The sequence below is a fragment of the Euphorbia lathyris genome, chromosome 2, assembly GCF_963576675.1.
Source record: "Euphorbia lathyris chromosome 2, ddEupLath1.1, whole genome shotgun sequence".
In the NCBI taxonomy this organism is placed as follows: Eukaryota; Viridiplantae; Streptophyta; class Magnoliopsida; order Malpighiales; family Euphorbiaceae; genus Euphorbia; species Euphorbia lathyris.
In genome coordinates, this window is record NC_088911.1 from 113,505,967 (window position 1) to 113,578,055 (window position 72,089).

A 72,089-nucleotide genomic window follows, 5' to 3' on the forward strand; every position below is an offset into this window, starting at 1 on the left:
TCCATTCTTGATGCCGCTGACAACAAGCTGATGACAAGAGATCAGCTTAGAAAGTATCTCGGGAATGTTGCATTTGTCTCAGTAAATGAGCCAAAGAACTTCACCGATGCTGAGCACGATGAATATTGGATCAATGCTATGCAAGAAGAGCTTGATCAATTCACAAGAAATGAGGTATGAGATTTAGTACCAAAACCTAGAAATCAAAAGACCATAGGAACTAAATGGGTCTTTAGAAACAAATTAGATGAGCAAGGCAACATAGTCAGAAATAAAGCCCGACTTGTAGCCCAAGGCTATAGTCAGCAAGAGGGCATTGACTACGGTGAAACCTTTGCACCCGTTGCTAGGTTAGAGGCTATACGAATTTTGTGTGCATATGCCAGTTATATGAATTTTAAACTATATCAAATGGATGTTAAAAGTGCTTTTCTTAATGGCTTTATAAATGAAGAGGTATATGTTAGTCAGCCTCCAGGGTTTGAAGATCCAAAATTTCCAAACCATGTTTATAAACTCAAGAAGGCCCTATATGGGCTGAAACAAGCTCCAAGAGCTTGGTATGAGAGGTTGACCAACTTCCTGCTGACCAGAAGTTATGTCAGAGGTAAAGCTGACACAACCTTGTTCATTAAGCAAAAGGGTAAACATATCCTGTTGGCACAAATTTACGTAGACGATATAATCTTTGGTGCTACTGATGAATCCTTGTGCAAAGAGTTTAGTAAACAGATGCAAACTGAGTTCGAAATGTCTATGATGGGCGAACTCAGCTTCTTCCTTGGACTTCAAATCAAGCAAGGTAAGAACGACATCTTCATTAGTCAGTCCAAGTACGCCAAAGAAATGCTAAAGAAATTCGATATGGAAGATTGTAAACCCATATCAACCCCAATGGGTACTGACACTGTCCTATGCAAAGATGAAAAAGGTAAATCTGTAGATAGCAAGCTATATCGAGGTATGATTGACTCTCTACTTTACCTTACCGCTAGTAGACCCGATATTCAGTACTCAGTATGTTATTGTGCAAGATATCAAGTTGACCCTAGAGAATCTCACCTTATAGCTGTAAAAAGAATTTTTAGATATTTGCAGAGCTCAGTCAATGCAGGTTTATGGTATCCAACCTCAAATGACTTCACACTCATTGGATATACTGATTCTGACTATGGACAAGATAAGCTAGAGCGAAAAAGCACTTCGGGAGGATGTCACTTCCTTGGAAGCTGTGTAGTATCTTGGTTCAGCAAGAAGCAGTCATCAGTTACCCTGTCTACAACTGAAGCTGAGTACGTAGCTGCTGGAAGCTGTGTTGCACAAGTCCTATGGATTAAGCAATAGCTCGAGGATTACGGAGTCAAAACAGAAACAATCGAAGTCAAATGCGATAACAAGAGCGCTATTGACCTATCCAAAAATCCAATCCAACACAGCAGAATGAAGCATGTCAGCATAAGGCATCACTTCATTAGGGATCATGTACTCAAGGGTGAGATCAAGCTGACCTACGTTCCAATAGATGAACAGCTTGCGGATATCTTCACCAAGCCCTTGGCTCGTGAACAATTCAACATACTAAGGGAAGCTATCGGTATGTCTAATCCTCTTCAATAATACTATATGCTTAATTGAATGATGAATGATTACCATACTGAGTGACTTGTGCTAAGTTAGTAACTTCTACATGCTGAGCTTAAAATGTGTTATAGAAAATCACCCTATGCTGAGTAAGACATACATGCTGAGTGATTATCTTAGGCTGAGTTACTAAAGCAATATGAAAACCCTCTAAGTAAAACTGTGCACTCAGTATCACAAAACGTCCAGTATTATAACAAACTGAGTAAAATTCACTTGCCCAATTAATGCTTGCACACGTGCCATAAATAGCCACCTAGGGAGACGTAATCGCAATAAAGCAAACGCGCTGAACATGTCATAAATGCCAGAATCCTTGTCGATTGATCATCTCGAGGTAAAACGGCTAGTTCAAACGTTTAGGATCAATTCGAACGTCTATAAATAGTGGAAGCATTCCCACTTATCATTCTTTACACTCGAAATCTTTGGCAAATCGACTCTCATTGCTCTCTCTCTCTCTCTCTCTCTCTCTCTCAATCTCAAAACCTCTAATCATGTCGGATTCCCAAAATCTCTCCGGTGGTGATTATGACAGAAATCACTCCGATGAAAATCCATCGTACCAAACTGAGCAAGAACACGAGGATACTTCAACTGAATCTTAGGAAGAAGGTCAGTATGACCATTCTAAGGTCACAACACCAAACAAGAAACCACACGCTGACCAAGCCACCTCCTCGAAAAGAGAAACAGAAGCAGGATAAGGGAAAGAAACCGATGGAACGTACCTACTCCCTAGTTTACAACAGCGTAAGGGGATATAAGGTTGACCACTGTTATCGTCATAATTTATAGCATTTTTAGTATTTAATTACTAGCTATTTTGTACCATTTTAATAAATTTTAATGATGGTTTTTGTATTTTTCTTCATTTTATGTATCTAAGCCACTTTATGTGTTTTCTAGGCATTTTCGCAAGGTTTTCGGTACAAATAACCAAGTCGGGGCTTAAGGCGGCAGCTCGGGAGTAAAAGAGACAAGAAAAGAGGATCTTTAGTGACACCCAGCGTGCACTTCGTCGCGGATAGGTGCTGCAAGATAAGAGTCTAATTGTTCACACTAGGACAGATTTGACACATTTTCGTATTTTCAACTTTTCTCCCTCATACGGACTCGGATTGAGGCGATTCAAAATGCGTTGGAAAGCTAAGAGAAAGATGAACAAATGTTTAATAATAATCATCTCCAAATTCGAAGTGCATCAGGCCCAGAAAATTATCCAAAGTTGATGAATATGTTGAAGCCTAAGATTCCTTTGACATTTCAACTCCTAAATTATTAAAATCTTCCCCCCATGCTCTCTTAAATGCTAAATTCAGATGATAAGGAGTGGGAGGCCATAAGGATGACTTGGTCTTTGGAATTTTGTGTACCATTTTACTATAAAAGGAGGCCTTGGGTGCCATTTGAAGACACACCAAGCTTAGGCTAAATTTCTCCCTCTATAATGTTATTTTGCTGATTTTTCTCTTCAAAAATCAGTTGTTTATGTTGTTGTAATTGTTGTTATTGTGCTCAAGTTGTGTTTGTGCAAGAGTTCATTCAATAAAAGTAAGTTTTAAGTTAATGAAGAAGTTCATTCGACAATCGTCATTACGGTTTCTTCTAAACTTTAATCTCTTTTATTACTATGAACTCCATTATCTATCTTTTTAAGGTGTGTTTAATCTAACCATGGGCTAAAACATCCTTGACTAAGGCTAAAAGCGGATCTTAACTTTAATTATGTGGTAATTACGTTTAATCTATTTAAGTTGTGTTTATCATTTTTAAGAACTAACTTATGATTCCTAATGCTTGTAGGAGATGGGCCAACTCTCTACTTGAAGATAATTAATCATTTATATTGACCGTGATTAAATTGATTAATCGAAATTCATAAGTTGGACCTAATGATCATTTAGTGTGGCTTATTGGTTTTTCATAAATCTTATTGCAAATCTTAGATTTATTACTTGAGCCGGACCAAGGGAAAGTAATAAATCAAAGGTTTGGAACTAAGAGAACTTAATGCTTCTTTCGATTAATTACTTGAGCCGGACCAAGGGAAAGTAATTAATCGAAAGTTTAGAACTAATTACTCGAGCGGTTTTTCTTGAATCTTAAGTAATCACTTTAGCCGGACCAAGGTAAAGTAGATTAAAAAGGTTTAGATTAATAAAACTTAATGCTTCTCTAGATTAATTACTTGAGCCGGACCAAGGGAAAGTAATTAATCGAGAGTTTAGAGCCAATCTCGAGAATCTATTAGTTAATAAGAAAAATCGCTATCTTAAAAAGGATAAAACATCTAAAAAGGGGTTAAGTGTTATTACCAAGTAAAGAGGTTAAGTGAAGCTAGAAGCCTTAGTTTCTTTCATTATAAGTAATTCCTCACGTAATTTGTGTAATTTTCATTTCATTTCTTGCTTAAAGTCTTAGCTTGGTTGTCCAACAAATTCTACATTTCGGTTGTTTAAATAATAGATAGGGAGCAAAAAGATTAATACTTATAATCACCATCCTCGTGGGAACGATACTCTACTTACACTTTATTACTTGATACACGACTAAGGTACACTTGCCTTCACATGCACGTATACGTAAAACGCGCATCAACCACTCCCGCTGGTTCTCGAAGGGATTTGTGGAAGCTGAGCAACCCTTCTGTGAGTGGATCTCAAAGAACGACTGGACCGAGCTGTTCTTGATTCGAGAAGCCACCTATCCTGAGTTAGTGAAGGAGTTCTACGCTAACCTAAGAGCCGCTGATGATGACCGGTGTAGACACCGAGTCGGAGGACCTGTGATGAAAACCTGAAACAAGACGGTCGAAGCGATTGATTCCGAAAGTTTTGAAAAATATATAAAGAATAATAAGCTGAGGAAAATTAACGGCACGACGCGGGCACACAACGGCATCCCGCACGCGGACGACGATGGTCGAACGCCCGCTTGACGGCTCGAGACGTGCGCGCGGCGTCCGTCGGACGCACCGCGAGTGGCACGCTCTCGACGCCCGAGCAATGCCTGGGACCGCTGGCGGTGCGCGCCCTCATGGGCCGTTGAGCACACGTGCCTGGCAGCGCGAGGCGCGCGTTCGGCGGCCGCGACGTGCGAGCGTCTAGCTGCACGGAACGCGTGCTCGGCGGCCACGGAGTGCACGCATCCGACGGCGCGGGGCACGCCCCGAGGGTCGCCGGGCGGGCACCCAACCACGTCGGGCGGACGCCCGACGAGGGTTGGGCGCGGGCGCCCAACCTCGCGTTGGGCGATCGCCCAACCACAATGGGCGACGCCCAATTTTTTTTAGGCGTCGCCCATTGTTCCGGGATCCGTTTCCCTATATAAGGGCACGGATCCCAAGGTGAAGAGGAGGCCTTTTTTGGGGGGAGGAAAACTTTCTCACTCTAAACATTTTTAGAGAGAGTGTGGATTTTTTTGAGAAAAATATTTTTTTTCTCAAAAATTCCAAATTTCCTAAGTTCAATTTTTACTAAATTTTCATTAAAAAACGGAAGCTCGCGGTTCGTGGAATCAATCGGCTTCGACTGTCAGATACCGAATTAAAGGTATTATCCGAGGACTAGACTCTTTATTTAATTTATTTCTCTCCTTCTATTTTTTTTTATGTTATAGTTTTTTATTCCTTTAGTCATTTATTTATTTTGTCACGTTTTATTTAGTTAGCATATTTATTTAATTTTCGTTTCGTGTTAAATAAAATTCGGTTTTGTTTTAAAATAAAAACCTCGTTTTGACATCCCAATACGAACCGTGATCCGATAAAAAGGTAGTTCGGGTGTCGAAAACGTTGTAATTATAAGTTTTTTAATTTAAAAGAAATTTCCAAATAATGTTTTAAAATAAAAACATCGTTTTAGGAACTTCCGTTTTCGACTATGATCTATTTTCGGTAGTTCGGAAGTCCAAAACGATTGAATTAGATTTAATTTAAGGCTTTTGAACAAATCTGGAAAATATTGGAGTGCTGCTGTAATTTGTCAATTCTGTCACTAAAGGTGTTTACCGACGGATTTTCCGTCGGTAAATCTGCCAAAATGTAAAAAATGCCATTTCAGTCCATTTTTCTTAACTTTTAGACTTTTAATCCTTAGTATATATATATATGATTATGTAATACATGTTTTTCAACTTATTTTAGAACTTTAGTATATATATCTATTTTAGAATATTTGTACATCTCTTTTTATTCTATTTTGTAATATAAGTATAAATATATATATATGTATTTCCCTTTTTTATTAACTTAGGTTATATTTAAATATTAGTTACTTGATATTTTGAGAAATAATGAATAGATATTAGCATATGGTATTTTTGATATTTAAACTATATTAATTATGTATATATATATGTATAGTTTTTTTTAGAATATTTGGGTTATTTTAGTGATTATTGAGTTAAATTATTTTTAGATAAGTATTACTTTCTTAGTTATAGGATTTACTTATTATTTTCACATTTCAAAGTATAAGATATATTGTGTTTATTATCTTCATATACATATAGTGATTTTTGGTTAAATCTTATTTTCTTATCTTCCTTTTTGATTTAAATGTATACATATATATATATGGTCTAAAACCATTTTCTTTATTCTTTTGGCCCATTCATGGGTCCATGTTTCAAAAGGGGTTCATTTGAGTGTAAATGTTAGTTTATTGTAATTATAATAGTTAAAGAGTCCATTAAAGTAAGTGGGGAAAATAAATCACCAAAAAGAGAGTTTTCAATTGAATTATTTAAACTAATGTTTTTTTTAGATTTGTAATGTAAATAAATGGAGTCATTCTTGTTAATATTTCAAATCGTCTTCAAAATACCAAGTTTTAAAACCCTAATCCGTTCCAAAGGCGGATTAAAGGATCATTGTAATTAAAATTGTTTTCTTTGCGAATAATAGAGTTTTGAACCATTTTCTTAAAGAATTTGTACAAAATAAAATTGACTTGTATGTTTAACCATGTTTTCTCATTAAAAGGTTTTTTTTTATCTCAAACGTTTTCAAATACTCGAGTCGTTCCAACGGCGATTTGGGTAAACTTCATCAAACGGGGTTTTAAAACGCACCTGAATCGTTCCAACGGCGATTAAGGTGCGAACCATGTAAATAAATCCGTTTTTGGGAAATAAGTTAGTGTAGAATAAACACACGATATAATATTTAATACGGTTGTAAATAAATCACTTCTTTCTTCCCCCTCTCTGTGTATGTATAAACATAAATGGGTGATTCTTTACTGATGTGGCTTTTCAATATCATATGCTCAAAACGGTTTCTAAAAAGAGAAAGAAAAGGGTTTCAAATGAATTTTAAACTTAAAGAAGTATACGATTAGTCCGTTATCGCCTAACATGCTGAGTAGGAGGCCGGTGGTTCATAACCGGGCGATGTCGGGGTGCCTAGTAGCCTTTCTTCGGAAAGGAGCTAGCCTTCTTGGCTCGTACCTAAGTTTCCCGAACCCACACCGGTCTCCCGCAAGGGATCGGTGTTCATTTTCCCATTCGTGGGTGGCGATTCTTATATATCTCCGAGCTCCGGTCCTGCCGAGCAGCTTGATTCCACGATTGGTTGCTTTCGGCGCCAATCACCGCTTACGTCGCCATGAGGTTGTCCACCCCCCGGTCCGCCCGGGAGATTAGGCCACGACACCTCGTCTAACAAGTGGCGACTCTGCTGGGGAAGCGAGAAATTTGATTCCGGAAGGCATGCACTAAGCCCTTAACGGGGACGGATCGTTTTACTTCTTTTCGTATGCATTCACGAGCATTATTGCCAACCCTTTGGGTAATTTCCGTGAAACCTCTAGCGAGAGTCCATTCGTCGCTCGAAAGAGGCTAGCGTAAGTTCCCCCTTACAGTAAGGCGCCAGAGGGTCCCCATCCATTCGTTAGGGGCGAATCTGTGCGGTCCTGTGAGGTCCCGCGGTCAGCCGTGTCAGCATATAGTAGCCTTAGAAGTTTCCATAGGATTACCCGTTACTATTTTTGATGTGATAAATGAATCAGTTCGTGTTTTCAAACCGCCATGATACGTGTCTAATCCTAAATTATGTAAAGAAAATGAGACGATGCGTTAATATATACTCATGAATCGACATACTAATTACCCTAAAACATCGAAACGATTTGAACTAAAGACGACTTAGTCATCTCATATGAATGAACATGTGCGACCCGCCTTGTCCCTTTCGGTGTCCCGACGAAGGCACGTGTTCAGGAAATACGTTATGACGTAAGCACGTATTAGTATGAATCGGTTCGGTGTTAAGGATAGTTACATTTCGATACAAAAGACTATATTAACGGTAGCCGTTATTCACATTCTTTAAATAAGTTAGGATAAAACGAGATCATGACGAAACGAAAAGGAAGAACATTTCTGTTTCGAACGGCCCTGTCGTAACGTGAAAAGTTTCGCACAAGTAGCCCGTCCCTTCCGAATGAAAGACAAGCTTTTACGATATGCCTCATGTCGTTCTTAAGAGAAATGGATGTGCCCGTACAGATGACTAAGAAAATAAAGAAAAGAAAAATGAACTAATCGACCAAAATCATTCTGAATCTACGATATATGTTAATCCCGCGAGTAGTTAAAGAAAATAAACCAATATCGTTGAATACGTGCCTCGGACGAGAGTATACCCCGTTTAAAATCTCGAAGCCGAATTAAGCCAAACCATATAATTACGCCATATGGACGAGACTGCGGGTTTTGACTAACGACTCGATCATTTCGACCGTCACCAAAACTGCAAGAAATATGGCCCGATATACGTGTTTGCTTAAATTCACGCCTAAAGGAAGGAAAACGGTGATATCCTCGCTTCGAATAAACATGCGATTCAACGAAACGTTGATTTTCTATAACCACACTGAGATGATATATCCCGTGGATTGGGAGGAACAAAGGATTGTTGTTAGCCGAAAGATTACCGTGCGCTCAAATAAGACTCACCGTCTTTTCACATAGCAAAATGAGCAAACGAATCCTCGACGCTAAGAACAAACACGTTACGCAATGAATCCGTTCCCTAAAATAAATCCAAAAGTAATTCCATCACTAAACAAACGCGTGGTTACGTCTCTCGATAGATCCAAAAAGATCCCGTTGTAATCCAAAAATCGAGACACGAATCCAAGTAAATGAAAGGGAACGAATCATAGACGATAATGATGATTGAACCAGAAGAATAACTCGAACCATGTCTAAAAACCGAGATGCACTCAAAGGGAGTCGAAATCCGAATTAATGCGTCTCGCAAAAGGACGAAAGACGAGTTATTCTGAAAGGACAATCCAATTTGGTCGATTTCTTAAGTCACTGAACGTGGATACATCAAAACGAACTGTATTGTCTGATGGATGATTTACTTTTCCGTAATAATCGATGGCATCACGCGTCCTCTGGACCACGGTGTGAGCCCATACCAAAATCCTAGGAAAGAGACTTGGACCAACGAGTGTGTGGAGAAATAAGGATGGAAGAGAGATGATGTGATGATTGTGATTGTTATCTAACGTTTTCTTTCTCTTATTGCGATCTACTTACGCATTATGTACGATCTTCGCTAACTAGTTTGTTTGTATAGATTTATATCTTGTTGTACATCAGTCGAGTCAGATTTAAGTTATAATGTGTTCTATGCTTAACGAATCATTGCAATCATACCATATAGAGCGTTGCATGCTAACCGCATTGCGTGCAGCCATTCTAGGTTTCATATATTTAGGACGTGTTTATTAGGAAAGTGAGAAAGAGTCGACCCCAACGTCGCGTGTCATTCAGGAGGCATACTAGTTATGTCGTGACGTATCCCATACGTCTTTGCCTTGTCATACCTATGTGTTGGGACGCATCCTATGCGACCTTGGCACGTCTCGTGCGTCTTCACCGTGTCGTTTGTATGCTAGCTAGGAGGCATGCCCATTATGTCGTGATGTATCCTATGCGTCTTCGCCTTAGCATACTATGTGTATGGTAGCGTACCTCGTACATTTTTCCAGTATCGTAGGCACCAGTCAGAAGGTACAACCATTATGTCATAGCGTATCCCCTACGCCTTGGTTTTGGCATACCCCGTATGTCACGGCACCTCCAATATGTCCTTACCCTGTCAAGAGGCGTACTATTCTCTCGTGACGTATCCCCTATGTCTTTGTTGTGTCGTGTCATCACGCGTCCACCCGTCAGGAGTCCCACCTGTCATGTGGTGACGTATTCCTTGCATCTTTACTTTGTCGTACCCCTGAGGACGTAACGCACCCCCCATGCACTTTCCAGTAAACATTCAGACACTGATCAAGGGGTGTACCCGTTATGCTATGACGTATACCACATGTCCTTTCCCTGTCGTGCCTCGTATATTATGATCCATCCCTTGTGTCTTTACCACGTCATTACACACCGGCCAGAAGGGGTACCATGTGTGTCATAACGCATCATGTACATCTTCGCCTCATTCCTTGCGCCAAGCAAGGGGCATGAGTTGCATACCCCATATGTCAGGGCATATCCGGTGCTTGTTCACCATGTTATGTATGTTAGACGGAAGGCATACCATTTGAGCTGTGGCGTAGCCCAGACATCCTTACCCCGTCCCATCTTCCATATCGTGGAATGTCCTATGCGTCTCCATCACGTTAGCTATACGCTAGTCAAGACGTGTACTCGATGCGCCACCGTGCACCGCGTACATTCAGGCATTGTCAAGGTCGCACATCGTGATAGGTCACAAATGCGTCGTCCATATCAGATACACTAGTCCAGAGCCATACCCCACATGTCACGACTTGAGTTCTCACCTTGTTAGGTGCCTAATGAAAGACATACCCCGTATGTCATGATGAATCTCGCACGTCTTTACCAGGTCTTGCATACCCGTCAAGTGGTCTACCTCTAGACCCCGAGGTGTTCTCTACGTCTTCGCCAGGTTATACTTTGCGTGGGATGGGTCGGACATATCTTTATCATCGCGTTCATACCATTAGAGGGTATACCGCCTGCATCGTGACCTGCCACACGCACCTTCGCCATCGTGTTTAAGTCATCCGGAGACATATCCCATATGTCATGGCGTACTCCGCCTCCCTCTGTCATGGTTAACAATACCAAACTGCTTGGTGGTCGTACCTTGTTGTCCTAACATTCACATCGTGGGGAAAATTCCGTTCACTTTCCGCATGGTCGACTCGAGACATACTATGTGTGTCGCCACGTCACTTACAACTTATCGATAGTTCAAAAAAAAAAAGAAACATTATCATGGCATCGGTTCCCCCCGAGACTCGAATTAACCATTCGTCACATGTCTCACACACGTCCTACTTACGCCACAAGACATACCATGTATGTCGCTACGCCTTAGCCAACACATATCAAGATTATAACTGGTACCTTGATCTCAAATGGAACCATAATCTCACGGGTCGTCGTCACCTCCCTTTCGTATCTCAAGACATACCCACGGATGTCGCCGCGCTATACATAATGCCCAGGTGATTCCAAATTATGTTGTTGTATTATCCATGCCCCTCACCTCGTAGGTTGCCATCATGACCTTCGTACGCTAAGACATGCCACGTGTGTCGGTGCGCCATGAACCTATACTCCAAAATTACGTGGTTGTAGGATCGAAACCTTAGGGTCGAGTGAAATGTTTCGTATGAATCTCGTTCACCCATCGCCATTCGCATCTAGGGAGGTAACCCATACGTAGCACCTCCGTATTTCAGAACTATGGGCAATACCCTGAACTTCGAAATGAACCCTTGGCTGGTGTGTTGTCCATGCTTCCCATTTGTACCTTTAGGTGCGGCATGTGGGTCGTCATAGCGTCCCCTCGTATTTACGTCATCCCACTGTCCGGACCCCAGGTTCACATTGACCCTCTGATGCACGCTTCACACGAAGTCGCGGCGTCACATTCGCGCTTTAAGTGGCGCCTTATATGTCGCCTCGTCACATCTAATGAATCTGTGCGTTATTGTACTAACCGCTTGGCTAGTAGGTCATCACCACACCCCATTGGTACTCTCAGTCGTACCTTGTATATCAACACGTCATTGTACTAAGGTAACCCACGCATCCTTGGTCTTCTTGAGATGCCCCGTCACATCTTCAAAACAGCCAAATCAATATGAGACGTAACAGGTGTGTCACCATATATCGTAACACGTCAGTATTCCAAAACATGTGACACTAGTGCTTCAAACACATATCGGCTTTCGGTGCATATCCCGTATGTCACCGCTTACGCTTTGGTCGTTGGACGGGCCTTGTCAAAACGCGCCCCACATGTCGCCTTGTCATCAGAAATATTTGCAGTCCACGAATATGTCATTAGGCTATCCAATTTTGGATCCGCCTTTGACACATGTTCCGTATGTCATCCCTCGCACCTTACTCACATGTCGAAGACTGAGTCATTTATACCGTCCAGTCAGGGTTAAGCTTATAGCACACACCCACATACGCGGTTCGGTACGTCTGGTTCGCATGTCAAATGTCGAGTCACCCATGTCATTTAAGTTCAAGTCGAATCTGGGGCAAGTTCATATATGTCATCATGTGCATCTTGCTTACACCTCCAATGTCGAGTCATTTGTATCGACAAGTTCAAGTTGAACTTTTGGCCCGTACCTGTCGTATAGAGTGATTCATGTCATCGAGTCCAAGTCATACTCTTAGGCATGTGCCCTATGGGCTGTATCGAGGATCCCGCTCATCCCTTGACACACTGAGTCATTCATGTCGTGAGGCTCCTATCAAACTCTTGACGTACGCCCTGTAAGTCGTCACTCATGTTTTGAGTGCGCCTCAAACAACGGTTTGTTTATATTGTCAAACCCTCGACACGCTCCCCCTACATCATTGGTACCGTTGTCTATGTGCCCCCAAACTCCACGAGTCGGAGACATATGCCCTATGTGTGTCGCTATTTGGGTCTCACTCGTATCAGTAGTATCGAGTTGTTCATACCGCGGCTAAATCCAACATTTGGCACTTACCTCGAAGGTCTTGGTGTGCGTCCCCGTTGCTCCTCGAGTTGTTCATAGTAATAGGTCCTAGTCATCTCAAATATCGGTGATGAACCCTATACGTCATAAATATCCACATAAGATCTTCAGGGATTCTCATAAAACATGTCATCATCAGGTTTGCGCTATGAAACAAATTGACCTTCGACACGTACCGGGTAAGTCGTCGTTTCCGTCTCGTTGATACCTCGATCGAATTAGGACACTTCTCATTCTACCAGACGCACCGATGTCCACAAATTCATCGAGGTATTTGGGGTCTCTAGCTTAAGTTAATCCTTAGACTGCACCATGCGTGTCGGTATCGTGTGTAGCTGACACTTCCAATGTTGTTAGAAGGTACCTCTCGAGTCATCTCTGTGCTTCATCTATACCCAGAGTTGGTCAGATAATACGTGTGTCGTATGCATACCCTATTCGTGTCTCGTACCTAGCATGTTGGATTTCCCCCACGATGGTTGAAATCCCAAAATCAAGCCATCACATCGTTCGTCAGTTGCGTATAAGTCAATCGTGGGGGCACATTAAGTGGGACTCCCATCCTGCCGTTTGGCTACCTCTAAAAATACAACGTACGTCACCGCATTTCCTAAATGCACCATGTTTCGAACCACTCTGTCCAAGCACTAGTGAGTTGAGTAGGAATTAATAATTGGCACATGCCTCGATGTTGACATATGCATCCTATTCGAACCTCGAGTATCAGGTATTCCGTGTGCATTATCCCGTCAAATAATACCCGTCATTGCAATAGTGGCTTTCCAAGAGAAGCTGACAATTGGCACACATCACGTATGTCACTCGCGTCCTCCTTATGCCTTAACCTGTTTGAGGCACGCCCCGTGTGTTACCACTTTCTGCATAGCCCGCCAAGGTTCCGTTGGTACGTCTACGCATTTGTGTCTTGGGTTTAAACTAACCATCGACCCACACCCCATATGCGGTGGCCTCGTCCCGCTTGCTTCTAGTTTAGGACACACCCTCTATGCCGGCCTGTTTCAGGAAACTTGTGATTCCCAGAAAGACGTTTCCCTGTTATCAGTATCAATACCAAGTAAACTATGGACAAGTGCCCCGCATGTCTCCGTCACGGTCTGTTTGAGTCTCGGACATACCATGAGCGTCACATCAGTCCATGTAACACCGCGTATCTTCGAAGTACGTCATTACTACCAAGGAGGGCAATCCCTCACCTACACCTCATGCATGATCGCTTAGGTTGTTCTTTTTAGATCGTGAGTCGTATCAATGTACCAAGTATGTCATTCCCACCGCTCATGTCGCTACCCCTCCAATGTATCTACACGTCACGGATATCATCGGGGTACACTCTCATTTACCTAGCGCCCTAGGGAATTTTACTTATCATGAGGGTCGTCTCAATCTCACAAGTGTCAGTCATGTCAAGCATCATTCAACATCGTACATCTTGTAAAGCATTGCAAGGTAAACTTGTAGGGTTCGTACTAATGTGTGTATAACAGTTGAAATGGTTTCAAGCATCGGCTCTTCCAAACAGGTAAGTTAGCACAAACGATGGAAGTACTGCCAACGGCTCTAGTAAAAAAAAGAAAAAAGAAAAAAGGGGTTTAGCTCCGGTCAAGTCGTGTTTATGTTGTGAGAAATAAAGCGCAGACCACGAATCATGCATACATCCATCTATAGGAGGCACAAGTAGATAGCTTTAGCATTCGCATCGCACGTGCATTGCATCATCAAAATTCATAATGCCTGAAAAGCTCCACTCATCAATCCTTTCTCTTTCCTTGTTAGAAACCCAACTCATGGCCCAGTCCAACAATTCAAACCATAATCTTGAGAGCCGTGTGCAAGGGGCTCTAGCCAAATACATCTTTTCTGATGAGTTCAAACGTGCTCTTAATGATCAGGAGAATACTAAGCATGAGGGGGTTGAAAATTCCCAAGAGATGATAGGAGATTTCAATCTCAGAGCAGAAATCGAGCGAGTTCTTCCCGATATCCTTGCTTCAGATGAATTCAAGATAGAGCTGAAAAGGTTGGTCAGGGAGGTCCTGAGCGAGTCACTGGTTGCGGAGATCCCGAAAGCTGCTATGGAGAAACCTATGTTCCAGCTGGCGTCACAAGTTAATCCACAAATATTCACTCCACCAAGGGTAGTCTCACACCATATTTCACGAACACAACCAGATCCACGCCATCGGGGACATGAGATTACCAAGGTTGTTCGCCCTCCGTCGCCCACTCAGTATAGAAGGGAGGGAAGGGAATTCTCCACTTTCACTCAACCCTTATTAGAAGTATTGGAGGGCCTACAAATGCATGATATACTTCATCCCCTACCAGCCACGGGAGGTCCAACCACTGAATTAGTCAAACGCAGGGGCTACTGCCACTTCCACCAGAAATATGGTCACGAAACAAGCACTTGCATGAAGTTGAAGCATGAAATCCAAGATCTCATCGAAGCTGGGAAGATAAGTGACCCATATCCTTCTCAGCGGATGAAGCCTTCGACTTGTTCCTTGAATGGCGAAGTCTAGAATATACTTATTGCTCAATACTTAACCGCTGAAGAGAGAAAATTAAGAGGGTAAAAAAAAATAAATAAATAAGTCAGGAGAAGCGATTCCCTGACTCTATGATGATAAGTCGGGCGTAGACCCATCAAACGAAGGGTTCTCACCGGCTTTTGCCAAGAAGAAGATCGAGCGACAATCAACAAAGTCCAAAAGAGAGAAAAAGAAAAGAAAATATGGAGCAAGCGACAAGCCCTCAGAGCCATACTTACACTGAGGCACCGACAAAGATTTCTCCCCCCAAAGGGATACACAAATACAGGAGTGCACCATTCAGAACGAGGCAGGGGCAACTAACCTATCATCGATAAAATATTTCGTTCCAGGATCAACGAAAGGGTTTAGACCTATGATGACTCAAAGTTAAACAAGGAAAGAAAAATGATGCTAAAAAGGCCCAGGGGCAAAGTCCAGTCAATCGGAAGTAAAAGAAAATAAATCAAAAGCTGACGCAATCAGCCAAGAGGCGTCAAGGTGGCAAGAGCGGTTGACATTGCCCAACAAATGTGTAATCAAACAGAAGCTCACTGTAACGAAGGAAGATCAAAGACGGAGTCAAGTGAAGTCGAAGGCGGCGACAAAGTTCAGATCTTTAATCAATCTCAAGGGAACCGAGGAATCCTTCTCATGAAAATTTGAAAAAAAAGAAAGAAAGAAAGAAAATCCCGATAGGTTGAAAATCCGCAAAGGGCGGCCTATGCAACACTAAGGGACACCCCAATAAGTGAAAACCCCACGGGGCGCTTGTTTGAAAATTCCGGGGTAAAAGGAGAGAGTTAAAATAATTGAAGTGGGAAAACCCGAAAGGGCATACTTCGGTGACAGTGGTTAATAAACTGAGCAGTAAACAATTCAATGTATGTTTGCCAAGTGCTTTATTTAAGCTAGACGGTTGCATTTGCAATAAAAACACCCGCATCAATAGACACCCCATCTCAACTAAAGTCGCCTCGACACCCATGAACCGATCCAAAATCTATAAAAAAAAAGACTATTCTTCTCTCTCATGCTCCATGAAGTTTTGTTCCTTTGCTCCTCTGTTGTCCTCTCACGAGTCAAACTTCGACCGAAGCAACTACTCTCGAACGGCAATATCCCTAGCTTGAGCGCACGTGAAATTTCACCTCGAGTTGGCAGGGGCATGCGCTCGCATCAACTTCTAACTCACACCAAGACGGTAACTCCAATCGCGGGCACGACCATACAATCAGATCACCATCCATCTCGCTCCGGAAGCTTCTCCATTAACGAAGGCATCAGGCATGAACTCATCATCAAATGCTCAGCATAGAAGCGGCCCGTGGATATGAATCCCCTGTGCTATCCGGTATCATTCACAATAAAAAAATTGAACAAAAGGGTTGGATTGAAAACCTCAAAAGAGGCGATCCAAGCAAAAGGAGAGATAGAGAAAATCAGTGAGATATAGAAAAGATAAATCGAAAACCCCAAGGGGCGATTCATGCAAAAGGAGAGATAGAGAATATCGGAGAGATCCCGTTGAGTTGAAAACCCGAAAAGGGCGGCTCAAGCAAAAATTAGGGAAAAAATGAATACGTCAATCTCTGGTTAAAGGCGAGAGCCCCTTGATGCAAGCTCATCAAAACCAAATCCCCATCCTTATAACCATTGGCTTCAAACCTGTACTCGCCCTCATCCTCGCCCTGAAACATCATTTCTCGATCTAAAGCTACCGAAATCCTTTAGTCTATGAAAAGGGTATTCGCCCGACCACCTCATCCATACATACGTAGTCTCCACACGCACGTACGCCCACATAAAGCTAACCACATAGGTCACGCTTACGCGCATACATAGTTTGCATACACACATACATCCACGCATCTACATGAAGCAAAACACATAGGTCACGCATACGCACAGTCAGACACACGCACGGTCACCTGCACACACACACATAAGTGTTTACATGCATCCATAGACTAGGCTACATTCACCCATCCATATGCATCACTACACGCCTGCGGTCGATTTAGGGACTAGGGTCGCTAGAAAGAGCTATCTTACCTGCGGTCGATTTAGAGACCAGGGTTGCTTTTGAGCCATTTTACCCGCGGTCGTGGACCAGGGTTGCTTTTGAGCCATCTGACTCACGGTCTCAGACCGGAGTTGCTTTTGAGCCATCGGACTCACGGTCGCAGACCGGAGTTGCTTTTGAGCCATTTGACTCACGGTCGCAGACCGGAGTTGCTTTTGAGCCATCTGACTCACGGTCGCAGACCGGAGTTGCTATTGAGCCATTATGCCTGCGGTCGATTTAGAGACCAGGGTTGCTTTTGAGCCATTTTACCCGCGGTCGTGGACCAGGGTTGCTTTTGAGCCATCTGACTCACGGTCGCAGACCGGAGTTGCTTTCGAGCCATCTGACTCACGGTCGCAGACCGGAGTTGCTTTTGAGCCATTTGACTCACGGTCGTAGATCGGAGTTGCTTTTAAGCCATCTGACTCGCGGTCGTAGACCGGAGTTGCTTTTGAGCCATTTGACTCACGGTCGTAGATCGGAGTTGCTTTTGAGCCATCTGACTCACGGTCGCAGATCGGAGTTGCTTTTGAGTCATCTGACTCATAATCACAAACTAGGGTAGCTATTTAGCCATTATCCCCGCAGTCGTAAAACAGGGTAGCTATTTAGCCATTATCCCCGCAATCGTAAAATCAGGGTAGCTATTTAGCCATTATCCCCGCAATCACAAACTAGGGTAGCTATTTAGCCATTATCCCCGTAATCTTGAAATAGGGTAGCTGTTTAGCCATTATCCCCGCGATCTTGAAATAGGGTAGCTGTTTAGCCATTATCCCCGCAATCTTGAAATAGGGTAACTGTTTAGCCATTATCCCCGCAATCTTGAAATGGGGTAGCTGTTTAGCCATTATCCCCACAGTCGTAAACCAGGGTAGCTGTTTAGCCATCATCCCCGCAGTCGTAAACCATGGTAGCTGTTTAGCCATCATCCCCGCAATCTTAAAATGGGGTAGCTATTTAGCCATTATCCCCGCAGTCGTAAATCAGGGTAGCTATTTAGCCATTATCCCCGCAATCTTGAAATAGGGTAGCTGTTTAGCCATTATCCCCGCGGTCATAAACTAGGGTAGCTATTTAGCCATTATCCCCGCGGTCGTGAACTAGGGTGCAGCCCGAAGCAGAGTCTGATGCAGTCAGAGAGCAACGCCGGAGCGCGCAGCGCAAAGGTCAGGTATGTTTCCTCCTACTCGTTACGTGTCTTTTACTTTTATATGTTTTACATTGCTTGTGTTACGTTAGCAAAAACGTTTTCGAACCACACACATCACTGTCAAAATAGAAAAGTAGGGGCAACTGTAGACACCGAGTCGGAGGACCTGTGACGAAAACCTGAAACAAGACGGTCGAAGCGATTGATTCCGGAAGTTTTGAAAAATATATAAAGAATAATAAGCTGAGGAAAATTAACGGCACGGCGCGGGCACACAACGGCATCCCGCACGCGGACGACGATGGTCGAACGTCCGCTTGACGGCTCGAGACGTGCGCGCGGTGTCCGTCGGACGCACCGCGAGTGGCACGCTCTCGACGCCCGAGCAATGCCTGGGACCGCTGGCGGTGCGCGCCCTCATGGGCCGTTGAGCACACGTGCCTGGCAGCGCGAGGCGCGCGTTCGGCAGCCGCGACGTGCGAGCGTCTAGCTGCGCGGAACGCGCGCTCGGCGGCCACGGAGTGCACGCATCCGACGGCGCGGGGCACGCCCCGAGGGTCACCGGGCGGGCACCCAACCACGTCGGGCGAACGCCCAACGCGTCGGGCGGACGCCCGACGAGGGTTGGGCGCGGGCGCCCAACCTCGCGTTGGGCGCTCGCCCAACGCCGTTGGGCGATCGTCCAACGAAAGTTGGGCGATCGCCCAACACTAGGTTGGGCGGCCGCCCAACCACAATGGGCGACGCCCAATTTTTTTTGGGCGTCGCCCATTGTTCCGGGATCCGTTTCCCTATATAAGGGCACGGATCCCAAGGTGAAGAGGATGCCTTTTCTGGGGGGAGGAAAACTTTCTCACTCTAAACATTTTTAGAGAGAGAGAGTGGATTTTTTTGAGAAAAATATTTTTTTTCTCAAAAATTCCAAATTTCCTAAGTTCAATTTTTACTAAATTTTCATTAAAAAACGGAAGCTCGCGGTTCGTGGAATCAATCGGCTTCGACTGTCAGATACCGAATTAAAGGTATTATCCGAGGACTAGACTCTTTATTTAATTTATTTCTCTCCTTCTATTTTTTTGTTATGTTATAGTTTTTTATTCCTTTAGTCATTTATTTATTTTGTCACGTTTTATTTAGTTAGCATATTTATTTAATTTTCGTTTCGTGTTAAATAAAATTCGATTTTGTTTTAAAATAAAAACCTCGTTTTGACATCCCAATACGAACCGTGATCGGATAAAAAGGTAGTTCGGGTGTCGAAAACGTTGTAATTATAAGTTTTTTAATTTAAAAGAAATTTCCAAATAATGTTTTAAAATAAAAAATCGTTTTAGGAACTTCCGTTTTCGACTATGATCCATTTTCGGTAGTTCGGAAGTCCAAAACGATTGAATTAGATTTAATTTAAGGCTTTTGAACAAATCTGGAAAATATTGGAGTGCTGCTATAATTTGCCAATTCTGTCACTAAAGGCTGTTTACCGACGGATTTTCCGTCGGTAAATCTGCCAAAATGTAAAAAATGCCATTTCAGTCCCTTTTTCTTAACTTTTAAACTTTTAATCCTTAGTATATATATATATGATTATGTAATACATGTTTTTCAACTTATTTTAGAACTTTAGTATATATATCTATTTTAGAATATTTGTACATCTCTTTTTAAACTTCATCAAACGGGGTTTTAAAACGCACCTGAATCGTTCCAACGGCGATTAAGGTGCGAACCATGTAAATAAATCCGTTTTTGGGAAATAAGTTAGTGTAGAATAAACACACGATATAATATTTAATACGGTTGTAAATAAATCACTTCTTTCTTCCCCCTCTCTGTGTATGTATAAACATAAATGGGTGATTCTTTACTGATGTGGCTTTTCAATATCATATGCTCAAAACGGTTTCTAAAAAGAGAAAGAAAAGGGTTTCAAATGAATTTTAAACTTAAAGAAGTATACGATTAGTCCGTTATCGCCTAACATGCTGAGTAGGAGGCCGGTGGTTCATAACCGGGCGATGTCGGGGTGCCTAGTAGCCTTTCTTCGGAAAGGAGCTAGCCTTCTCGGCTCGTACCTAAGTTTCCCGAACCCACACCGGTCTCCCGCAAGGGATCGGTGTTCATTTTCCCATTCGTGGGTGGCGATTCTTATATATCTCCGAGCTCCGGTCCTGCCGAGCAGCTTGATTCCACGATTGGTTGCTTTCGGCGCCAATCACCGCTTACGTCGCCATGAGGTTGTCCACCCCCCGGTCCGCCCGGGAGATTAGGCCACGACACCTCGTCTAACAAGTGGCGACTCTGCTGGGGAAGCGAGAAATTTGATTCCGGAAGGCATGCACTAAGCCCTTAACGGGGACGGATCGTTTTACTTCTTTTCGTATGCATTCACGAGCATTATTGCAAACCCTTTAGGTAATTTCCGTGAAACCTCTAGCGAGAGTCCATTCGTCGCTCGAAAGAGGCTAGCGTAAGTTCCCCCTTACAGTAAGGCGCCAGAGGGTCCCCATCCATTCGTTAGGGGCGAATCTGTGCGGTCCTGTGAGGTCCCGCGGTCAGCCGTGTCAGCATATAGTAGCCTTAGAAGTTTCCATAGGATTACCCGTTACTATTTTTGATGTGATAAATGAATCAGTTCGTGTTTTCAAACCGCCATGATACGTGTCTAATCCTAAATTATGTAAAGAAAATGAGACGATGCGTTAATATATACTCATGAATCGACATACTAATTACCCTAAAACATCGAAACGATTTGAACTAAAGACGACTTAGTCATCTCATATGAATGAACATGTGCGACCCGCCTTGTCCCTTTCGGTGTCCCGACGAAGGCACGTGTTCAGGAAATACGTTATGACGTAAGCACGTATTAGTATGAATCGGTTCGGTGTTAAGGATAGTTACATTTCGATACAAAAGACTATATTAACGGTAGCCGTTATTCACATTCTTTAAATAAGTTAGGATAAAACGAGATCATGACGAAACGAAAAGGAAGAACATTTCTGTTTCGAACGGCCCTGTCGTAACGTGAAAAGTTTCGCACAAGTAGCCCGTCCCTTCCGAATGAAAGACAAGCTTTTACGATATGCCTCGTGTCGTTCTTAAGAGAAATGGATGTGCCCGTACAGATGACTAAGAAAATAAAGAAAAGAAAAATGAACTAATCGACCAAAATCATTCTGAATCTACGATATATGTTAATCCCGCGAGTAGTTAAAGAAAATAAACCAATATCGTTGAATACGTGCCTCGGACGAGAGTATACCCCGTTTAAAATCTCGAAGCCGAATTAAGCCAAACCATATAATTACGCCATATGGACGAGACTGCGGGTTTTGACTAACGACTCGATCATTTCGACCGTCACCAAAACTGTAAGAAATATGGCCCGATATACGTGTTTGCTTAAATTCACGCCTAAAGGAAGGAAAACGGTGATATCCTCGCTTCGAATAAACATGCGATTCAACGAAACGTTGATTTTCTATAACCACACTGAGATGATATATCCCGTGGATTGGGAGGAACAAAGGATTGTTGTTAGCCGAAAGATTACCGTGCGCTCAAATAAGACTCACCGTCTTTTCACATAGCAAAATGAGCAAACGAATCCTCGACGCTAAGAACAAACACGTTACGCAATGAATCCGTTCCCTAAAATAAATCCAAAAGTAATTCCATCACTAAACAAACGCGTGGTTACGTCTCTCGATAGATCCAAAAAGATCCCGTTGTAATCCAAAAATCGAGACACGAATCCAAGTAAATGAAAGGGAACGAATCATAGACGATAATGATGATTGAACCAGAAGAATAACTCGAACCATGTCTAAAAACCGAGATGCGCTCAAAGGGAGTCGAAACCCAAATTAATGCGTCTCGCAAAAGGACGAAAGACGAGTTATTCTGAAAGGACAATCCAATTTGGTCGATTTCTTAAGTCACTGAACGTGGATACGTCAAAACGAACTGTATTGTCTGATGGATGATTTACTTTTCCGTAATAATCGATGGCATCACGCGTCCTCTGGACCACGGTGTGAGCCCATACCAAAATCCTAGGAAAGAGACTTGGACCAACGAGTGTGTGGAGAAATAAGGATGGAAGAGAGATGATGTGATGATTGTGATTGTTATCTAACGTTTTCTTTCTCTTATTGCGATCTACTTACGCATTATGTACGATCTTCGCTAACTAGTTTGTTTGTATAGATTTATATCTTGTTGTACATCAGTCGAGTCAGATTTAAGTTATAATGTGTTCTATGCTTAACGAATCATTGCAATCATACCATATAGAGCGTTGCATGCTAACCGCATTGCGTGCAGCCATTCTAGGTTTCATAGATTTAGGACGTGTTTATTAGGAAAGTGAGAAAGAGTCGACCCCAACGTCGCGTGTCATTCAGGAGGCATACTAGTTATGTCGTGACGTATCCCATACGTCTTTGCCTTGTCATACCTATGTGTTGGGACGCATCCTATGCGACCTTGGCACGTCTCGTGCGTCTTCACCGTGTCGTTTGTATGCTAGCTAGGAGGCATGCCCATTATGTCGTGATGTATCCTATGCGTCTTCGCCTTAGCATACTATGTGTATGGTAGCGTACCTCGTACATTTTTCCAGTATCGTAGGCACCAGTCAGAAGGTACAACCATTATGTCATAGCGTATCCCCTACGCCTTGGTTTTGGCATACCCCGTATGTCACGGCACCTCCAATATGTCCTTACCCTGTCAAGAGGCGTACTATTCTCTCGTGACGTATCCCCTATGTCTTTGTTGTGTCGTGTCATCACGCGTCCACCCGTCAGGAGTCCCACCTGTCATGTGGTGACGTATTCCTTGCATCTTTACTTTGTCGTACCCCTGAGGACGTAACGCACCCCCCATGCACTTTCCAGTAAACATTCAGACACTGATCAAGGGGTGTACCCGTTATGCTATGACGTATACCACATGTCCTTTCCCTGTCGTGCCTCGTATATTATGATCCATCCCTTGTGTCTTTACCACGTCATTACACACCGGCCAGAAGGGGTACCATGTGTGTCATAACGCATCATGTACATCTTCGCCTCATTCCTTGCGCCAAGCAAGGGGCATGAGTTGCATACCCCATATGTCAGGGCATATCCGGTGCTTGTTCACCATGTTATGTATGTTAGACGGAAGGCATACCATTTGAGCTGTGGCGTAGCCCAGACATCCTTACCCCGTCCCATCTTCCATATCGTGGAATGTCCTATGCGTCTCCATCACGTTAGCTATACGCTAGTCAAGACGTGTACTCGATGCGCCACCGTGCACCGCGTACATTCAGGCATTGTCAAGGTCGCACATCGTGATAGGTCACAAATGCGTCGTCCATATCAGATACACTAGTCCAGAGCCATACCCCACATGTCACGACTTGAGTTCTCACCTTGTTAGGTGCCTAATGAAAGACATACCCCGTATGTCATGATGAATCTCGCACGTCTTTACCAGGTCTTGCATACCCGTCAAGTGGTCTACCTCTAGACCCCGAGGTGTTCTCTACGTCTTCGCCAGGTTATACTTTGCGTGGGATGGGTCGGACATATCTTTATCATCGCGTTCATACCATTAGAGGGTATACCGCCTGCATCGTGACCTGCCACACGCACCTTCGCCATCGTGTTTAAGTCATCCGGAGACATATCCCATATGTCATGGCGTACTCCGCCTCCCTCTGTCATGGTTAACAATACTCCGCCTCCCTCTGTCATGGAATCAAGCTGCTTGGTGGACATAACCGGGCGATGTCGGGGTGCCTAGTAGCCTTTCTCCGGAAAGGAGCTAGCCTTCTCGGCTCGTACCTAAGTTTCCCGAACCCACACCGGTCTCCCGCAAGGGATCGGTGTTCATTTTCCCATTCGTGGGTGGCGACTCTTCCATATCTCCGAGCTCCGGTCCTGCCGAGCAGCTTGATTCCACGATTGGTTGCTTTCGGTGCCAATCACCGCTTACGTCGCCATGAGGTTGTCCACCCCCCGGTCCGCCCGGGAGATTAGGCCGCGGCACCTCGTCTAACAACCGGGACTACATGGTCACCAAGGTTCAAGGGAAAGATATCTTCATCAACCCTCCTTACCTTGTCAAACTGCTAAAACTGAAAACTGAAGGAGCTAAACTTCGAAAAACAGGTGACCACGAAAAAATTGACTATCCCACTGAGTTTTGCAAACCTGCCGGTCATGCCGGGGAAATCTCGAGTACCTCCATGGGTCAGAATCAAAAGATGGCCCATTACATACTGACAAACTTCCTCTTTTCAAAGGTCAACTCCACTTCCTCAGCATCGAACTTCGAGCAGTGCTTCATCTGGCACATGCTGACCTACCAACCGATCAACATGCCAGTCTTTCTAATCGGTGGTTTTCAAAGAAGTACTGGAACCCTTAGGTTAGGCTCCCTTATTACCAGAATCCTCAAAGACTATCAAGTGAGTTTGGTTGAAGAAATTAATGTCTAGGGGACTGAAATTACCGCAGCTGCATTATTCGGCTTGGTCTATGACCAACCGATTGTGTCCAAGAAAGGAAAAGGGGCCGTCGTTAAGGAAACTGAGGGGATGTTGACTAGAGAAGGAAAGAAAGTAAGGAAAACTCAAGCTGATAAGCAAGACAGAAAGAGGAAAGCTGTTCACACCTCTTCCAAAGACGCTGACGCTCCACCGAAAAAGATTCGGTTCGTATCCAAAGGAACAAAGCCTCAAGTTCAACAAGGTCAGGTTGGACCCAAGTCAGCAGAAAACCTCAAAAGGCAAGCTGAGCCTGAGGAAGAAGAAATAGAGGACACTCCCCACTGAGAAAGAAGAAGAAGATCTCTTCTGGGTTGAGTCCTATCGATGCACCCCCACTTGACGTTGTTATCTCTGAAGACTCACATTTCATGAGAAGTCAAGGCATTGATCTTGAGAAAACCCCCACTGACCAAGATGAAGAAGAAGTGGGCAATCTTAGAGGTCAGTGTGTGACAACAAATGTTGAGCAACATGAGGCAATCAATACTGAGCTGGTTGAAGAACAAGCTGAGCCTACAGCAACAGAACATGCTGACCTAGGGGTACATTCACTCTCTGACTCTTTTGATTCTATTCAAGCTGACCCCTCTCCTCCAAAGGCTAAGAAATTACGGAGACTCAAGAAAATGGCTCACAAGTCACTAGTTATCGATCTGTTGGGTGATTCTCCTCTGTGGGATCCCATTACTGATCTATCGGATATACAGTTCAAATTCTTCTCAAATCCCACCACGCCTTCTCCAACGGAACTTCAACAAAAACAAGCCTCTGTTACTCATCCTGAGGAACAAGCCAAGTCTCCGAAAAATCCAATCCCTGCCGAGCAAGAGCTCGAAGTCCAAGCTGCTCAAGGTGAAAAGCATGCTAAGGAAAACCCTGCTCAACCTGAGTTAACTCCTCCTGTACTAACTCAAACCAACATTGAGCAGGTCAATATCTCTGCTGATCCACCTTCTCCCACTCCAAAGTCGCAGAATGTTGAGAAGTCAGTTCCTGCAGCTGACCTAAATAAAAGCCCAGCTGTTGATCATGCTGGCCCCTCTGGCTCCACTCGAATTCCGGCAACTGAGAACATTCCTGAGGCAACATATGCGTATCTTCATGCTACTGAGTCCGGACGTCGCATTATTGACTCTGCTCAGACTATTCTCCAGGATTTGAACACTTCTCATGCCGATGCTGCTGGGTATGCAAATACTGAGTCCCCACAAATCTCATCTATCACTCAGCTCCTCAATGAGATCAAGGGTCTCAAGGATTTAGTAAGTGTAATGACAACAATCCAAACACAGCAACCCAAGCAAGAATCCATCGTCAAGCTGGCCGAACTGCAGTTAATGATGGTGAATCACATGGATTCCCTTCAAGGCCAAATTAATGCTCTTTCTGCAGTCAACATGGGCTATGCTACTTCTGCTGAGTTGAATCAACATTTTATCAAGTTGAACTTTGAGCTGACTGGCACTCGCGAGCTAATCTCCTCAACTTCTCAATGTTCGGTCGAACAAATCAGCGAAGCTGTCCGTCTACTCAACTTGAGTAAGGAAGAGATGGACACTGGTCAACTCAAGACGAACGAATTATTGCAATACTCACGAGCCACCTACAAATATGTGCGACACACAAACGCTCAACGTCAGTTTTATGACTCGGCTTTGCTCAAAATGTACCATCAAACTTATGCCCAGCTGACTGACATAATCACATGGATTGGGAAATCTCAGGAATATATATTGAGTGTGCTCAGTGCCTCTATCCGAATTCCACAAGATACCTTGGACAATGGTATTTCCGTCTTTGATGGTCTAAGGGAAAGCACGAAAAGGCTTAAAGCTTATTCTGTGAGGTTAACTCATGCTGCTCTCAATGACTCCTTCGTTCCTCCTCCGCCTGATGGTGGCAAAACGGGGGAGAAAGACCAAGCTGATAGAACTCAGCACGCATGAGAAGCATCTGGTAGTCAACAGCAGCAAAAGGGAAAAGGCAAAGTAAATACTGCCCAAGTCAATAGAAAGAAATAGTTAGGCTAGTTTGCTAGTTTTTATTCCTGACTTGTACTTTTTTGTGTTTCCCTTATCTGGCGTACTGTGTTTTGCTGACTATATAAAATCATGCATCTTTTACTCCAAATTGATTGATCTTATATGATGCTTACTTAAGTATTGTGCTTTATGCTGATCTGTCTTAATTGAACAAACAAATAAAAGAAAAAAGGGAATATACTCAGTATACATTTGCTCTAGGTTTCCCATAACTCTGATATCAAACTAACCATGTATCAAAACTGAGTCAAAACATATCCCACATATTGACCTCTTCTGAAAACTGACCTAGGCTCATCTAAATTAGATCTTAGAAGGTCTAGAACTGAACTAAGTCAGTATAAGCATGTCTTAACTTTGCTCAATTAAATCTTAGAAGGTTTAGAGTTAAGTCAAGTCAATAGATGCAACCCTTACGGGGAGTAATTTCAAAAGCATAAAAGAGAATTTCAATCATGGGGAATCTCAATGCTGAGTTCCATCAATTGAATATTTTGCCAACATTAAAATGGGGGAGTTTGTTGAAACACCTTTCCACATGATTTTGATTTGACAAAATTATTTATGTTAATTCATGATTAAGGACAATTAAATTTAAGTGCTTTGATTTAATTGTACTAATATGTTTGTCCAATGATGAGTATAAATATAAATACAAATAGAAATAAAAAGTAAGACAGGACGAAGTCAGCATAAGATCACAGCACAAGCTGGGTAGAATGGAACTCAACGTGAGAAAAGATAAGTCATCTTCAGAACAGAAGCTTAAAGATCAAGAAACTGAGTGGGACGAAACTCAGTATCAAAAGTAGGAAAGTCTTCCGAGAACTATGTCTTGCAGAACGAAGTTGACCATGGAAGCTGAGTAAAAGAGAACTCAGTATATGCACTAGCAAACAATAACAAACAACGGCTACCAAAGACAAGCTGAGTGATCTTAAGGACATCATGAATGTTCCGGTTGCTAAAAGACAAGCTCCGACAACTGTCTGCACCAATAATAGAAACCTTGGAATTACGCAAAGGCTAATTTCGAGAGGTATGGGTCAAACGTTCGTTAGCTAAAAGACAAACTGGCACAAGAAGACGAAAACCTGCAAGAAGAAGACAAACCTGACGCCTGCGGAATTCAGACGACAGGATTGGCCTGCAAGACTGAAGCTGACCAGAACTTATCTCAAAAAGAAGCCGTTTGAACCAACGGACAAATCCAAAGTTCAAACCATTTCTACTTCAGACATCAACTATATAAAGACATGATCATTCTTGGATCAAAAGCCGATCACAACAAATACAAAAAGCATATACATACAAAAAGCACAAAAGCCAAAAAGAGATCTTACACCAAATTTCTATTCTTGTGTAAAAGCTAGATTGATTTTCTGTAATCATCTAAAGTGTTCTTCGTCTGAAAAGAACAATTTGTATCAATTGTAAAATTGAGAGTGTTGTGCTGAGTACTCGGTGTTGAGTGCTTAGTGGTAGAGAAATCTAAGTGTTTGGTTATAGCACTTAGTAGGAGTTGAGTAGACGAATAGAGGAATGTACTCTTGCATATTCAACTGCCTTGTAAACGGTTTGTGCTCTACCTTTAAAGAGCTCAGTATTGGATTTAAAAAGCCCGGAGGGATTCTGGGGACTGGACGTAGGCGGAGAGGCCGAACCAGGATAAGTCGTACTGAGTAATTTCTAACTCTCTCTCAATATATATATATATATATATATATATATATATATATATATATGTTGCTTGTCATATTTACTCAGCATATAAAATTTCTTAAACTGACACTGAGTAAATAAGAGTGCTGAGTTGGAAGCTGACCACAACAGTGTCAATTCCCAACTCATACGTAAAATAGTTTTAGTCAACATCTGACTAAAGCTGTCTTACACTATAATCGGCCGTGCTGACCAATGCTGAGTTGACTAACTCAAGAAAATATATTAAGTCAGCTTAATTAAAATTTAAAAAGTTATATTAGTTCCTAACCCCCCCTTGGAACTAATCACACGGGACCAACAATCCCTAATGAACCGACCGATCAAGATCAGGTTGCTATCGACTTCCAGTCCTTCCATCGGCGAGATCCCCAACTCCAAACCCTCATTCTCATCCTCGCCGATATTCAAGTTGGCTAAACCCTTTTCCATTGAAAGTAAAATAAAAGCCACGATAAGACGAAATCAGACAAATACACAAAATTAGAAACCTTAGCCATGCGATTTGATCAGAAAAAAGCACACTCTTACGTAAGGGAAAATTAGTAGAAGCATTCAGTTTTCCATGTCAAATGGAGGACGTTCAATACATATTTTGTCATGTATAATATGAAGCCATATATATTATAAAAGGTCCTATTATTTTAACCATTAAGTGAGTTTATTGAGAATCCTTTAAATGATATAAAAGACCAGGGCCAGCCCTGGACCTAGGCCCGGAGTGCGTCGGCCTAGGGCCCATGGTTGGAAGGGGGCCCAAAAAAAATTAGAGTACATTGTTGAGCGATTTCCGCAAGTGCACGGTTTCGCTTGTAGTAATAAAAAGATATCGATCCCACAGGGAACGTTTTTCAACAAAAAATTATTTATGTGTAGATTAAATACGACTTAAGGTTTATATAAATAGATAATCGTTATTTGAAATTGGTTTTGAGATTGATAGAATAAGAATTAGGTTAGAACATGTAGGATGTTAGAAATCAATTCTGTTTTGAATATGAATTACAAAACAGAAACGTTTAGTGTTTAAAATAAGAGAATAATTGTATTCGTTTGCATTAAGCAAAGAAAACAACTTTAAACTTTGTATAAATTATAAAAATGTAATAACGTAAACTCCTTCAATTAAAGGGCTTTGAACCGCAGACAATCCTCCTACGGTCGGGTTAGATTGCTACCTTAACCAAATTAATACTTATTTCCGATAAGCCGACTTAACGATCATATCGTCCTTAAGAATGAATTTGCTTAAGTGTTCAACAAAGTTTCATTGTAAAGATATTGAATTTAACTACGTTTTAATGAAAACACCAGAACTCACTTCGGATCAGTTACAGAAGTGCTACATAAAAATTTATTGAATTGCATGAACTTTATTAGATGAAGTATGAATTTGATACAAGTTTACAGAGAATAAAAAGCATGGAAGCATTCAAACGACATAAAAGTTCCGGGTCGTCAATCCTTTCCTCAAACCTCGTCATAGAGTTTGTCAGGCTCCAGGGTCGAATCCGCTACTTAATCTTCTCGCTGAATCTTCGGAATAGAGATGGTTCGTCAACTACCAGAATGTAAACTAATATAAATAGATCTTAATCTAAATCTAAATGCTATTGTGTATGTAATTATTTGATAAACAATGTGTGTACATCATATTGCTTTTTATAAAATCGAACTTCTAACTCTGAATCGTTTGACTCAGAATTTCTGCATTAATTCTGTACTAAATCTTAACTCTAAAAAATCATATATCAACTCTGAAATCAACTCTCTATTTATAGATGTTGAAGAGTCGAGTTTAAGGAACGTGTCTGCTGCGAAGAGACGTTCTTATCCAATCGAACGGACGCGCTTCTTTGAAAACGAACATGTGTAAGTTGTGCTGCCAGAATTTCTAAACTTACTGAGAATGGAAATTCTCTGCCGAGAATGGGGAAACAGTTTTAAGTGCTCAGAACGCAAAGGAGGAAGGGGTGGCCGATGTGTGTCACGACCGAGAATGGGGAATCTCGGTCGCGACACGGGTAATTTTTTCCCGGATCAGACTTCATTCCTCGTCTTCATTTCGGTGCGTTTGATTTTCGTCGTCTTTGACTCCTTTTGTAGGGTTTTTCTTTCGTTTTTGACCTCTTTTCGTTTCTATTTGGATTTTACCAAATATTGAGGTACCTTGCATGAAAGAAACATATTCGGACGTAAAAGTACGCTAAATACATATAAACAGCACAAATTCGTAGTAAAACTAATGTAAATATTGATGATATTTTAGGTATATTTTGGGCTTAACATAGATAAATTGCTTATATTTTAAGTATAATAAATAAATTCAAAGTAGCAGAATGGTATTATCTTATTCTCCAACTAAAGAGAGCATATGTTCGATTCCGACATCTGTAATCTTTAATATATTTTTAATATATAAATGATATGAGTAGTTAAGGATAAGAATGCAAGTTTCATTTTATTACCTCATTTTAAAAGAAGTTTCGTTTATTACCTTAATTTGATTAAATTTGAAAATTAAAAATTAATTTATGTAATTACATGAATAAAAATCAATTTAAAATAAAGTTTAGTTGTTTCCTATATTTTTCATAGGGACCTTAAATCATAAATTTTATATTATAATGGCGCTTACTGCTTATTTTGCTAGAGCCCCTAAATGATTAGGACCGGCTCTGTAAAAGACTGTGTGTGGAGACTAAGAGTTCACTCCATCACATTAGTTTTCTATTAGTTTTATTAATTGATGAGGTGGAATTAATGAGATTATCAATATAATATTGATAGTATTTAGGGTAAATTTCAAATAAAACCTCTGTGGTTTTACTAATTTTCAGAGAAAGGACTGTGGTTTATTTTTTGTCAAAACAAGGATTGAAGTTTTCAACTTTAGCAAAATAAGGACTTTTTCGATTGATACTATTAAAATCACCATTGACGACTTCAAAAATGATATATTTTAAGAACTACTAATATTTTAAACAACTTTAATTCTTCAACTTTTTATTTTGAGATTATTTAGATGATGTTTGGTAAAGAGAGAAAGTTAATATTTAGAGAAAGAAAGTTCTAAAAAAGATGATTTTCAAAAATCGAAAATGTAGTTCCATAAAAAATATGATATTGAACAACTTTAATTCTTGAAAATTTTCATTTTCAGATGGTTAAAGATGGTTTTAATAGCATTAATCCAAATGCGAAATCTCAATCCTCGTTTTGACAAAAAAAATAAATCATAATTCTTTATTTGAAAATTAGTAAAATCATAAGGGTTTTATTTGAAATTTATACCAGTATTTATTACAAGAAAAATAAAATACTCGCAGTTGCATGAGAAACACGAGAATCCAAGATGAGCCAACAAATAAAAGTAAAACACATCTCCGTTTGATATTTATCCACGTGTGGTGTTATAGAATTGAATACACGTCAGCTTTCTCATTTTCCACAGCCTTGTTCAAAGTCGACCATATGATATTTTCTTAACTGCCCGACTTCAGTCATACACCCCCAACTGTTACTGTTGGATTGTTTGTTTACCTTCGCTTTCCCGCAAAAACCTTTCCAATTTTCCACCATGTCGTTGATAAATCCGTCGGATCATCGGACTAGTTCCAATTTCAAGTCAATCATGGCGACGCTCTTGCGGAAGGTTTGGGAATCGTTATTGAACAAGAAAACTTCGACCTCTCACTCACACAATCGACTCAATTACCTTGAATCATCTTCTCTGGGAGCTTTTGATCAAATTCCAGTCGACGTAGTTATGCAAATTGTTAGGTTGATCGGTCCAAAGGACGCTGCGAGGTTGAGTATGGTTTGCCAGTCATGGAGATCACTTGTATCTGATAATCGTCTGTGGATTTACTTCCTCCAGAACTACCAGGACTCCTGGGACTCTGCTTTTTTCTCTGAGACCAATCTACGATCCGGTTATCCTATCCAGTGAGTTCTCTTCATCCTACTCTCTTACTTTCTTTTTCTATTGCTGATTTTGTGAGCTCTGTAACTCTGTTTGGCTGCTGAGAAATGCACGGAAAGTGAGGAATTGTTCCTGTTTTTGGTATTTTATATACGAAAAAGGGAGACTGGGCAATCGATTATGTGCAATTGTTTTTTCTACTTCATAATTCGTGAATATTAATTTGTGATTTTACTTGCAGGCCTGTCGCTAGTCATATAACGACTGAATTGTCCTTCATGCATATATATAGGGAGCGGGAACGAGTCCCTGGTAGTGTTATTATTGATGGTGAGCATTCTAATTGTGGAAAAAGTAATAACTCACCCTGGTTAAATTTATAATGAGGCCAATTTATGGTTGAGATTCTTCAAATATGAGTCCTTGCATGTCGGCCTGATTTTGTTGTCTCAAATAATCTATGTTTATTAATGTTCTTCATTAGTTATTCAGAAATTGTTAATGCTTGAAATGTGTGTGCATCTTTTTGCTCAACTTATATGGAAAAGGTGGCTCGGGGTATTGCAAATTTGGTTGGAGCAAATATACTTGTCCATCTGGGCGGTCAGCTACATTTTTGGTGAGCTTCTGCTTTTAACTGGCAGGTTAGAGGTTTGTAAAAGTAATTTTCCCAAAGATGAGAAATCTTATTGTGTTTGTATATTTGTTCTTAATCATTTTTATGATTCACCTTAAAATTGCAAAGTTCGATTCTTCTTCTCTGAGCCATGTAAAACTTGTCCTGGAATTATCTGGCATGCAGGAATTTGGTAACATTGAGTCTCCAATGTACTCTAGGCTTCGGAATTTTTATGCTACTATTTATGGCAGGTTTGTGCTTAACCTTTTTCTTAAACCATTACCTTGTTAATCTAATTTAAAATAAATTTATGTGAAACAAATATGTTTTATAATAATTAATCTCTATAAAGTTGTATGTACACATTTATTGAATGCATATAACGATATTATTATGTGCAACTTACTTTTTCAACCGTCAGCCAATATGTGTATGCCAGCCAGTTGGATATTTCATTTGTGTCCTTATATCTTCTAGAAGTTGAAGATGCTAATTGATAATTATCCTTAACAGGATGCAGGTAAGACCACCAGCGCAGCCAATTGTTGTGTCCCTTCCAATTTGCCATTATGATGGTCAGGATCTGCTTCACTAAATTACTTCAGCAGTTCTATATAACACTTCTATTGTATGATATTTGCTTTCTGAAATGCATTCATGGTCGTATCAAAGAAATTTTGACATGCTAAAATATCTGTTTCTTGTGCTATAGTAAGGTTTTTGGCTGTTCAATACTAAACTTTCTCATTGCACACTTATGAGCCTTTTCTTTGTTTAATTGATAAATAAAGAATGATTTATTTTTCTTTTTCCGTTTTTTGCGCAATTTAAGCTGTTCAGTGTGAACTATGGTGCTGTAAACACTCAATTTGGCCTTTTCCTTTTGTATTTAATTAGATTGCTAATGATGTCTCATATTATGTTTAGCTTGGCATAATGCTCAAAACACCTCCCTTCACTACCAGAAAAATAGCTAATGCCCCCTTGACTTCTTAAAATGATCTATTATGCGCAAGTTAGTTGTAAAGTATGACCTATTATACATGCCTTTTTCAATTTTCTAACTTATAGTGCTCCTAACAGTAAGTTAATAGGTTATTTTAAAAGGTTAGATTGGTTAATACAAATTCAAGTTGAAGAGTCTAATTGGTCAATTTTGTAGATGCCTTAATAAGTCATTTAAAAGAACAAGAGGCCATTGGGCGATGGAAGGTGTTTTTATGTATTAAGCATATGTAGCTCATTGGGATTGGATTTAAACCTCACGAAAATTTTCATATAGTTCCATTTACTTGGTTCACCATATCGACCAACCAATTGATAAATATTTTAGAAAATTGCATGTGTTAGTGTGGGGGCAGCCAGAGCGACTAAGAGGATTCCTGATATACTAAAGCTAATAAGTGCTAAACCAATGTTCTTTTTGCTCTGCTCAATGCCATGTCCAATTCTGGTAACTTTGAATACAATATGCTAAACCAATGTTCTTGTTTGGTCTGATTTATCTGTTGATAGAAAATACAATTTATGGTGAGAAATGCAGGATCTTGAATTAAATGGTCGTGATGAACTTTATTGGTAATGGCTTTTGTTCTTTGTATTCTAGATACTGAATCTGCCAAAGCCTCAAGAAGACAGCTAAAAGAAGCAGTTTACACCACTTTGTTTGACATGAATGCTCCAGCTGTTTGTGCTATTAATCAGGTGTGCTGCAGATTTATCAATTTATTTTGCTAGTTTCTTAATGATTGCTTCTTTTTTTCCAAGCATAAATGAGGGAAAAAAGAAATGAAAATAGTGATAAGTTCTTGCTCTTCCTTTTTTTTTCACCTACTTCTCCAATAAAAAGATCCCTTACCTATGCATCCCACCTTCAGTAAAGGGGATTTCAACGGGTAAAACTTGATCTAATTAGTTTGTAGATGTGTAAATTTATAGAACTACAGGACTTCTGAAATTTGTGATCTTTTTCCTGTTTCCTTCTTTTAGTATTGGATTTTGCTTTTGCCGTTGCTTTTTTTGTGTATTAATATGTTCATTGACAATATTGCATAGGCAACTTTAGCACTTTATGCAGCCAGGCGAACTTCGGGAATAGTTGTTAATATTGGTTTCCAAGTTACGTCAGTTGTTCCAAGTAAGTAGTTATCATGCTCTATTCAGTTAGAAAAATCGTGGAAATTTGATTTATGATTGCAGCAAGCTAAATTAAGATTAGCCTCAAGGTGTCCTTATTTCCTCAGTGATTCTTCCTGTCTTCTTTTGTCAGCTAAAACAACCTTTGCACTTTTATATGTTGTAACGATACTTTATCTAAGCTTCCTCACGACTTCTTATTTTCTGTTTTTATCTATCTATCTATCTATCTATCCAAATCTATTTTCCTTGTTTATCATAATTCATATTTACAGTTCTATTATCTTTATCTTTAAGAAGCTTATTATTTGGCTTTAAAATTATTGAGACTTGGTATTTATGAATGGTAAATTCTGTACTCTACAGTTTTGTATGGCAAAGTGATGCGGAAGGTAGGCGTGGAAACTATTGGTGTGGGAGCATTGAAGGTTACAGGATTTCTTAGAGAACAGATGCAACAGAATAATATCAATTTTGAATCACTATACTCTGTTCGCACATTGAAAGAGGTATGCAATTCTACTAGGATCTTCTGCAACTTCTCAATTGCGCCTGATGTTTTATATTTAATTAATTTGTCATAACATTTGTCAGCTACACTTATCCCCAATAGTCAATGAAATGTGCAACACACATGTGGGCCTAAAGTAGCTAGCTCAACTAGCAGAAAAAAAACCCCATGCGGCGCCAACACTTCCCCAAGTCTCGGCCAACCAATTCCTTCCGAAGGGGTCTATCCCCTTTAAGCGTCCCGTCAATGCGTCTTCGGTATTCCGTCCCTGTGGGACTCCCTGTGATTAAACCTCGCTCTAAAAAGGACACGCACTATGGGCTAACTCCGGAGCCCATAGCATCCATAGAGTTCCATCCTATGGAGACATCCGCCTCCTTTCATGAAGGCTGAACTCCCGACTATCCTAGTCTCTAGTGGACTAAGGTGGATCGCTTAATCTAGACCGACTACTGACCTAGAGGTGGCGGAGATCCAACGTCAGAGTAGTCTTTGTTCCCTATAGTATTGCTTATACCAACTCGGCCTCTACCATCAGCGTACGTTGATATGTCCCACTCGCTACTGCATGCCGAAGCCTTCTCGTAGCTTTGCCAATGCTTAGGGTATGAGAGACTTCTTAAATTTTTTTCCTTAATTATAGTAAAACCTACGTAAATTAATACTCAGATAAATTAATAACCTCTTTAAAATAATAATTTTTTTCTGGTCTCGACTTGGGCCAGATCACTAATTTTATACTCGATAAATTAATATCTCTATAAATTAATAATATTTCATGGTCCCAACATTATTAATTTATAGAGGTTTTACTGTAACGTATTATTTCTTTTCTGCGGTTGATTAATAAAAAGTGTCAATTTTTTTAAAATGAAAAGTTTTAAAATTTGTTTGGACATTTCAAAGAGTTCATTCGTTTTTTTTTCTATCTATCTTTCCCGCCAGATGAGCTTTCTGTAGTTGACATATACATCTTTTCACTTCTTAGTTCTTACTAAAGCAGTCATAGTTGTGCAAAATTTCACATGTGACTTGGCCTAAATTTCAATGTTATTTTAAATTCTGAATAAGTCAAGAGCGTGTTCAATGATCATAATCTGTAAGTTTTCCCTCAATTAGATGATTTTTTTTTTCTTTTTTGTGCCAAAGCTCCCAGTGTTGTTGTGGTTTACTCACCCGGTTGAATTTTTTTTTAACAGATTATATATTCACCTTTGACATTTTAGTATTTTACATGACATGCTTGCTTTTCAAGCATGTTTATAATATTAGTGAAGATGTAATTTTTTTGGTTGATTTTTTGACTGAATATAATGAGATAGTGCACCTTAAATGTCATTTTGCTTAGGAAATCTTGAATTATCTTTTCTTCCTTCTTTTTTTCAGTCTCCAATCTTGTGTTGTCATTGACTATCTACTTATCACAAAGCTATCCATGTTTGGGCGACTGCTCTAAATAACGCTCCATGCCAACATCAACTTTATTTTCTTCTCTCCCAATCCATTAGTCAAATTCAAAGAATGAATAGGTTGTACTTCATTGTGAGCAAAACTGAAAATTTGTTTGTTTTATGCTTATTGATAGCTTTGACATCATGAAATACAATGTCGTTCCAATTACCCAGTGTTCTGCTGGCATCTTACTGCAGAACCTTTGCTATGTTGCTGCTGATTACGGAGCTGAACTATCTAAAGACACACAAGCATCATTGGAAGTCCAGGGAGAAGGATTATTTACTCTTTCACACGAACGATTTAAAACGGGAGAGATCTTATTCCAACCACGTATTGCAGGAGTGTAAGTCATATACATCAACAATCTATCATCTTGCTATTTTTTCAAAGCATACTCAAAATGATATTCCTCTTCTGCTAAGTTTCAGGACCACGACATATTCATTCCTACAGCGTATGCTAAATGTTTCTAATTGTCAAACCTAGTATAGAGATAATTGCTATTAATTATCTAATTACATCATGTGTGTGTTGCTTTACTATGTTATTCTCTAAAATTCTAAAGACAGAATTTTCTCAACATATGTTTTGCCATAAAACCAGCACATTTTTTGTTAAAATGTTGAATTTCTCCTTTGTACAGGCGTGCAATGGGTTTGCACCAGGCAGTGGCATTGTGCATGGACCACTGTCATGCAGCAGAGTTGACTGGAGATGATGCTTGGTTTAAGACTGTGGTTTTATCGGGAGGGACTGCATGTCTACCAGGACTAGCAGGTGGATATATTTAAGAAAGAAAAATAAATTCTTATTTCTTTTATGCGAAAAATGCATGATGCGTGGTAGATGCTTGCCACCTGTGGAGAAAAATCAATCTGAAATGCATGAGGATTAAATTAGTGAATAGGATGTATGCATGTCCCAATATTATCAATCTCTGTTTTGATTAGTTTTTCTTCTTCTATTTCTTATCATTTTTATAATTTTGGTTTTAGAGAGGCTGGAAAAGGAATTGCATGAGCTTCTTCCGCAATCCATTAGAAACGGAATAAAGGTTGTACCTCCTCCCTATGGTGCAGACACCGCATGGTTTGGAGCAAAGCTTATTAGCAATGTAAGCTACTTGAGCACCAAACTTTGGATATGAAAAACTTCAAATTTCTAATCTTTAGGTTTGAAATACTACGCAAAGTTTAGATTTTTCTTAATTGAACTTCAATTTAATCTCGTAAGATCTAGTAATCTAGTTTTCTGAAATTCTTAAGTTAATTCATATATAGATCAAATATTGGATTGTGTGAAGACTAGCATGTTAGCTTCTGTTTGCTATAAATGAATCCAGCTGCAAATGACACTTGTGTCTTTCCTGGTCTCAGTTAAGCACCTTCCCTGGACCTTGGTGTGTTACGAAGAAGCAATATAAAGGAAAATCCAGATTCAATCTGAGTTGGTAAACACAAACAGTTTACTAGAAGGAAAACCTCCAGCAGTTCCCTTGTATGATAAAAGCCTGTTATAGCATGGTAAAACTTGTCCAAATATTCTTTGTTATTTATATTAATTTTGAGTTGTTTTTACCCCTTGCTTTGTTGATGTCTGCTACGAATTCTCGAGCTGCCTTGATATGTATTCAAGAACCTCATCTTGTTAATTATTAGATATGAGCAATTCTTGTGCCAAATACATAATTGTATATAAGGATCTATGATAAAAGAAAATAAACTTTATACCATGGCATATTTCTTGCTAGGCAAAGAGTGATTCTATGAACTTCAGTAACCAGGGGGTGAAGTGATGCACCTCGTATTTTTGTTTGTGTTATGTTTTAGGGTAGTTAGTTTTGTAATTACGCAGTTAATGGCGCAAGTTTCATGTATAGGTTAGAAACATGGAACTAGAGTCTGCTCTGTTCATATGTCACATGGTGATTTCTTTCATGCTTCATTTCTGCCTTAAGAAGTTGTAATTGAGTAGAATTTGAACTCATGAAAAGAAGAGAAAATTGCATTTCAAAGAATAGAAGGACGTCTAGAAAACTATAGTGAATGGGGTGAATTACTCCAGTGATTTCGCCAGAATTAGATGGCAAGCAAGGGACTTCAGAATATGTATCAGAGGCGGAGCGTTTATGGCTTTACGGAGAAGAGAGAGCAGGGGATCGAGCAGAGAAGGAAGGGAAACAGATTCAAATGAGACAAAGCAGCAAGGATTCACTGTTTATTTGAAAGAGTTCAGCTCTGTGGCATTGGAGAAATGAGGCAAGGCAGGATTGAGGTTGCAAAGAATGGTGAGCAGGCACAAGATACCTCTTGTTATGGTTAGTTCTACTGATCCCTGGGAATGGTACCTTTCTTTTTGGATAGGTACTAAAATAAGCCTAAGGTTTTTGCGGAGTACCAATTTAGGCTCTACCTACAAAATAACACCAATGTAGGCTTAACGTTTACAAAAGTGTTCCAATTTAGGATTCGATAACGTTAACGAAAACGTGATATATCATTCATATTACTCCGTTAAATTCTGTCAATTGTACGTGGAGAGAGAAATCATAACTTAACGGACTAATATGAATGATGTGTCATGTTCGGTTATCGAAATCTAAACTGGTACTCTTTTGTAAATGTTACATTGGTGCTATTTTATACAATACTTCCTAAAAATCTTAAGCCTATTTTGATACCTTATCTTTTCTTTCTACAAAAAGTAAAAAAATGAAACGATCGGACAGAAGAGAAGTAGTAATTGATATAGTTGCCGATTTGGCATAAGTTGAAATAAAAATGATTTAAGTTTACAGTTGGCTCGAACAGTGTTTGGGTACAAAATAGTTTCGGAAATTTAAATGCATGTTTGCTTCAACTATTGTTGTTAGTTGGTTTTTGTTGTTGTTTGTTATTAGTTGGTTAATAACTAGTGTTTGTTAAATTATGATGAATGTTGTTATTAGGATCTAAAATGTAACATACACCTTTTAAATGAAGGGTAAATGATTTATTAGTCTTTCTCAAAAAAAAAAAAAAAAAAAAAAATTATTAGTCATTGGGTTGGTCATATTACACCTTTACATTAGTTAGATCCCATGTTTTAAAAGGTGCAAAAGCACCAATTTTACTCCCAACGTCTAAAATTGTGTAAGTTTATCCCTAACGTTGGCCGCTAAGAACAAATTTACCCCTAACATTGGTAAATTGGATCAATTTCAGAAATCATTGTAAAAGATAAATATTTTGTTCTTTATTCTGCAATAGTTGCATACCAATTGGTTAAAAAAAACACATGCACGTGTTGATTCAATATCATTTGACGTACGTATGATCATTTGACGTACGTATGACTATGGAAACTACATATGGTCCAAACAAAGTTCCTGGGATAATAGTTCAGATTGTTGATTCAAGTGATATTGAATGATTCATATAGTATTGTCGGATGAATCCAAGCGATGTTGTCCCACTATACATTAATTCTGAATCACAAATAATAGATTCACAACTACCGCGAGCTATAGAGACAGAGAATGTTATTCAATCAAGTTGTGATGTCATCGTTGAAGTGGACACAACCGTTGAAATCGAAACTTATCGGTCAGGCAAACAAAAGATCACTGATTTCAACATTGTATCCAACTCTGGTTTAGATGATAGTAGCTCGAATTCGTTCTATGATCTGGAAGAAACGATATATGAAGAAGATATTTGGTGTCATTTTGATCCCGAAAAAACGTTATATGATGAACAACCTATCCCTCGGAAACAATATCGTCGCAAAGGTGTTTCCGAAAGCAATGCACGAGCTGACCATGTATCAGTAAGTATCTATAAGGAAAATGATGAAGAAAGAGGACTGGTCCATTCCGATGGCTGTCAGAGGTCGATGTACATGTGCTTCCTACTGAATCTAGTGCATCAAAAGAGATTGTCGTTTTAAAGGTGCATGCTATATTCTCAAACAAACAAGAATTGCAAGATGCACTTGAGAAAAATAATCAATTAAGAACATGTTCGAATGGAGAGTATGCAAGTCTAATAAGTCCATGTTTGAAGTTAGATGTAAGCATGATGAGACATGTAAATGACATGCTAGAAGTATTGCGATACCCAATTCCGATATGTTTAGGCTCTAAAAAATGGATGGAATAAACAAACACATATGTGCCAAAGATCAAATGTTACCACATCACAGGCAAGCATGGAAACGAGTTGTCGGCATACTACTTGTAGGTAAGTTTGATCTCGATGATAGTGTATAGACCAAAGGACACTGTGAAAGATTTTGAGAAAATGTATAAAATCAACATGTCTTACATACAAGATTGGAGAGCAAGATGTTGGGCGTTGGAAGATGTGAGGGGTTCATTGGAATAGTCATTTATGTTGTTACTAGATTACTGCAAGACCTTGAAAAAATGCAATCCAGGTACAGTGACACATATTCAAACTGACGATGTTGATCACTTCAAGTACTTATTTCTAGCGATGGGTCCTTCACTTAGAGGGTTTAAAGAGCATATTTGAGTTGTTCTTTGTGTTGACGGAGCGTTTTTAAAAGGTAAATATCTCGGTCAGTTGTACATTGTAGTTGGCAAAGATGGTAATAACTAGATTTATTCTATTGCTTTTGGGGTTGGACTGATAAGTCCGAAATTTACTTACTATCGCATGCATTTTCACGTTTATATTCATGCCTTTAGCTTAGTTTATTAAATGTTTTGGAAAGATTTCACGTGTTGTTTGTGATTTGAATAGAGATGGGTTAAATACGGGTGAAAACTCGTGTTTAAAGAATATCAGCAAGAAACAAGTAAAAGACAGACAAAATAAGACAAAAATAGGGCAAATTTACTTGTCACGTTTGTGACATACCAAAAAGCTTCCCCAAGGACAAAAGTCCTTGTCACGTTCGTGACACCACTTTCATGTTCGTGACAGGCATTTTCGCCAGCCAACATTATCTTTCCCATTACACAAATGTGACACCCCTATCTCGTTCATGACAGACTCTTCTTCACTATAAAAACGTGATTTTTCATGTCTGAAGCATATCTTTTCGCCCGAATCAACGTTCCTCTTCACCATTAGCTACGTCCATTCATCACACTTTTATGGAAGAGTACTATATCAAAAGACATGATCTTTCATCATCTATAAAAAAGAATCTTCTTCTTCATTCAAAATATACAGAAGATAATCAGAAACTGAAATATTTTCAGAATCAGATACTGAGTTCTGAAATATTGAAGTTACTTAAAAAAATGATGGATCAATAGTTTAAATCGATTGGTAAATGATAGGCATATGACTAATGGCTTTAGGCGTACAACTTTTTTTTTTTTAGCAAAAAAGGATAATGTACAAATTTACTTTTATTGTTTTAGAAAAAGTACAGATTTGTTTCTAACAAACGAAAATTTGTTTACCCATAACGTTGTACAATAAGATCAATTTATCCCCACCTAACAAAAAATTTGAATGGATTGATTTAACCGTTATTCGACCGTCAAATCGGATCTTTTAAATAAATTTATCAATAAACTGAAGTAGGTGTATTTTGACAATTAATTTAGTATTGCTATAATCATATAGTAAACATTTTATATATTTTTTTTATGATTAACTTGTATATATCTGATTTGAATATTGGTGTTTTTGTAGGTTGTTTGTAACTATATTAATAATAAAATAAATATTTTAGAGATAATTGAAATTTGAAATTTTCAATGCGATTCTTAAATAACGAGTTAAATAATAGTGAACCGATCTGTTTAAATTTTATATTATTAGATAGAGATAAAATTAATTTTATGTAACACTTGTATTATTTTGTATGTTTGGATAAAACTACATCCCCTAACAAAATAATAGGTGCAGACTTGGATATTATCCCCTGTAAAAAATAAGTATAGCTGAAATTTTAAAAAATAAAATAAAATAAAGAATTGATTCCGAAGTGGTTGTTGAGCAGTGTTAACCAACTCATTCGTACAATTAAGGGGTAAATTTCATCAATAGTGTACAACTTTTACCCAATTTCACATTTTGGTGTACAATTTTCAATTTGTCCCACTAATATATACGAATTTATAGGTGACCTCTCACTTTGGTGTATGGCCGGTTAAAATGACCGATCAACTCAAAAGTCAATGCGCCAGCTCATTATTTTTTATCTTATCCAAGACCCCACATAGTGTAATTATAAAAATATCCTCCCTTTTAAATTAAAAACTCAATCTCCCCCATATTTTCCTTTCTCTCTCTTTCTCTCTTTACTTTTTTCTAGAGATACTTTCTCTCTCAAACTCCTCTCTCTCTCTCTTCAATATTTCTTAGGAAGGCCAACATTCTGTTCATCTTAATGAAGTAAAATTCTCTCATCAGCTAAAATGAAGATAGTGACTTTCAACAACATCGCATTTTAAGCAAGCAATACTTTCCTGAAACATAAAATCATGGAAAGACGATTGATTGGATTAGCAACTGCAACAATCGACTCGTACAATACAACTTTCTTTATCTTCAAGTAGATTTAATTAGAAAAAGGAAAAATAGATTTAATTAGTTAGAAATAGATAAGCTATGAATATCTGATATTACGAAAGGGAAATCTCCAAAAAAATTCCAAGAGAAATGAATGAAGATGTAGGGAATTACAGTTGAGACAAACTCATCAACATCTGCTCACTTAAGGCCAAGAGAACCACTAGTTGGGGGTAGGGACACCTCCAATTCCTCCAATTTGTTAAGTATGGTTGCAAAAGTAATAATCATTGAAATATCAATTCTAAAAGTCATATTAATTGACTTAATTACATGCTTTCATGTTCATTAACAGTGAATTTATATTCCTTTATTAATTGCGTGATCCATGTTCTAATTAATTAACTTAGAATATTCAATTTCATATTGTTATCAAAAGATAAAGAAAGACCCACCATGGAAGCTGATTCAAAAGCATCTTCTTCTAACCAGCAGGTTATAATAAAAAGCAATATTATGTATTCTTCATTTTAGCTGATGAGTTGCTGAGAAATATTGAAGAGAGAGAAGTTTGAAAGAGAGAAAGTATCTCTAAGAAAAAGGAAAGAGAGAAAGAGAGGGAAAGAAAAATATGGGGGAGATTGGTTTTTTTTTTTTTAAGAGAGGGTATTTTTGTAATTACATTATGTGGGTCCTGGATAAGATAAAATTAATGAGCTGGCGCGTTGACTTTTGAGTTGACCGGTCATTTTAACCGGCCATACACCAAAGTGTGAGGTCACTTATAAGTTCGTACATATTAGTGTGACAAATTAAAGGTTGTACACCAAAGTGTGAAATTGGGTAAAGGTTGTACACTATTGATGAAATTTATCCTACAATTAAGGCCTAATACACAAATAACCCCCTAAACTTGTCCAAATGTTGCAACTGCCCCCCTCAACTTTCAATTGTAACAACTTACCCCTTAAACTTGTTCAATTGTAAAACATAACCCCAAATTGAGAATTTTTTTATCCCATACTTGAAGCAACAGTAAAAGCGTTTCCCCAGATTCGTATCACGCCAAAGATCTGATTATCACACTCCACGAGTGTTGCTGATTTTGCATTTCACATGTCTCTTCAATTGTAATCCATGTCAGCAATTTGAGGTTATATTTTACAATTGGACAAGTTTAAAGGGTAAATTGTTACAATTAGACAAGTTCGAGGGTAAGTTGTTACAATTGAAAGTTGGAAGGCTCAGTTGCAATATTTGAACAAGTTCAGGAGGTTATTTGTGTATTAAGCCTACAATTATTATATTACTGGCAAAGAATATATATATATATATTACTGGTTTTTTTTTTATATATCCTTTACTTTATTTGGTTCGGTAGAAATGTTGTTGACTCTTATTTTATTTTATTTTTTTTCTTTAATGAAATTGGGAGATAGCAAAGAGACCCAAGACGAAACATCCAATCAGATTGGCACCCTACATATCAAACTCTCTGCAAACCCAAAATTTATTAAATAATAAAAAAAAAAACTAAATTCTAAAAAAAAACTATGTGATTTCATGTTTTTTTGTAATTTGCTTAAAAAAAAAAAAAGGCAAAAAGCATATTTAAGCCCCTGAACTTTATCTGTTTTAAGGATCAAGCCCCTGATCAATTATTTTTCCACATTGAGCCCCTGAACATTGATTTTGTTATGGTTTAGGCCCTTATTTAACTTTTCTGTCGAGTTTGGACTGCATACATCGTTAGGGCGATTCGGCTTGTTGACATGGACAAATAAAAAAAAGATTTCTTTGACTAGGAGAGATAAAAATTAAAAATTAAAACGAAATTATAGAAACTAATTTTCAGTATATTCTTCCAAACTCGATTTTCTTCTCTCCCATTTTGTGATTTTCAACATTAGAATTGCCAAATCGATCTTCTCATCTCCTAAACTCGAAAAAAAAGTTAAATAAGGGCCTAAACCATAACAAAATCAATGTTCAGGGGCTCAATGTGGAAAAATAATTGATCAGGGGCTTGATCCTTAGAACAGATAAAGTTCAGGGGCTTAAATATGCTTTTTGCCAAAAAAAAACCCGTGTTATACGCCCTTACAAGAATTACGGAAAATAACTTAACACCGTTTAACTTGATGACGTGGTAAAGGATAAAATGTTCCGAATTTGTGGAGGGATTCTTTTTTTTCTTCTTCTTCTTCTGTTACAGTGGCCAGAATTACACCAACGGCGAAGGCTTTTGTTGCGACGAAGAGGTTCCCGTCCGTTCTTAGGAAATGGCAATGCTTTTCGATGAGCGGGATTGCGATGCCAACAATTTCGGCCAGGAGAATCGACGCCATGGCCATGAATTTGAGAATGAGTGCCGCCGAATCGATGCCATTGCTAGACATGTGAACTTATTTAAAATGATATGATTAGTTTTTTAAATCCACATGACATTTTTGAATTTGAACAAATTAAAATATATATCATTTTAAATAAATCCGTAAGATCGATAGACCATTACAAACAAGTTTATAGCAATATACTATTTTAAATAAATTAAGGTGTTTTTTTTTTTAAGAAAAATTAAGGTGTTAAATAAATTTTAAAATTAAAACACTTTGTAAGTGTGTTGAAAGGAATCAGTGGCGGAGCCAGGAATTTAGATTTGGGGGGCTAATTTTAGCCGTGGAGTTAAGGTAAATTTTCAAAGTCCAGCCCGTTAGGGTTGGGTAAAATTTTTTTAGCCTCCAACGCGTTAAAACTGTAAAAATGTTATCATTTTTTAGAAAATAGCATTTAACTAATAGAAAATTAAATATGTTTACTCTTTTCATGTTGGATATTTTTAATATTTTAACGAACACATCGTCGACGCGTTAAAACTGTTAAAATGTTATAATTTTTTAGAAAGTAGCATTGAATTAATAGAAAATTAAATATGTTTACTCTTTTCACGTTGGACACTTTTAATGTTTTAGCGAACACACTGTGTTCGCTAAAACATTAAAAGTGTCTGACGGTGTGATTGGTAAAAGTGTCCAGCGTAAAAATAGTAAATATATTTACTTTTCTATTAGTTCAATGCTAGTTTCTAAAAAATTATAACATTTTTACAGTTTTTATTTTTAAATTTTTTATATTTTTCATATTTTAATATTTAATTTAAAAACTAAGTTATTTGAATCTCAAAAGTAAGAAATTAATTTTTTTAATGATAAAGACATAATAAAAATGAATTCAAAAGTGTTAGCAAAATAAAGAGTTTATTTAAATTAATTAATAATAACATGTTTTTATAATTATTGAAAAAATAAAGTTAAAATAAATAAAAAAAATTTAAAATAAAATGAGATGAGAGAGATTTGAACCAAGGACCTCTTGAATAAAAGCACACATCCTTAACTATCTCATCCACCTTTAAACATTAAAATATTACTACGTAGAATTGATGTATACTAAGTATAGGGGGGCTACCGGGACTAAACGATAAATACTCAAGGGCGGAGCCGGTGGCCGGGGGGCTCTGCCCCCGAGCCCTAGGCTGGCTCCGCCCCTGAAAGGAATCACTATGTATTAAGCCAAAATTAATTGGTTAAATCATATTCTATTAAAACCCATTTGTCTAGAAAATTGATATTTTCATGCATTTATAACACCATATAGATCAATTTTACTTTTAAAATATTATTTTTGTATTTATTTATTTAAGATTTATTGAATAGTGTGATTGTGACTGATTATAAAAAAATGATTTTTTATAAGAAGTGTTTTGAGGAGAAAATTAAAAATAAATATATGAAAATAATTAGGGAGTATGCAATCATCTAACCATTATTAATAATGGTATAAAGTACTCTATTAATATTAATGGCCTAAAGTTGGTCATACTTATAAAATTAGCTTAATGTATATTTACACTCTTAAAATTTAGTAAGTTTTGTCTATTGGCACTCCGAACATTTGAAATAACCTATCACACACTTATAATCGGTTTTAAAAACTTATCACACAACTATAGTTGACATTAAAAACCTATTACATATCTAAAATTGGCTTATTCAGACCTCCTATAAAATATAAATATTTGATAGGTTTTTAAAACCAATTATAAATGTGTGATAAGTTTTTAACAATAAGTTCAGTTGGCAAATATGCAGTATACAATTACAATTAGAGATAATTATACTTTTCTCTTAAAAAAAAAATATATCTTTACGCGTATGTAAGAGAAGAAAAGTCATTAGGATATATGTAACGACGTCGTGTTATATGTCGAAACAGAGACAATGTTTGGGTGCCTGGCTGTCTGAGACTGTCATGCCATGACCCACCACTCCCATAAATAAGATGATTAAGCAAAAGGTCAGAGGACTATTTAATTATTAATTAATTTAACTGCACCACAAATGAACAAACTCAAACTCAACATGGAAGGAAAGGAAGCTTGTTACGGTCCTTCATGACCATGTTTTCTCATTATTTGCTGTAATCCACCTATTCTCTCTACTTTTTTACCCATTTCTTCTACATTTTCTTTTACCAACTTCATCGTCTTCTCCTTCTCTTTAATTCCCTCCAGATCTCTCTAAAGATTCTTCCTTTACTCAACTAACTTCCTAAAATTCAACCCACAATTACAAAGGATAAAGGGGATTTTCACTAGAAATCAGTATGAAAGGAAAGATTGAGCTCTATGGATTCACCCTCTTCTTGTTACTGGTTCTTTCTGCTTCTCCTTCTTCTGCTTCTAGTTTTATTTCAGGTAATTTTTTTCAGTTTCTAATCAATACTAGATTGTGATTTTGCTAGTCAACTGAATTTCTTTTGGAATGTAATTTAACTCTTGTATGTGTTCTTCCTTGGATCCAGATTCTATTTTTGAATCCCATTCTTCTACTGGAAGGAATCTGCTTCAGGCTAAGAAAGGTATTTCTTCTTCTTAATTTGCTCATTCTTATCATTTGGGTAAATGCTGTTGAATGGCAATTTTTATTTGTCCCAAATCTGCTGGTGTCTGTATTGACACTACAAGCGATCTTGAGGCTTTTCTTTCATTTTATGCTTTACTGATTACTATATATTTATGAATTTTGTGCCGCTGTTTGTATTGTTCCTACTATGATGTTATTGTTTGAGATTTTGTATTGTTCTTGCATATGTTTGAATCACATTTTCAGCTGCAGTATGCATTAAATGGCTCAACTAACCTGTGAATCTATTCTAAATAGCATACTTCTTTATCATAAGAAGATTTTAGATTGTGATTCATGTGAGATAAAGGTTTACTGTGACTCCTAAACTTGTCTTGCAGGATCAGTTTGGCCAAAAATGAAATTTAGGTATCAATTTAGTCCACAAAGTTGGTATTTTTTTTGTCTAATTAGTCCAAATGAAACGCTTGTTATGATTGATGGCTTTTTTTGACCTGTCATTTTGAACTAACTTGATCCGAGTTGCTAAGTTAAAGGATCAAATTGACACTTAAAGTTCACTGTGCGCCAATCCTGGAAGCCAAGTTGAAAGCCCGAATTGACCAATCCTACATGTCTATTGTTACATGGAAACTGATTTGGGGCTATGTTCCCCTTATGGACCAATTAACATTTGTTGTGTGAATCAAGTCAAAACATGATTTTGGAGCTTACAGAAATTGAAGGGCTTCAAGGATCTTCATGATCTCTCAATTATTCGGGTTCTGAAAGTATATAACTTCGAGGGATTCCAGTGGAACTGACACTGCGGTTTTGCAATTTCAATCATGAGTGAACTTTTTCTTTTTCATCAACCAGATAGCGAATTTCATAGAAATCTATTATTTGTTCAAAGTCTCATTCAATACCTCCTACATTGCCTTCAAGATTCTGAAAAATTAAAATGACTTCAAGTCATTATGGAACAGTGCATTCTTCCATTGTTTAAAAATCGTTAGTTAGGGGAATTCGTAGTAGGAACTTTCAAACAATTGGATGGAATTGAAATCTGTCTGAAGAGTATAGCTGGGAAATCTGAAGATAATAGATCATGGACTTGCCAAAATTTCTCTTATATGATCTTTGAACTCATGAACATCTATTTTGATGAAAGTCAATATTAGAGGTCATAAAGAGAAGATATTATGGAGAGAAATCTCCAGTTTTTAAGCTAAAAAAGTGAACTTATGCCTCTCTTAATTTGAGGCAGCCGTACGGTCTTGGTAACATAGCCTGTTACAGTAATAGCTCTGTCATCTACAAGCTGCATATACATATTGGTTACCTCTATTTATCTTTTATCTTCATCTGTATATTTTTATCTTGCTGTTGCATTTTGGACAAAAAGAAACACAAGTTAGAATTGATTTGTTCAGCAATGGGGCATCACACATTGCTTAACGAGATAGCAATTATTTTCCATGTTCAGTTACGCCCATCATTCTATCTTCGAATACCTATCCCATATGACAGTATTTTCTTACCTAATTTGCAGGCTGCTCAGTAAATTTTGAGTTTCTCAACTATACAGTCATCACAAGCCAATGTAAAGGACCCAGTTATCCTCCCAAAAGCTGTTGTGCAGCATTCAAAGAATTCGCTTGTCCTTACGCAGATGTCTTGAATGACTTGACCAACGATTGTGCTTCAACCATGTTCAGCTACATTAACCTCTATGGAAAATACCCTCCTGGTCTTTTTGCCAATGAATGCCGCGAAGGAAGCCTTGGCCTCGCGTGTCCTGCAACAGCTCCATCAGTATCGGCATCAGCTGCTGATACTAACAGCCAGAGCATTAATCTTCCATCTCTATTGCTTATGCTTACTTCAGGGTTCCTAATGCTGTTACTTCACTTGTTTTGAAAGCTCAAAATGTTCCTTCCACTCTTTTGATCTAAAAATTGTGTGTAAACTATGCCTTGAGAATTTAAAACCGTCCATTAATTAGGCTTATACCAAAAATTTATTTATTAATACCGGTTTCATTTGTTTTGGTTTGCCGATCTTTAGTAGAGACTCCTAGAGCTTTGTTGTATTGAGCTATTGTATTAAATATTAATTGATTCATAATCAAATATAAATTATCTTCAAAGTGTAAATTTAAGTGCTACTTTCTTCTTTCTTCTTGAATTTTTCCTTTCTCTTGTTTGTTATTGTGTTTTTTTTATATATTTTCTGTAATATCAGTCTGTTTGTGTGGTCATAAATATAGTAAATATATTATTGGATAATGTTAGCGAGTGGCTGTGAATGAATGATGGAATCTTATGCGTCCAACATCACAAAATTTGAAAGATAGTTTCCACTTTTAGGCTGCAACCTTGACAGATAACAAATTTGAAAGATATTTCTACTGCTTTAGCATGAATAAATGTTACATGAACATAGCTCCACCCCAGACATCATCAGCTATTCCAGCAGAGAAGAAGGTGAAGTTACCAATTACAATATCATCTACAAAACCAACTTCTATTTCCCTGCTACAAATATGTACAAACTTGCAGGAAGCTAGACAATTACATGCTCAGTTTGTAGTCTCGGGACTAGTTAACCATCCCATGTGCCCGAGGAGGCTCCTTCAATTCTACGCTGCGAATTCGGAGACCAATTATGCTTTGTCAATCTTCAACAGAATACCTTCTCCTGACGTATTCACTTGTAACACCATGATGAGAGGCCTAATACTGGGTAAGTGTCCTTATGATGCTTTATTATTGTATCAACAAGTATTAATTAGAGGCCTTGAACCAGACAACCATACTTACACCTTTGCCCTTAAAGCATGTTCCCACTTGAAATCTCTTGTTGAAGGTAAGCAAGTGCATTGCCGGATAATTAAGTTAGGAATTGCTCCGGATACACATGTTCATAGCTCCCTCATACATATGTATACCAGTTCAGGTAGCTCAGATGATGCAGCAGGTGTTCTTGGAGAATTCATGGAAGAGAATACGGTTGCAATTAACTCTATGATTTCTGGGTACTTGAGCAATGGTGAGGTAGACAAGGGTAGAGCAATGTTTGACAAAATGACTGCAAAAGATGTTGCCTCTTGGAGTGCAATGATATCAGGATACACGAAGAACGGTATGCACGCCGAGGCGTTAGCTCTGTTTCAAGACATGATGGCCTTGAAGACCCTGCCAAATGAATCCATACTGGTAAGTTTGTTATCTGCTTGTGCACATTTAGGTGCACTGCATCAAGGAAGATGGATTCATGCTTATATTGACAAAGTCGGCGCTATGATTAGCACCAAACTGTCTACTGCTCTCATTGACATGTATGTAAAGTGTGGCGACATCCAATGTGGCTATGAATTCTTCCGAAAAACGTCGCACAAGGACGTTGTTACATGGGGAGCCATAATTTCAGGTTTTGCTATATACGGACAAGCTCGAAAATGCTTTGAATTATTTGAAGAGATGCTTGGAGAAGGAAAATATCCGAACGAAGTAGTGTTCGTGGCTATATTGTCAGCCTGCTCTCATGCTGGTTATGTTGAAGAAGGAAAGCATTATTTCAATCAAATGATAGAAGACTTTGGAATAAGACCATCCATTGAACATTATGGATGCATGGTTGACCTTCTTGGCCGAGCTGGGAGGCTGAAAGAGGCAGAAGAGCTAATCATTTCGATGCCGGAACAGCCTAATTCAATAATATGGGGTGCAATGTTGAGTGGTTGTAGGACTCACAATGACCTTAAGAGAGGAAAATGGGCGTTTGAACAGTTGATAAAGCTTGAACCCATGTCAGGGGACAGGTATAAACTAGCAGGGCTGATGTATGCCAAAGCAGGAGAGAAAGAAGAAGCTGATAAGATAAGGAAGATGATGAAGGACAGAGAAATGGAAACCACAAGTGGGTCTAGTTTCATTGAAGTAAATGGCATGGTCCATGAATTTGTAGTAGGTCAAATTATTCATACTCAAGCTACAGATATATATGGGATATGGAAAGGAGTTGAGACTGCATAAGTTCACATTTACCAATGATTTAGCACAAAATTAAAAATCATATTACCATCTCCCATCTAAAATCTAATTTTTGTTTCTACTATCAAAACTATACAAGTCTCTCAAATTATGAAAACACGACATTTTCTCAAGTAGCAACTAGTAATTATGTCCAACTGCTTTAACAGGGAAAAAGAACCATTTCAGAATATCAAATGAGGACAAATTATTATTTATAAACAAGTTGGTTACACGCATCGACCTCAATAATCTCTAAGAGATTATTAGTTGCCAATTTTTCCATCTGCATACATTATTAAAGGTAGAAGACGGGAAAATGGAAGGACGAATTCCCGCTTTCCTTCTATACTTTGAAAGGGCAACTCTTATAGTAAGCATTTGCATTTGCCCATTAAGGAACTGCTACCGTCTCAAAAACAGATGAATAGTAAATACCAGCCTTTACAATAGAAAGACAAGGGGAGGGAAGGAGGAACCAAGTAACCACATATATGCTTTGGTAATATAATGCCCTTTCATTTAATCTTTCTGTTCTTTTTCTACACTGTCGCGAAGCAGGATCAACTGCTCGCCTAATCTGTAACTTGGGTCAGTAGCAACAGTAAAGGGAGATTGAAAGAAAAGAAAAAGGATTCTATTAAAAGGGCGAAGCCATCCACCTCACGTTACCCTAAAAAAGGAGGCTTCCATCCCATTGCTTCTTGTTTCCATACATGCCTCCTGGTTTTCACCCGTGTCAACCAAAACCTTCTCTTAATCCCATATTCACCACTTCCTAGTTACTCATCATTCAACAGAACAATCTTCTTTGCTGCACAAAAGGACAGCACCAGTGTCATATTCAACTAAGATAACAATTTAGGAGTTTAAGGTCGTTATAAATGTAAACAAGTATTAGATACTCACACGACATCTCGACTCTCGTAAATTGTCTAGCAACTCCGCAATTTCAAGTTGTCTAACAATGGTGGCGTGCAATACCTGCATGCATAAATTGTAAATAGCATGACAATCAGTACAACTATCAAACATGCAGATGCAGATTTCAAATGCTTCTAAATCTAGGTTACATAAGTAAGGTATACCCTCTTTGTTTTCTCAAGGTCAAACTCTACAGATTTGATCCTTTCCAGAGATTCCATAAGCATTTGATCTTTTTCCAATGGTATTTGAGCAGGTTTCTTGCTAATTTCTTCAATTGCTTTTTCCAGTTGCTGTAGACGCTCTACGCAGGGGTTGATACGGTCTTCATTCACAACTTCGACAGCAACTGAATGATTCTCAGCATCATGCTCCACAAGATCAGATGGAAAGATGTTGTTCTGCCTTCTCCAAAATTCAAGTGGTAGACAACGTAAGACAGCAACTAGTTTGGCCATAAATGAAGTCAATATTCTAGCCACACACAGATTATGCCTTCTCATAAGCTTTTCCTTAACGAAGTCTAACCAGCGGATGATGTGACCTGAATAAACATAAATTTAAGCTCAGTTGATAGATAGCTACACTTGATACCATCAGCAAATATATCTGCCAAATCCACAAATCAAGTGTCTGCAGCTGGAAAGTGAATTTGTATCAAACGTTTCTGTCGGAGATAATAATAAAAACTATTATTGGGCTTTAACTATCACCATAAGCTTTTAGTTCAATTGGTTCCTTGACATGGTTTTAGAGCCTCTTAGACCTAATGGCCAGGGTTCGAATCTTGGCAATCTCATTTGATTAAATTTCAACACATGTTAAGATGGGTTTGCATTGTACACGCTATAATAAAAGTTATTATTGGGTCTTAACTATCAGCTTAAACTTTTAGTTGAATTGGTTCCTTGACAGTTTCCATGTGAGCCACAAACTTTCTTGTATTTGCATTTGCTGGAGGGAAAAAAAATAGATAAGCAAGATAGGTTAACAAATACCTTCAAGATATGATGTTACTTCACTAGGAAAGTTCCTCAAATTATTGGTTTCAATTGATTGGTCTTCTTCAGAATGTCCCACTCCTGGTTTGCTTTGGATAGCCTTCTCAACTAGAGGAAAACTGTCTTCACAACTGTAGTAGGCATTTGGATCTGATGCTCTGACCTGCGAAAGTCATAATTTTTTAATTACAAGATTAAAACATAACATAGACAAATATTGGCACAACCATCAGAATCAATTTGCGTCATAAGAGACAACTTACTTCCTCGTGAACAGGAGCCAAACGTGGAAATGTAGAACTCCGTTCAACTGGGGAGGGATCATCAATATCAGACCCTGATTCTGCTGCTGAGGTATCACTACTTCTTCCCTGAAGAAGTATGGACATGTCAAATATTCAATAACAAGATACACAATGAACATAAACATTCATAAAAATGGAACTTGCCTTTGATTGCATCTGAAAAGATGAGTCGAATTTCCCCTGGTTATTGGACACTCTGGTGATTTGTCTAACAAATGTTGCTTCCGAATTATGTACAAGCTAAAAAGGTTAGATCAATGTCAGTTAATGCATGCAAATTGGATGTAAAGATTCAACACGCGCATTAATCCCCAAGGAACCAAATAAACTTAATGGGTGCCCTACCTTCATTATCTCAGGATCATTCCACGGACCTTTATTCGATCTAAGACAACCTCCTTCATCAGAACAAATGCAAGAACCACCCAAGAAATCTGGCAATTGACTGCAAAAGAAGAAAGTTTGAAAAGTTTATAGAGGTTACTGAATACTGACTAAACGACAGAGTCAACATAAAATACACAGACCTTGAGTCAATAACTTCCAGTAGCTTTGGTAAGGCCTTGGGCTCCAAAACCTGCAGTTTTTTCAGAAATTTAGGTATAGAAGTAACAGAATATTGGAAAAGGGCACTCAGGAATTATATGCTTTTCACCCATATTCTGTACCTGTATCTTTGCAATAGTCTTTGCATCTAGAAATTTCTGCGCAGCAGGCCAAAGCATCTTCTTAAAACCAGGGCCAGCATTAACAATGTACATCCGATGCAGTGTCTGTGAAGTTGCATGGTTAACATTGGCAAATCAATGAAACAATGAAAACCAAAATATTCTGGAAGACTATCATACCTCAGGATAGTAACTGTTATCAATCTTTGTCATGGAAGACAAGAGGTTTGCAGCAGTCCGTGTGAAATTCTTAATTCCCTGTTTTTAACATAGCAGTAATGACATTTCCAACTCTTTAGACTTCATAGAACCAATTGAAAGAACACACACAAAAAAAAAAAAAAAAAAAACATACAATTTAAAAAAAAAAGAACAGTTACTGATTAATAAAGAAAATCATGAGCATCCTATTAATACTGTACTTGTTTCTCCCTTATCCTTTCCCAATTCCATGACTCCATAAAGAACTATCCTGAAAACTTCTAAAATGTGATTCTTAGCTTTTCCCAACTCCATTGACAACATAATCAAGTTTAAGATAAGACTCCTTCACAGAAATTAGATTTCAGAATTTGCATAGTCTTCAAGTGTAAGAAAAGTGCAGAAAAAGTAGTAGCTATTAACTGGTGAAGATTTTCTGTACCCACATTGAAACCAAAGTTCTGCCAGAAGATTCTATGGTTATATGAGGATCCTAAAACAATTTAGCAAAGGCTTGTGTAGGATGGAATTTGACATACCAAGCCATTCACATCCAATATTGTTGTTGTTGAACATATCTGTCTCTTTGCTGCAACAGAACAGGCAGGGAACTTCTCCATTATAGCCTTCTCAAATTCTTGAACATGGTACTTCATATAGCGGTCAATGCTCGTGATTCGCATCAGCCTACTGGGATGAGCTTTTCCAAGCCTTTCAATATAAACTGGTCGGCCTTCTTTATCAACTCCATGATAACCCTGAGGGTAATACTGCAAGACTTCTTCCAGCTCCTCAAACTCAAAATCCTAAACGTGAAAATTTGAAATTGGTTCAGTAAACTGCTCGAGTTTGAACAACAATTGATTACACTGACTACTATGAATGATAATTTTCACAAAAATCCGCTTTATACATAGGCAACTATCAGAAATGAAATTCTGCCTAGGCTTTTGCTCAACAGATCCCAGTTAACCAGCTGCAACAAGTTTAATGGCAGATATTAATTCAATACCTCCATTATGGTGTCTGTTCCATACTCTTTTCTCCAATGCAGCATTTCTTCCCACATCTGGACTGTTTTTTCCATATTAAACTCTCTAGCTTTCAAGAATCTACATGGATAAAAGTAATTGTGTCAGAAAGGAATTATTTTGTGGCATTTGCATCATGCAGCATCCACGCAAGGCACTTGTCAAAGTTCATATAAGGTTGACACTATATTCCAAACGAAGGACCAACTGACCTTAATAAAGTATGATAGTCATCATGTCTAGAAGGTAACAAGTTCCTTTCAAGAAGCTTTTGGCGCAGTTCAAGTACAGCACCCTCCTCCTTTTCATCCCTGATATCCTTGATGGAAACAGAAGAAACTCTATAATCAATTTTCCTTTTCCCCCTTTTCTTAAGAGAATGAGTGAACTTATTTGAAGCGCTCAATGCCTTCTTCTTGAGAGAGCCAATTTTAGATCGCCGCCTCTCATCTTCAGAGTTCTCAAAATCAGATCTTCTCTCCCGAATTTCATCGCTGGCCCCAATTCCTTCCGAGCCTTCAGGGAAACAATAAATAACTAGACGCTAATAATCATATACTTTAAAGCATCAACAATTTGCAAGGATCAATCCAAGACCAGCTTAACGTACCTGACATTTCTGCAAACTGTGAAAGTAAACCCTGGTTTTCAGATGGAGACAGCGAATTCACAGCCACCTCGCAGACATGCGTTCAGCAGCTCTAGACTGTCAGAAACAAACCATAAAACATTGAATAGACAGGAGTGGAGATGTGCAAAGAAGAATAGCAGGTTAACAAATGATTCAAATTACTGTATCCAGAATTAAAACTGACGTAAACCAAATGAGAAATCAAGTTCCTAAAGCAATTCAGGATATGACGATATAGAAACCGGCGCAATAACCCAGTTTTAACCAACCTTGGACAATTTGGAATGATAAACTGCTCAGTTCTGCTCAAGCCCTCTTTTTTTTTTAGCAATTTCTAAAATCAAGTAATTTTTTTTTAATGTCTTGAATATGGAGGGGATCTGAATCAGGAAAAAAAATGTAAACTATGAAAAAAACCAGTTTCCAAGAACATCTATCTCTTATTCAGAAAGGTGGAGAAACCAAGAGAACAAAATAGATAACCCCAAAAATCATACTAACAGAAAAAAGCATTATAATGAGAGCTCTAGAAGCTCATAAATGGAAAAACAAAAAAACAGTAAAAACCCGTTAAAAGTACAAATACAATCACTCGTCGCATTTATACCACTGTAATAAAGCTCTGAAATACAAAAGCTCATTAAATTTCACCAATGCCGACACCAACCGTACGGATCTCACTCATAACTTAACCATTAATGAAACCACAAGAAAATACACACACACGCACAAAAGAAAAAGTCGAATGGTTAGAATGAGAAACCAAAACGCACCGAATCTGGAGAGCTAGACCAACAAGAGCACAAACCATGGATTGAGATTTTCTCGAGAAAATGTAGGAAATTAGAAAGAACAGAAGAAGAACAAGAAAAGCATGAAAAAAAGGGGGAAAAAAAGTAGGGGATGCTTCTCTTCTCTTTGCTTCTCTTCGATTATCTGTGCTAATGTTGTGAATTGTAGGGTTTGCTTATTGATTTGAGACTGAAATTTCAGTAATAATGAGAAAAATGAAAAGATGAAGCAAAGTGAAGGTTCGAGGGAGAGAGAGAGAGAGAGAAAGAGTGAAGTTCTTCTCTCGTTTTGCTTTTCTAATCTCATATGAATCTGCTCTCTCCCTCTCCTCTCCTCCCTGCTGCTTTCTGTTTACGTGTCCTTTTATGGTATTTCTCAACTACATTTGTTCTTTTACGGAATTTACTTATAATTCTGCGAAAATAAAATAAAAAAATTTATTACATTTTGTTTTCCGTTTCTCAAATTTTAATGGAATTTTATTGGGTTAAGGTGCAAAAATACCCCCTAACGTTTTGGGTCAGGAGCAATTTTACCCCTAACGTCTAAAATGGTGCAATTTTACCCATAACGTTGGAAGCCAAAAGCAATTTTACCCCTAACGTTAATAAATTGGATCAATTTGAGAAATAATTCATCAAACTGTCTTCTCAGTCATGAATCTCGTTATCTACACTTAATACATGTGTCATTTTATTAGGTAACAAATCACAAACATTCGTTGGGATGTGGAAAAAAAATAAAAAAATATACTGTATTTTTGTACGGATTAGACCAAAAAAATTCAAAAAATCTACCGAATTTATAAATATTAATCTCAAATTCTATTATTAAATTATAAAAAACATGAAATCCTTTTTTTAGAACGAATTATTATGCAATTGGCGCAAAATAATAAACAAAAATATCTGTGTTTTATAATAGTGTCTGAAATCGACCCAATTTATCAACGTTAGGGGTACAATTGCTCTTGGCTTCCAATGTTAGGGGTAATATTGCACCATTTTAGACGTTAAGGGTAAAATTGCTCCTGACTCAAAACGTTAGAAGTATTTTTGCACTTTATTGCGGAGCTCTGGGGGATCTTGTCTGGCATTAAACTCGCCATTCGCATGGGTGTTAAAAGACTTTCGGTGGAGTCTGACAATTTGGAGGCTATCAACAGGATTTCGGATAGACAGGCTGTTTGTCTTAAGAGTCAGAATCTCATTAAAGCCATCTTGAGGCTTCGTCCTGCCTTCGATTCTCTTACCTTCTTCCATATTTATAGGGAGCAAAACCGCGTGGCGGATCGCTTGGCAGCTGCTGGGCATGGGGGGATGTTAGGTGGTTCTACCCTTTCCGTTCCTCCTTCTTTTCTGTTACCTTCTCTTCTTGAGGATAGGATTGGGGTCAGTCTTCTTAGACTGATCCCGAGTTAGGTTTTTGTTTGTTTGTTTTTTTTCTTCCCTTCTTACCAAAAAAAAGAAGTATTTTTACACCTTAACCCAATTTTATTTGTTTGTTTCTCCCATTATTTATGTAACGCCCGACATAAAAAAAAATAGCATATAGTACATTAAATATCACATTTAGAATTTTTCAATTAAGTTAATGTAAAATAAATCTATTAAAAGACTTGCCTTGTTAACCATTTAATATTTTGGTCAACTTAGTATATTTAATTCATAAATTTCAGATTTCTCATTTTTTATTGAAGAACAATTCCATTCTTTTTATTTAAGTCACTATTATTCTCTTTTGATTCTTCATTGTTGTATAAGGTCGTTTTAATTTCAAACTATGAAATTAAGAGATTAAGATGTGGTATTTGAAAAATAAAAAATTGAAATATGGCATTTGATAACTTCTTTTCGATTGGTTTCGAAATATTATATTCCGATTTTATCAATTTATATTACATACAAAAAAATTTAATTGAACCAACGTTAAATTATCAATTTAAAATTTCAATTCTTTTAATATTAGTATTTCATACCGCATAAACCAAATTATGGTTTACATTTACTAATATTGGCATTAATTTTACTTTTTGAAATCAAAGACTTTTCGTCAATTTCTCTTTTCATTTTGGTGTAAAAAAGATAAACTCAATTAAATAAAATGGGATGAAAGTGTATTTTTGTTTGATAAAAAAATTATTTTCCTACCTACCAAATATATAAAATATTATTCAAAAAGCTTTTAAGAAATCAGTATTGAAAATAAAGGCAGTATTTTGAGCAATACCAATAATATTTAGGCATATCACATATACAGTCATGTAAATAATTAATATATTCAATTAATTATATATAAGATTCCATGATCAATTTGAAGATGGATTTTGAGGACTACTTAATGATTCAATCCACATCTTGTGATCACCACTTTTTAAGAATAATAGATTACTATTAATGTTTGTTCGGTCAGTCAGTATATAGAAACGTAATTCTTAAATTTTACTTTTAGTTAATTTTATCTATATTTATGAGAATTTTAGATGTTTGGTTTTAATTTTTTTTGAATCTATGTTGGATTATATTTATTTTATGAATTTAATGGAACAACATTTAGGTTTTGATAGTATATTAAATGAAATTTATTGTTATTTAAATATTTATGTTTTATGAAAATTGTGTTATTTATTAATTTTTATATTCATTCTAGCCATACAAAAATTATTAATTCACTTACAACTTAAAATTGTAATTTTATAGAAGAATTTAAATGTTTGGTTGATAAAAAGATGGCACATTTCGATATAAATAATTAGAAAAAAATTACTTTTTAAATGTATAGGAGAGGGATTCCAATGTCCACCTTTAATTTTATAGAATAGTAAAAAAGTGTTTGAACTGTTTTTAGCACAACAACATGAAACACGCTCCATTATTTTTCTATATAAATGATTTTTTTTTAATAAATGGTTTTACGATCTTTCAATAAGTCAGGTCTATTTAAAAAGTAGATAAAACTCGTCTATATATTCTATGAAGAAAAACATGATAACATCCATAGTTATTTAAATCATATTTATAATCAACCATGTCACAAGAAAATTTTGTTTCAAAAATACAATAAAAACTATTTTTTACTTAATTTTTTTTTGTAATTAAATTCTAAGATAGTGTATTTTCTACATTATTAGTTGGACATTTTACTCTTTTAAAAAAAATAGTTGGACATTTTTCTTAAGATTTGTACATAAACTCAAAATCTTAGGACTCACCCTGTGAGAAGACATAACTTTTATATATGGGAAAATAACTCGATATAGAAGGCAGAAAATGAACTCCAAATAAAAGAGAAACGATCAAATCTAATATAGTAGTAAATGAATCAAAAAATGTATTCAATAAAAAAAACAAAACAAAGAAAAAAATTATCTAACCGAAAAAAACCAAAAACTTAATTAAAAAGTCGAGAGTTTTCTCACCAGCTATCTTTCGTATTTATAAGATTATATTTTTTTATCTTAAAATTGTGTTGAACTCATTTTTTTATAAGAAATAAATGAAAGAATAAGGTACCAAAATAGTCCTATGGTTTTTTTTTTTTTTTTTTTGAGGAAAATATCAATTTAGGTTCCACAGTAATATAGGCTTAACGTTTAAAAAATGGTACCAATTTAGGCCTCGATAACGGAACGATACACATTATTGATATTACTCCCTTAAGTTCTATCAATTGTACGTCGAGCGAGAAATCGAAACTTAATGGAGTAATAGGAATGACGCATCCAATCTATTACCGATGCCTACATTAATACTCTTTTTTAAATGCTAACCCTATGGTGATGCTATTTTACACCCATAGTCTAAATTAATACTTCTTTCAAAACCATAGATCTATTTTGATACATTATCGCATAAATAAATGTAAGAGAGTAATGTCATTCCCACAGGCAGGCATGGAGGAAATTTTTAGCTATCTATAAAAAAATTCATAATAGTGAACAAAAACAAAATTATCTTGAATGTCTAATTTAAGATTTTTTTTACTAATTATAATTAAATACAATTAATATTATTGGTCGTAAAGTTCATCAGAATTAATTAATAATGATTTTTTTTTTAAGAAATTAATAATAATTTAAATAAAGGAAGAATTGTTTATTGTGGAAGTAGTGAGATGGGAGGCAAAAAGCGAGTGAATCAGAGAAATGGTTATAATTTAGGCATGCTACTCTATGCTTCTTTTTCACCTTTTTAGCTGTTTATTTTAATCATCTTTTATGCAAAATGCATATTGAGAAGGGTTATAGATAGAGATCCTCAAGGAAATTTTATTTTTATTTTAAAACTAAAATTTAAAATTTACAGAAAATAAAATTTCAAATTAATAAAATATAGTTATAATAATTCAACATTTTATTAGATATAAATAATATATATACCATTTTATGAATAACTTTCGAGATTCTCACGGAATCAAGGATTGAATTATCGTATAATAGGGAAGATATTCTTTATCTCCGTCTCTCGTTCCGAATTCAAAGAAAACAAACCTTCATTCTTGTCCTTGAAAAAGGTTTTCGGGAATTTCTTGTTCTTGTCGGGGTGGAGCCCTGGCAAGAACAGGAAATCATTGTCATGCTGATAGTCCTAATATTGGAATCGCTAAACTTGTACTATTTTGTGCATATTGAATGTATTAGATTACGAAAATTACTAAAAGGATAATTAATGCATAAATAGAATGACTGAGGAATTTAGTTGGAAAAATGGAACAAAATTATCTCAATTTCACTATTAGAACCATTCAGCTTTAAAGCATAGAATGGATTGGTTCTTCATTAATATTTCGTTAAAGGCTTGTAAAGTAATACTTTTGGATTGCTAAATTTATTTATTCTCAATCGAATATATAGCACAACCACGATGAAATTGTTTATAAATGTTGAAAATATCCGTCCATATTAATTCGGAGCAGATAAATTACGGATTCGGGGTTTATCTAATTATATTGATAGATTAATTCCTATCTAAGATAGTGTTAGAATTAAAGTTAATCAAGAAATCATATTCTAACTAAAAAGTTAGCTTATTATTGATTGAGCTTTAATGAAAAGGTTGAGCAAGCGAAGTTTGGAAACCATATAAAGAAACTATGGTGAATGTTGAGCTTTAATGAAAAGATCAAAGAGTTCTAAAGATGTAGGGATGGGCATGAAACGAATTAATCTCTGAAAGTACCCTTTCTCGAATGATATGATATTCAATATCAATGTGTTTTGTTCGCTCATTAAATACATGATTCCGAGCAATGTGAATGACAAATATGTTGTAACAAAATAGAGTTGTAGAAGATGAGGGAGAAATGTGCATATCTTTCAAAAAGGTTTAGTATCCACTGTAATTCAAAAGATATAGAAGCCATAGCTCTGTACTCGGCCTCGTAAGAGGATCGAGAGATAATGTTTTGCTTCTTGGATTTCCAAGAGATGAGAGCATGGCCCAAAAATACAACATAGCCAGTGATAAATCGTTTGGTCTCTGGACAAGTTGCATAATCCGAATTAAAAAAAAGCCTAAACTTGCAAGGTGTTGACTATGGGAAAGAACAAACCAAGTCTAGGTGATCCTTTAATGTATCTAAGGATGCGATGAGCTCGAGAAAGGTCCTCCATAGATGGATTACTGACATGTTGGGAAAAAGTATTCACTATATAGGCTATTTGAGGTCTAGTATGAGTGACGTATAATAATTCCCTGATGAGTCTGAGATATGTAGTAAAGTTTGTTAAAAAAAAAAAGTTAGTGTAGGGGATGGCTTGTAATTTGGAATGGGGGCAAGTGTTGGCTTACAATTGATCAAATCATGTCTTTGAAGAAGTTGAAGTATGTATTTTTGCTGATTCATTTATATACCCTTTTGAGACCTTGCGAACTCAATACCAAGAAAATAATGCAAATGACCTAGATCGTTGCTATTGAACTGGTCATACAAGTATTGTTTGGTAAGGTGAATAGTGGAGATGTCATTTTCGGCCAAAATAACATCGTCCATATGGACTATAAGAACTGTGAAGGTAGGCCCTTGTGCTAAACAAAAAGGGAAGGATTTGAAGGGGATTGATAAAAACTAGTTTGCTGAATAGAAGATGTAAGTGTCAGGTTCCACTGCCTGTCGATCTATCTGAATCCGTAAAGATAATTTTTTAGTTTTGCAAACTACATTTAGGAATGAGGCAAAGACTCCAGGTGGGAGTGAGAGTGACATGTAAACTTTTTATTCTAAATCTCCATGGAGATAGACATTATTGATGTCTAACTGCTAAATTTCCCAAGCTTTATGAGCTCCAACTGCCAACAATGCTCAAATTGTTATGAATTTGACCACATAAGCAAAAGTCTCCTTAAAATCAATACCATCTGACACTAGCCTAGCTTTAAATTGACCAATGTTTCCATCAATATTGTATTTAATCTTGTACACCCACCTACATCCTATGAGAACATGCCCTAGAGGCAATGTTGTGATTTCCCAAGTGTCATTTCCCTCTAGTGCGATAAGTTCTTTATGCATAGCCTACTGCCACTGATGATCTTTAGTAGCTTCTATATAGTTATTTGGATATGTGTAAAAAGTTATATTGATTGAGAAAACACGTTTAGGTTGTGATAGATGGAAATAAGATAGATGATTTGGCAATGGGTAAGGTGTGTTTGGAGATGGAGCCATTGGCTATTTGATGAGGAGAGAAGTATGTTATCTTTTAAATAAATAGGTTAAGCTCTATTTCTAATGGATTTTCAAGCTATTCGGTTATGGACAGGAGGATCATGTTCAGTTTCATCTTCTTCAAAATTATCCATATCTTGAGTAGGCATTAATATTGGTGGATCTATTTCTTCTTTTGTAAATGCCTCATCCTCTTCATCATGTATTGTGTGCAACTCATCTTCACTATAAGTAGGGGGAGATGATTTAAAAGAGATGTTAAGAAAAAGGAAATGTAAGCTCATAAAACTTAACATTTCTAGAAATAAAAACAACACTGGTTGCTAGATCAAGCCACTTGTATTTCTTTACTCATTGTTGAAAACGAAGCATAACACATTTTAGAGCCCTATTAGTAAGCTTTGTTTTATTTCTGTCAATAGTAGAAGCATAAGATAAACATCCAAAAACTCTAAGATTGGTAAGGTCTAGCTCATGTTTGTGTAATTCATAGAAAAAGGTGTTGTTCTATATAGTTGTATAAGGAAATCTATTTATTAGGTATACTGTGTGAGTAACAACAAAAGACCAAATTTTGTTGGGTAAGGAACCTTGCAAAAGTAATGCTCTAGTGACATTCATGATATCCCATTTTCTCTTAACTTAACTATGCCATTCTGTTGAGGAGTTTTAGAACAACATTTTCAGTGAATAGTGCACAAATCTGCATAAAATTCAAGTATATGAAACTCAAGGCTATTTTTTGACATGTAAATTTTAATTTGTTTCTTGAATTGTATGCTAACATAAGAAGACTGTTTCAATAATGATCTTGCCTCTCCCTTACCTTTCATCAAGGAAATCCAAATATACCTGCTATAGTAATCGACTATTGTAAGAAAATAATGTTGATGTGTGAATGAATCTTTAATTGGCCCCTCATATATCAATGTGAATCAAGTTAAAAGAGACTCAAAAATACTATTGCTTAATTAAAATGGCAATTTCTTTTTCCTTGATAATTGGCATACATCATAAGGGATTGGACACTTGAGATTGGAATGTGAAGAGACATTATAACTTCTGCATTCTCTATAAAGCAGGATGTTCAAGTTGCTTATGCCAAATGTACTCTGCAGTGACTGCTGCAACTGAAAGTTTTGAATATGCAAAACCAAAAGGATTTGGTTGAACTAAGTGACATGATCCTCCTGATTCCTTATCATAACCAATCGTCTCTTTCTTTATAACATCTCGTATCACACAACAATCTCCTATTTCTATAACACATATATGTTTTGTGGATGTGAGCTTGTTAGTGGATATGAGATTGTAAAGAAATTCATGTACATAGAGCTAATTCTGAAGAGTGAAATTAGATTAAAAAACAATTGTGCCAATATATGGAACCCACCATATAATTGCCATTTGGTAACTGAACTTGGCAGCCTTGAATAGGATTATAAGAATTGAAATATCTAAGATCACATGTGATATGATCTTTTTCCCTTATGTTAACGATCCATGTACATTTGTTAGAGTTATTAAAGTAGTGTTGAGAACTGTACGAGAACAGTTGAAACTTGAACTTACATTAGCACATGTATTGTGTGAAATGCCTTTGTTATGAGTTGAATTTGATGGTAACAAAGTCATCAATTACTAATATTGATCTCTTGTTAGCACATATTGTCGTGGCTATATCTGAACCACCATTGATTGCTTTCCATTATCCTCATAATCATTGTCTAAGCCCTCAATGGTGGACACATTAGCTACATTATTTGCCTTAGTTGCATATCTGTTGTTTTTATTCTTTCCTACATAATTTGGGAGATATCCTTACTTCTTATAGAATGTGTCACAATATGTGTCATGTTGCTTAGTTTTGTTCATATAGCGTTTTATAGAGTTGTTTCAAGGCCTTTGATTGTTCGAGGACCTGTTTTGAAAATTTACAGCCCCAATAAAAGGCACAATATTTGTGTGATTTAATGGTTTAAGTGTTTGGACAAATTGCCTTTCATATTGAATGGACAAATCAAATACACAATTTAAGGATAATAGGGGTTCCGTCATCAGAATTTGGGAGCAAATAGTGGCATATTGATCATTCAAGCCCTGAAGGAAAGCAATTACATGATCTGCTTCAAATTGATTTCGAGTTATGTTAAGAACCTCATAGATGAAGGTCAAATTACAACTTCATTTGGGTAGAGGCCTTAGATTGAGCAACTCATCATACATAATCTTCAATTTGGTGTAATACTTAGTTACTCCAAGATCTTCTTGATTGAAGTTACAACCAGCTCTGAAATTCACAATGAGCCACCATGTGAAAAGCGATCATGCAGATCTGTCCATATATCACAAACCTTATCAATCCAGATGATGCTTTGTGCTATTTGTTGTGAAACTGCATGAAAGAGCCATAAAACCACCATTGTATTGCACTTCTACCAATTTGAATACATATAATCTTTAATTGTTGGAGCTATAATGGATCTGTCAACAAATCCAAATCTATTTTTGGACAACCTCTACCAATCTTGACCACTGATAATAGTTAGGTCTAGTGAGAACACTAGAAACTAAAGGAAGAGAAGGCGTCTCATTTTAGCAATGTGGTAATGACTACTATGAGTTACAACCGCTATTTGAAGCAATATTTGAGAAGAAGGAGAAGATTAACAGAAGAATGTTTTATCCTTTGTTACCATCTTAAGAAATTAATATAGAACGAATAAGAAATTAACTCCTCATTGATTAAAAAAAGGAAACCAGTACACATATTTATATTACAAGCATAACAAAAAAAAATAGTTAACAAGTAGGAGAGACAAAAGGGTAAAAAAAAGTAAGAGAAAGAAGCAATGCTTGAGTATTGACGGAAAGCTAAAAATTAGTGTAATCGGCATAAGGAAGTGTGCAATCCATGTCCCTAGTTGTGATTGGTTGGAAAAGTACAAAAGATAGTTTACTAAGCTAAGACGGTAAAGTAAGAAAGGCGAATAAGTGAGAGAAAGATGAGGAGCTCATTTCAGGTAAATGAAAATATATGAAGGTGGGTGAAACTAGTAGTGAAAGTAAGTTAAAGAGTGTGTTTAAACTCGACGAAATATTTGAATTTTAAGTTTTTTTTTGGTCCAACACATACCTAACACAAAATAATTTATGAACTTAAAAAAAACATAACGTGTATACACGTGTTTTTGATCTGTTACTGACGAGTAATAACATAACGCACATTTACAATGTAGATAACAAGATTCATGATTAAAAAAAGATGATGTTAATAATAAGCATTTGAAATTGGTCCCATTTGATGATATTAGGTCTTAATTATATTATTTATAACATTAGAGCTAAAAATATCGTTTAGGGCTATTTTTTGTACCCTTCTATTTTATATGTTATTTTTAGAAAATCACCTACAAAAAGTAAACCTTTAAAAATTACTCCTACACGTTTTTCCTACAAGAAACTACAAGTATTTATATTCTATTTGTTCCTACACGTTTTTCCTACAAGAAACTACTAAAATAAAATAAAATAGATATAGCTATAATGATCAAATCCTGAAAATAATGACATTGGGATAAATGGTTTGACAATATATTATTCTATATCAAGCTGTTATAATTAGCATCACAATTCAACAATTTATGCTGATAATGAATTGAAAAAAAAACATTTAATTTCAACATTTGCATCTATATTATCTTAATTAGATTGTTAGTTCATTTTTTCATTATATTACAAGAATTAGTAGTTTTTTTGGTAATTTATTAGAGAGAAATAAATATTAAGATTCAAACTCGTTACAATACAACAACTATTAATAGTTGTTTAGAACTTTTCACTAACAACACATGTTTTTTTAGTTTTTCACGAAATTTTTTTTACATCAATTTATTTGGTTTTGATAAAATTATCCTATTATATTTTCATAAAAACATATTGCTCTTTCGATCTATAATTACTTTTTATTTCTCGTTAAATAACTCAAATGGCATCGATAATAAAAATCATGAAAATATCAGACCAATTCAGGTGAATGTATTATAAAGATCTAATTGGTTATAGTATATAAAGAACAAAAAAATTGAAGTACAAAGAAAGTTACATAATTTTTTTTATGTAACTTTATGAATTTTGAAAAAATAATAATAATATAGATGTATATGATTTCAAAAAAAAATATAGATGTATATTTTTTATTTTATGAATATCTTTTATTTTTTTGGAAATGATATGATTATCTAAATTATTTTTAGCATATTTATAAATTTTCTAAAAATATCTAATTATCTAGATTAATTTTCTACATATTTTTATTTATATGATTATTATATATTGATTTAAGATATACTTATTTTTGATGTTTTAACAGTAACAACTAGTATGTTTAACAAACATTACTTATTTATTAGCTAAAAATTCAATAGCTAACAACAATAATTCACAGTTGATAGAAACAGTTAAAACAATGTAATAACTAACAACAACAAATGGCAAAAACTACTAACCCGTAACAACTAACAATAACAACTGTAATCTAACAGATGAATCAAATTGAATCAAAATATAATGAATTTATAAGTGGGTTTCTTCAAAAGCTCCCTTAAAATAAAAAATAAAGGTTTAATATGTCATTAGTTCCATTAACTTGTTCAAAAAGTTTGATTGACCTCCCTCAACTTAAAATGTTTTGATAATCCGTTCAACTTGCTTAAAGTGTAATCAATTAATCATTCAGTCACGAAAAAGTAAGTTCACGCGTCTCAAAATATTATTACATAATTGATAGAACAAATTAAACATATTAAAAAAGTTCTTATTCGCTCAACTGTAAAACTTATCATTTCTGATATTAGAATCCCATACTCCGACCTTAATTGTTTTACTTTTCTAAGAGGCTTGCAATATCTTTCCACATGAAGCTTACTTTTTTTTTAAACTAAACAATTAATTGATTTTATTGTAAACAAGTTTATGGAACTATCAGAATATTTTTAAACAAATTGAATGAGCTATTAGAACACTTTAAAATTTAGAGGACCTATCAAACTTTTTGAATAAGTTTTGAGAAAACGAATAATGTATTAAGCAATTAAATAAAACAAATTGATCTAAATTTTTAAGAGCTAACCAATGATATTTTATCTATCTTTACTTAAAACTGGAGCATTTTCGTTGACCAAAGTTTGGTTAAATTTTTTAAAATTTATTTGGTAGAATTTGGAATGTATCTATGACTAGACCATCCACCTTTAATTGTCCAAGTAATGTTTCCACGTCTCACTCCTTTTTTCTTTGTCCAATGCAATTAACATCAAATTTCTATATATTTTATTGATTCTTCTTGTGTAAAAAAAGTGTACTTTTTTCTATCCATTTTTTCAAATTTAGGGGAAAAATATTAATTTCTTTTTTGTTGCTCGAGGGAAAAAAGATCATTCTTTTTGACAGATATCCAATATACTACTTGATCTTGATCTTCATGAAATCTTATATAAAATAGTTTGAGATGAGAATGATAGTTAAAAGTTACTCCGGTCCGGTGAATATACAGTTTTAGTTACCCTCTAGCCGAATCCAGTTAAGTATCCATTTAGAAGTTTTAAATTGATATATTGATTTAGTTGTGATTGAATTTATATTATGTCTATTTAGAATTTAAATTTTTTTTATTTAAATAAAGTAATTAGTCAAGTTCATTACTGTACGCCATATTGATAAAGGAGGGGTAGCCATTCACTGAAAAAAAAAAAAAAAAGAGAACCGAAATCCAAATAAGAGAAATGGTTACTCTGTTCATTCACCGTCTAATGAAAAATAATTAAAAGTATCATATAGCAAGTAAGAGAGATAACTATTCCACTAAAAACACATTGAGAAGACAAGGAGCAGAGACACAAAGTGCATGCAATGATCTCTTAAAACACATCAAACCTTAAAACTAAAAGATTTGACAAAACATGAAACATCAAAATAACATTCTAACGATGGATTATGTAAAGGCAGCATATGGTAGAGAATACATGCTAGAGAAGCAAAATAAATAAATTGCCCACATGTTGACGACGATTGAGTAGATGTCTTGCTTTTTCTTTTCTCGTGATCTACAACCTTTCAAGATTCTGACATGTCTCATCAGAATTGGATATATCTCACGCCATTGAAGGATCACTATTTTCACCAGAAATACAATTTGAGAGCTACGACCTAGTTGATCAATAGGAAAGAGGGTCAAGAATAGAAGAAATGAAACCCACTTGAGAAAATCACTATGAGGAGAAAAACCGGCAAAGAAGAACAAATTATAAAAAGTCACAAAAAAAAGAAGAAGATCAAGGCAAGAAAACTCACACGAAAGCATTAGAAAATCTGAGATCTCAAATCTCATATTTGAAATATCCATCTCTTATTTCTAGAGAGCAGGGGGACCTCTTTATCTATATTGATGAAAATTTTGATATTTATTACATCGATTTAATTTAACTTTTTTTAAAGAGAAAAATTCATTAAATTAAATAAAAAAAACAAAGCATCGATACAAAAAAAGTGGAGGACATTCCTACTCACTACGAATGAGCTATAAATCTGTTGAACGTTTGACAAAAGAGATAGAACAAAAGTTCAAATCTCGTAAAAGCGAACTACATTCAACAAGAATGTTCGACAAATAAGAATGATTTTCTTTCCTCTATTGAATGGCACAGACTGAACTTCCACTAAACTAGAAGATTTGAGCCAGTTGAGAGCTTTTTGAATTGCCAGGGCCTCAGCTAATGATGGGTTAACTAAATCTGCAAAAACTCATGCTTAGATGTTAGGCAATCACCCAAATGATTTCAAATCACTGTACCAACTGAGCAGTAGTGTTCTCCAGCAAATATTCATGCATTTACATTGCAAATAAAAAAATGATACAAATTTTTGTTGAACGAGTTGATTTTAATCTTAAATTAACAAAGAGGTTTCTTCTCTAGTTAAACTAGAAGGAATTAATCCCGGTATTCATGGACTAAATCTGTAGGAATAGTGAAATCCCAATTGTTGAAGGCATAAACCTA

At 37.0% G+C, this 72,089-nt stretch overlaps 4 protein-coding genes across 5 annotated transcripts; 3 read left to right on the plus strand and 1 right to left on the minus strand.

Moving 5' to 3' along the window:
* The first annotated feature begins 32,224 nt into the window (after window positions 1-32,224).
* On the plus strand, window positions 32,225-39,130 carry LOC136219528 (actin-related protein 8). Its single transcript, XM_066006959.1, has 12 exons — window positions 32,225-32,700; window positions 32,919-33,007; window positions 33,226-33,296; window positions 33,480-33,547; window positions 33,810-33,871; window positions 34,903-35,000; window positions 35,352-35,433; window positions 35,799-35,941; window positions 37,593-37,741; window positions 38,042-38,175; window positions 38,394-38,512; window positions 38,775-39,130. The coding sequence occupies exons 1-12, from the start codon at window positions 32,333-32,335 to the stop codon at window positions 38,850-38,852; spliced, it is 1,461 nt and encodes a 486-aa protein (XP_065863031.1). The 5' UTR covers window positions 32,225-32,332; the 3' UTR covers window positions 38,853-39,130.
* Window positions 39,131-48,257: 9,127 nt separating this feature from the next.
* Window positions 48,258-50,934, plus strand: LOC136219531 (GPI-anchored protein LLG1). The gene is given in 4 exon segments (XM_066006963.1): window positions 48,258-48,627; window positions 48,735-48,791; window positions 50,331-50,684; window positions 50,687-50,934. Coding segments are annotated over 4 exon segments (549 nt in total). The 5' UTR covers window positions 48,258-48,536; the 3' UTR covers window positions 50,734-50,934.
* A 96-nt stretch (window positions 50,935-51,030) lies between these two features.
* Window positions 51,031-52,984, plus strand: LOC136219530 (pentatricopeptide repeat-containing protein At5g66520). Its single transcript, XM_066006962.1, has 2 exons — window positions 51,031-51,264; window positions 51,340-52,984. Exons 1-2 carry the CDS (start codon window positions 51,199-51,201, stop codon window positions 52,813-52,815), a joined length of 1,542 nt encoding a protein of 513 aa, XP_065863034.1. The 5' UTR covers window positions 51,031-51,198; the 3' UTR covers window positions 52,816-52,984.
* A 326-nt stretch (window positions 52,985-53,310) lies between these two features.
* Window positions 53,311-58,712, minus strand: LOC136219529 (phosphatidylinositol/phosphatidylcholine transfer protein SFH13). Of its 2 annotated transcripts, none has more exons than XM_066006960.1 (15): window positions 58,347-58,712; window positions 57,553-57,648; window positions 57,155-57,458; window positions 56,924-57,023; window positions 56,451-56,717; window positions 55,891-55,968; window positions 55,711-55,815; window positions 55,570-55,619; window positions 55,388-55,487; window positions 55,187-55,282; window positions 55,001-55,108; window positions 54,735-54,900; window positions 53,901-54,280; window positions 53,722-53,796; window positions 53,311-53,626 (listed from the first exon to the last, which is right to left on the minus strand). In XM_066006960.1, the coding sequence occupies exons 2-15, from the start codon at window positions 57,557-57,559 to the stop codon at window positions 53,606-53,608; spliced, it is 1,857 nt and encodes a 618-aa protein (XP_065863032.1). In that variant the 5' UTR covers window positions 57,560-57,648; window positions 58,347-58,712; the 3' UTR covers window positions 53,311-53,605. The 2 variants fall into 2 exon arrangements, with proteins under 2 accessions (XP_065863032.1, XP_065863033.1); XM_066006961.1 differs by lacking the exon at window positions 58,347-58,712 and adding an exon at window positions 57,843-58,064.
* Between the last annotated feature and the right edge of the window lie 13,377 nt (window positions 58,713-72,089).

What these genes read in the sequence shown, in the direction of transcription:
- LOC136219529 (XM_066006960.1), bottom strand. An exon ending in ATGATCCTGAGATAATGAAG is followed by an intron (nt 55,283 to 55,387) that starts GTAGGGCACCCA and finishes TAACCTTTTTAG; the next exon opens with CTTGTACATAATTCGGAAGC. An exon ending in TGGCTCCTGTTCACGAGGAA is followed by an intron (nt 54,901 to 55,000) that starts GTAAGTTGTCTC and finishes TGACTTTCGCAG; the next exon opens with GTCAGAGCATCAGATCCAAA.
- LOC136219528 (XM_066006959.1), top strand. Translation starts at nt 32,333, where the DNA reads ATGTCGTTGATAAATCCGTCGGATCATCGGACTAGTTCCAATTTCAAG. An exon ending in TATGCTACTATTTATGGCAG is followed by an intron (nt 33,548 to 33,809) that starts GTTTGTGCTTAA and finishes TATCCTTAACAG; the next exon opens with GATGCAGGTAAGACCACCAG. An exon ending in ATGTCTACCAGGACTAGCAG is followed by an intron (nt 38,176 to 38,393) that starts GTGGATATATTT and finishes TTTTGGTTTTAG; the next exon opens with AGAGGCTGGAAAAGGAATTG.
- LOC136219530 (XM_066006962.1), top strand. Translation starts at nt 51,199, where the DNA reads ATGAATAAATGTTACATGAACATAGCTCCACCCCAGACATCATCAGCT. An exon ending in CTATTCCAGCAGAGAAGAAG is followed by an intron (nt 51,265 to 51,339) that starts GTGAAGTTACCA and finishes ACAAACTTGCAG; the next exon opens with GAAGCTAGACAATTACATGC.